The sequence below is a fragment of the Phlebotomus papatasi genome, chromosome 2 (assembly GCF_024763615.1).
Source record: "Phlebotomus papatasi isolate M1 chromosome 2, Ppap_2.1, whole genome shotgun sequence".
NCBI lineage: Eukaryota > Metazoa > Arthropoda > Insecta > Diptera > Psychodidae > Phlebotomus > Phlebotomus papatasi.
In genome coordinates, this window is record NC_077223.1 from 65,000,903 (window position 1) to 65,061,850 (window position 60,948).

General features: G+C 33.7%; 1 protein-coding gene across 4 annotated transcripts; it reads right to left on the reverse strand.

Annotated features, from left to right (window-relative positions):
• Positions 1-25,304: 25,304 nt before the first annotated feature.
• LOC129803890 (forkhead box protein biniou) lies at positions 25,305-43,245 on the reverse strand. 4 transcript variants are annotated; one of them, XM_055850764.1, is made up of 5 exons: positions 42,247-43,245; positions 35,962-36,052; positions 35,694-35,885; positions 31,093-31,309; positions 25,305-25,584 (listed from the first exon to the last, which is right to left on the reverse strand). In XM_055850764.1, exons 1-5 carry the CDS (start codon positions 42,954-42,956, stop codon positions 25,403-25,405), a joined length of 1,392 nt encoding a protein of 463 aa, XP_055706739.1. In that variant the 5' UTR covers positions 42,957-43,245; the 3' UTR covers positions 25,305-25,402. The 4 variants fall into 4 exon arrangements, with proteins under 4 accessions (XP_055706739.1, XP_055706740.1, XP_055706738.1 ...); XM_055850765.1 differs by having other exon boundaries at positions 25,305-25,581; positions 42,247-43,221; XM_055850763.1 differs by having other exon boundaries at positions 25,305-25,581; positions 35,694-35,906; positions 42,247-43,221.
• Between the last annotated feature and the right edge of the window lie 17,703 nt (positions 43,246-60,948).

Genomic DNA, 60,948 nt, shown 5'->3' on the forward strand with positions numbered 1-60,948 from the left:
GTGATAATCTCCATTGTGTGTCTCTGCTAAATGGACTGATAAAACTATAAACCTCTTTTGACTTCAATTTCTATTCTTCAAAAAGTTCCGAGAATTGATATCCACATGTAAATACGTAATTTTCTCTGACATATTCGATCCTTTATAAAGTGGATATCAATTCTCGAATATTTATAAAGAAAAAAACAAAAGATATCCAGTTGATATGTAGTCCAGTTCCAGATGCTATTTCAGTGAATAATGAACATGTTTTTTTAGTACTTATTGTTTTTAAGTGCTTCTGCATTATCGACTTTTTTGTGTTGATTCTTATCTCTACTGTTTTCCTCAATACTCGCCGCGTTTTAAAATCATCAATCAGACGTAACAAGAACCAACATGAAGAAAAGTCGATTCTATGGAAGCACTTGAGGACAGTAAAGTGCTAAAAATAAGATATGTTCATTTTTCATTGGAATAACACCATTAGACAATCCCGACAGTCTCTCCTCTCCTATTGTGTTCCAAAGCCAGGTTTTGACCTAAAGGTACTAAAATGTCTTTCTGCAGGAGCTGTGATCGACAGGAAGGTACATAAAATCAGTAAAGCGTGCCTTGTTTTAAGATAAAAGATATTGGCCTCCTCAAGCAATGAAGCCACTTCAATGTCTTTTAATTTATCCTTCTACAGTGCTTTCTTTTTCCACAAATTACCCCACGACTTCATTCCTGCAGCGGTGGCTGCCAAAATCTCGAAAGCCGAAATCTGGAAAGCCACAATCCCGAACGCCAAAGTCCCGAAAGGGCCAAAATTCCGAATGATTAAAATTCTGAAAGGAGTGAAATTATATGGAAGATGTAGAATAATTTCTCAAGACACAGAAAATTTCCCTTCGCCTCCAGCAAGCGCGGGTGCAATCGTGAGAGTAGCTATGATACTTTTAAGAACATGGGATTTCGACTTTCGAAATTTTGACCCATTCGGAATTCTGGTGTTCAGGATTTTGGCTTTCGTGATTTTGGTTTTCGGATTTTGACCGGAACCGACGGAGGACATTCATTCTTAAATTATTTATTCTATTACCAACATGAGTGGTTGACCAAAGCTTGTTTGGGCATTCTACAGATATTTGATGATGAGGCTACTATATAGAATGGACTTTTGATCTTCTGGTTGATCGATTTTGAATTTGCAAACGTGACATAAAAGCGATTCCCGAAAACGCGCAGACAAGTATTACCTTGAAGAATTTCAGAAGACTTTTGGTCCGACTGAGTGAACACTGTACCTCTCTTGATTTTCACAATTAGTAGTTAGAATAAAATTGTCAAAATCAAAACAAGTTAAGTGTTTCCGTTCATCTCCAATTGTATAATAAAACTAAATCGATCCTGTGACCAATAACATTCCACTCATTTTCCCCTCATCCTTCCCCTTTAAAACCATGTTTTCTGGAATTGCTCTAAAACGTGTCGTGTGATTTTTTTATTTTCGGATGTTATATAGTTTACCTAGCTGGACATTCGTTCATAATACGAAAATACTGTTTAATTAATCCTAATAACGGTTTTTCAAAGTCAAAGGTTTAAAATGCTCTAAACAGCATATTTCTCAGCCCAATGGATACATGTTAATGGGCTCTCTGGAAAGGTCTTGAAATTCCTGACAAACTTGACCCGATTTCAGACGATTGTGAACCGATAATGAATCGTTTCATAACCTAAAACCCGAATTTGAATTAATATCCGAAATTTAACTATATTACTTCTATTTTGGACAATATTTTGTGTGATTTATAAAATGATTTAAATCGGATGTGAACCAGTTATGAATACATAAGTAATTTTTCTCCAAAAATCAAATCTGTTACTCTTTAACACTTTAAGAACGAGAAGGTCCAAAATCGAGGGTCAGAAAAAATCATTTTTTCTAACCTTTTAGAGCAAAATACAGCTTTAGAAGGCCGTAGGAAAAATTTCATTTTTGGGTCACGGGTGACCCAATCGTCCTTAAAGGGTTAAACTTAAATTGAAACGGTTCAAATCGGTTGAGAACCAGTGAACGGTAAATTATACGAAAGTACTTTTGAAGTATTGCATCTAGTACGAGCTTCACGATTTTTTGGAAAAATTTAACTTAGGATTGAATTATTAAAGATGAATGACCTATTAGGCTCCTAAAAAGCAATGAAATTTCCTGCTACTTAGGATTTTGAGACCTTCAAAAACTAAGCTAAACCTCTAGTCTGAAGACGGTTTAAGTCACGACTTCGAGCACTTCGAAAAGACTGTGTCGCTTTTCGCTTTGCCTCTTTTTAAAAAGAACCTCATGATTACGAATTTTCTTTCAAAACAAATAAATAAAATTAGTTTATATTGAATTATTTTTCATATTGTTAACTGTTACTTAAACTTGGAAGACAGAGATATGTTTCTTAAATAAACAAGAAAAAATTTAATCGAAATTGCAGCATTAAAGCTTTGTAGCGTTTTGAAAGTCCAATCGCTTATCCTGTAGTACATCACTTCAAGCAGAACTTTCCTCCCTTGACAAATGGTGTCCAGAGGGGGCCCTCACCAATTGTTCTCATCAATGCCTGTATGTCTATAGCGATTGTTTAAAAAATCAACCACGAAAGCGACTGTGGAGGTGGTAAGATGAAGATCTCGCGCCCAAATCTGTGGCCCACAGTGTTTACACCATAACTCTCCTTGTGTTTACAGAACCGTTGTCAATTTATCATCTTAAGAGGTAATTCCCCGCACATTGTTTACAGTCTAAATGCTGTTCCGCACCACAAGAACGAAGAAAAAATTTCAATTTGGTGTTAAATAAAAAAGATAAATGTGCCTTATAAATAATTGAGAGGACGCGAAGGGGCAAAAATTGTGCAACTTCAATTTAACAATCACTCTCAATCTTGGGCAACTGTTCCGGAATTGGGTCCAGGAGAGTGCCTCAAAAAGGCTCATAAAAAAAATCTTTTTTTTTCTGCTCTTGGACTTTTTCGTGTTATTTTTTTTCGCTTGTTTTTGGTGTTTTGAAAATTATCTACATGTTTGCTGTTTTTCTATACTCTCTCTTGGTTACTTTGTACCATTTAATTCCTCATACACAAGATTAGTACAGTATTCACTTACAAAGCAAATATTTAAACATTTTATTTCGTATAAAAACATTACTTGTTGTTTCAGAAAACAATCCACAATTTACAGCTCATCATTGGATAAATTCTTCAAAAACCACGAATTAACAAAACACTGGGGGTACAATGCAAATATTTTCCATACTATTTATTTCATATTCATTGCCCCAAATCAACATGCAATTAAATCGAATTAATTTATTATACTGTTATTTTTTTTTAAATAAATAAAATAAATTGGAGTCAAAGTATTAAATCAACAAAAGAAAAGTCTCATTTTAACAGAAGTCATCATCGAGAGAAGTCTTTTTGCCTATAGATATGGTTCCATATAAAGAAAATCAATGCGTTTTTTTCTGTGTGCATCATCAGAAACTGAGAGAAGAATTGTTTACAAGAAGTCCCATTCAACATAATTCCAAACTCATCTCCGAATTGATATTGAGATACATTTTAGATACCAAGAATTTATAATAAATTTGTGAAGCACCTCGACTATTATAAACAGAAAAGGGAAAATACGATCTCCAAGAGGAAAAAATAAAATTATTACTCACACTTTTATTTGTAGGGGATAACAGGGAATTTGTGACAATTTTTATGGGCTCAGTTTTAAACCGCTTCTCAAAATTTCAGGGAAATCTGAAAACATTTCTATAGTTTCAGTTATTTCAGTAAAATGGGCAGATGATTTGGAATAAATTGTCAGTAAGAAGGAAATTTGATAAAGTATATAGATACTCTAAATTCTAAATATTTTCGAGTAAAAGAATATTACGAGGTTAAGAAGCATCTTGTTAACTTAAATTTAGTTAAAAAGGTTAAGAGTTATTTAATTTAGCTTTATTTATTGATCATAATCAAATACCTATGTGAACCAAAATGAAATATTTTATTGGCCGTTTCAAATTCTTTATTGACCGGTGTTTTTACTTATTTTATTTCAAATTCTTTTAGTTTGTGATATAGTAAGGTGCAACCAGATCGTTTTCCGAAGAGTGCTACTTAAACGCTTGTTTTTGGACTGATGAAATTCTTTTTTACTTCTTCTAAATCCATAGAATTATTAACTGTTTTATTCAGAAACAAAATATAAAAAATTATCAAAAATATTAAAGAAAATTTATAAAATAATGATAATACTGAAGTAAGTTAGCGTTCTGTAAGTGAATCGCCTCTTCGCTAATTGGGTCAAATGGGCTTCTAATAGGATCACTCAATTTACAAGCATATTAAAACGAGAAAATAAGTTTTTATTACATTTTTAAAATTTTTATTGGATTATTTCATTTAACATTTAATGTGAAAGACAATCTTTGGTGTAATATCAGTTTTATGAACAACAATTAAAGGAACATGTTGGCCAATAGCAGATACCATGAAGAGTGTTGTGACACATACCTTCAGCCCAGAATTTTTAAGAGCTGACACAACACGTGAACCTTTCCTGATCAATACATTTCCATCTTCTGGTGTCAAGGAAAGGGCACTTTTGTCGAAATTAAAAACCCGGTCTGGTGAAACGGTCAGCAGATCGTGTTCTGTGAAATATTCTTGATAATTCTGAAACCATTCCGTGAGATCTTCAGCAGTAACCACAGCCCTTTCCAATGAGAAGGACTTTGGCTTGCAGCTCTGGATAACGCTTGATAAAAATCCTGAACCAAGCATCTCCAGGCTTTCCATTCGTAAAAGAGTTTGGAATTTTGAAAGTCTCGCAGATGATTTTGACGCTGTCCAGAATTTGTTCCTTGCCGATGGGATGCCAACCAGTCGCACATCCCAGGATCCATATGACAAGTTCTTCTTCTTGTTCTTTTGTAAGCTTCGTTGGTCTGCCATTATAGCACTCTTCCGGGTATCTTCCAGTCAATTTGTTGTACAATGTCTCCCTTTGGTACATCAAATGTTTCGGATGCATAGGTTATGGTAAGAACCATCTTGTACACACTTCAAAGCATTCTTTAGATCTTCCTTAGAATAAGGTTTGTTCTTAGGAATCTTTTCCTTTGTTCTCTCTGGAATCTGAAATAGTAAAACAGTGCTGAACAATGCGATTTTCGGAAAGAAATATTGATTTGCGAACTATATCTTGAACTGATACATATATATTACTATATTATCTATTTGTGTTATTAATTGATCAATAAATTTAATGTTCATCATTTTGTTTCGTAAATTTTGCTTTCGGATATTTTTCTTTTTAATTTTTTTGTCTATTATTTTTTGTTTTGTAATCCATTCTGTTTATTCTTCTGTTTTAGGTTTTTATATATTGAGCCCTATAGGGTGAAAGTAACGTTTATTTGACACTTTAACCCTTTAAGGACCATTGGGTCACCGGTGACCTAAAAATGAAATTTTTCCTACAGCCTTGTAAAGTTGTATTTTGCTCTAAAAAGTTAGAAAAATGGTTTTTTCTGACCCTCAATTTTTGATCGTCCTTAAAGGGTTAAGAACTCGTGTCAGTACCTATTGACACCCTACTCTGTACCATTTGGGATACGAAATTTGAACATCTCTGTTTATAGTAAAACGTATATTACAGAAAAAAACGTTATATTACTTATATTTTACTAGATACATTAAATAATTTTCAACATTTTGACAAAAGTGTCAATAGGGATTCCCTGTCGAACAGACGTTCCTCCAACCCTAAATCAAAATAGACCATTATATTATCTGAAATAGGTTTGTTCAGATAACTTAGTAATTATTTAATAAAGATTGTAAAAATGTGTAAATCTTTAAGTAAGTATTCAGTTAAATGACCAAGGGTAAACCAGCCCTTGTTCTAAAACTCCCGCTTTCCGCTATCAATGAGCATCATGGTTTTTTTTTCTTGCAGAGAATTTGGAACCCAGAAAGCCGCACACGAAGTGTATGACACCAAAATCATGCAGATGGGAAAATTGGAGCATTTGTGATACTAGTTTTTTCCTGGAAAGCTGCTCTTTTGCTTGACTCAGGAAACTTTTGCAGAAATTCTTGGAAAGTTAAGAAAAGGCTCTGATTTTATATGGTCAGCAGATATTCTACAAATCTGAGAAATTAATCTGAGATTAGTAATACAAACCTGCAGCATTATTTGTTCTCTAAAATTGGGATATTATTACTCCTCTGTACATGTGATTCTATTAAAATTAAGTCGAATTAGAAGCAATAGGCAATTGCTCTAGGTTAGAGACCATACTTTGATGAAGGAACTATATGTCTTGGAAATAGCCATCTGCATAAATAAAAACACCTAATTTATCTGATGAAATTAATTAGGGGCTTTTTAATCAAATGTGCGTGGTTACCTAATTCAAATTTGAAATTATGTGTTTTTAGTGTGTGATATATTTTGCCGCCTAAAATGACACAGATAATTAACAGTGGATGATAAATGATAAGCAATCATTGTGGTATTATTTTCGGACAATTTCTCACGGTTTGTGTATACTAGTGGCACAAATATACAGGCTGTGGAGAGAAACCTAAACAGTAATTATGAAATGGTTGATATGGGAAATATTTATCTTAATTTACTCGGTGTTGCAGATAAAATACGCTATGCAGACTGGGTGTTATGGAGGACAGACAGGGTGGAGGCAATATATAAAATAAAATAAACTCTATCACTCACTAATACACAACAATATTTCAATCTCAAAATGACACATCAGGACCAAATTCATTTTCATCCGTAACTATAAAATCAACTAAACCGCGCATCAGAGAAATATTTACGTTTAATTTATGTGTATGAAATATTCTTTTTTTTATTTTTTCATCATCAGTTCCGTTGTATAGATATTGTTATCATCTGGGTGCTTAACTATAGAATCATTTTGCATAATGTTTTTTCGTTACTGAAGTACCTGAAAAAAATAAAAATTAAAAAAAAATCATTAGAAACGAAAATTCCCAAGCTATTTCCATCCGAAAAGGCGTCACGTTTTATCTTCGAGATGGCCCTAAGACCAAAAATATTTTTCCCAATCCATTGTGATTTACCAGACAAAATAATGGACTTGTGCTAAGCCTTTCCATACCTTTACAACGGCGTCATCTCATGCCACAGGAAATCTGCATGGACTGGAAGAGATTTACGCCCCTTCCTTGTCTCATTCTTGATCACCATTCGTGATGGAATTCCCCATTTTCACGTGGCATTTGGTCGGCAAATGGTTTCCCATTCATTTTTTGTGGTAATTTTTAGATGAAAATAGTTCTACAAATGACATTTGTCACCTTACTTATAAACACGACCCAAAATAAATTTCAGAACATCAGTCTTGTGAGATTTTTTCGGTAATGTATTAAAGAAGAATCATAACAAAGAGAGAAATAACAGTAGAGAAGCCTTTAGGAAGTCATACAAGGCACAATTTAAATTGCCCATTTATAAATTTCCTAAATACATCTAGAGGAAGGACGGGCGGATTCAGGTAGGTGAAGTTTTTTGTGACTCAACGTTTATGAGTTTTTCTTGGATAGTGGCTTTTTAAAAAAAAAATATAGGGGAGGTTGGGGTACTTTAATGACCTGATAGTTTCGATTTCACTAAGGTAGTAAATAATACCTGCATTCTATGTCCATGAAAATCATAAAATTAACAGTAGGGTAAAGTGATATAATTTGAAATTAGTGTTACAAGTTGGACAATTCGCCGGTACAAGTTGGACATGGCTTTTTTCTTGACAAATACTGTACAAATTTTTTTTAAAAGATTTTTTTAAAATATACAAATTTAAAATGAAGTACTAAGTTTATCAAGACAAAAACCCCTGTCGAAATTGTACCATTGCATTGTCCAACTTGTACCACTTTACCCTACTCACAGTTCGAGTTTTATAATTTATTTTATAAAATTGCATGAAATCGAAACTTTTCAGAATTCATGATTTTCAACGATATTTTAACTATTAAAATTATTTATCAACGTAACAAAATTGCAATCATTTTCTAGTGGTTTCTTGAAAGTATACGAGTATTTCTCGAAATATCAACTTCACCGAAGTGATTTTACCAGAAACTGGAGATTGTGATAAATGAATAGAGAGCTTTCATGGATAGAAGATTCTTTGATTATGGCCGGTGGATTTAAAGTCACCGCACAAAAAAACACTTCTTCAATCTTGCCCAGAGCTTTGGGTCCTTGATATAGATCTTCTGGAAAGTCGACCACTGAAGAAGGTCTATCATGCCAGTCTTTCATCAAATTACAATTTGCATAATAAACCGGAAAGTATTTGGAATATAGACGAAAGCGGACTAAGCACAGTTCTACAGGCCCCAAAAGTGCTTGCTGTGGGTTGGCCTTAACCCTCTATCACTTTCGATTCACTCCAGAGTAGTATTACAAAAATCATATTTAATGCCACAATAATTGACTTAAAATTGCTATAAGGTACTCAGTTATACTCTTATTAACATTTCTTTGAAAGTTTGAAGTCAGTTTGGTTTTTCATTCTCTTGCTGTCGTCAGTTTTGTGTGACAGGTCAGACAAAAGCAGCAAAATTCCTTGTGGAACATTTCCTATTTTCAAGTGCAAAAAAAAACTATTTAAAGTAAGGGGAGGTGGGGCTACTTTGAGCTGTGGGGCAATATTGTTATACAATTTTTTCGCATATTTGTAATGAAAACTGGGTATTACCATTATGTAATTTGGATGCACAAAACAATTATGGATCTAAATAAAATATTCGTAAGAACCAGCTTCATTTAGAAATAGGAGAAAAAGGCGTATATAACAATCTAACCCCACAGCTCAAAGTAGCCCCACCTCTCCCTACTTGGAGAGCAGCAAATATTTTTTCTCCTCAAAGATGTTGTATTGTACTTCATATACTTTGTTGGATAATTAGAAAAAAAATTGAAAGTGTGAGTTTTAGAAGTGAAAAAGTGAAGATACCTAGAGTTGATGACATCCGCTTTGATGATATGGATCATTTTCGAATTTGTCTTAATGATGGCAACAGATGGTGCAATTGTGCAAATTATGCAAAACGTCAAAAAACGTACAGGGTAAGAGCCTAAATAGATTAATCCCTAGAAGGAGATGTGCCAATTTTCAATGGCTCAGGATGGATGGACAAAGACGGTTTCCTTAAAACAGTGAAATATATACGAGATTAAACTGCCGCAACCAAAGAAAACTCAATCCTCTTAATTTTAGATAACCATTCATCAGACGCATCCCAAGAGGTCATATTGCCGGGAAAATGGTATTCATATGGTAACATTCCCACTCAATACAACCCACAAAGTCTCAACCACTGGATATAGCAACTTTTGGACCATTAAAAGGCCGTTGCAAAACGGAACAAATGGATGAGAGCAAATCCTGGAAAAAGAATCACGGTGCACAATATTGTGAAAATATCTGCAAAGGCGTTTTCAAGCAGATTCTCAGTAAATAACATTAAGTCAGGATTTGTAAAAAGCGGAATTTTTCCTTTTAATATGGAAGCTACGTGGATTTACATGACTTGGCAGAAATTGTCACAGTCCCTAATTTCTGCAGTACAGTATCAGTCTCAGTTATCTTAAGAAAAATGTTCAAAGACGGATAGGGGAAAGCACTCTCCCTTTGAACGTTCATGCCTTCGAATAATGTGAATTTCTTTTACTTTTCCTAAGAGACTTGCAAATAATTATCACATAATTATCAATAATTCATAACAAGCTAACTAATATTTAATAGAAATGTGTAAGTCTCTTAGGAAAACTAAAATAAAATTCACATTATTCGGAGGCATGAACGTTCGAAGGGAGAGTACTTTCCCCTATAGATTCCAAACTGGAAACAAACAGTGATTCTATGGTAAAGAACCCAGATTCCCAGAAGAACGCTAAAACTCCGGAAGATGTGAAGGCAATTCAAAGTCCTTGGTACCACGGAAAGGCAAACTGAAATAAAATTGATTTCTACTTACACTAAACAGCAGCTCGGAAAGAGAGAAATCGGATTTCTTCTATTAACTTTATGTTCTATTATTGAAATGCAAAGTTGAATGTGAAATTTCGGAGTGAAACTCCCCCGCACTCCCCTACAGTAGATGCTCATACATTTAGGTATTTGTTCTCTCAAATTCTTCTATTTTCGAAAGTCATGTTTGCCTGAACTGCACCATCCTCCCCTAAATCATGAAGGACATTGTGCTCAAAACTTCTAATTATTTTTTTAATTCATAAATGAAATTCACTGAAAAAAATCTCAGTTGCAACGAGGGAATATAAAGTTAGGGAATTACATTGCCTTGAATCCAAAGACATTGCTTACGAATAACATATAAACTCATTTACTAAGCATAATAACTTAAATGCAATTATACCTTATTTTTAAGCAGTTGTTAAATAATTTAAATAAGATAAAAGTTAATTGTATAACAACCAATAATTTATTTAAAAAAAATGAGACAATCCGATCGACAATTTATTTTATGTTACCTGGGCTATTGGCAAAGGAGAATTGTGATCAATTCCAGTGCAGTGCAGCAGCAAATCTTCCGCCTGCACGTGATTTCTCCTCCAAATTCAAAGTAAGAATGTAAAATTAAATGTAACAAAATTTAACATTCTAAAAATTGTTAAAAGTGATTAGTAGACCTAATGAAGTGGAAATCCATCCTCGAAATATCGTGAAGAACTAAAGAGAAAAAAAATCAAGAAATGTCTATTTTTCTGTCCACTTAGGGTAAGTGTGCTAAATTTCGGCATAGTTGCTTGCAAGCGCCAAAGTCTTAGGTTTTAAATGTAATATTTTTAATACAAATTAAATTTTTTTGTTACTTCTTTTTAAGGAATGTTGCTTGGAATCTTGTAGACAATTTATCGTATTTATTGCCTTTAAAATCATTCTTAATGCATTTTAATATGAATAAAAATGTAGTCATAGCTTTGGTGATCTATTTCGGCCACCCTGATTCTCATAGTTCCTTGTCCTTCCGGAATTCTTGCAAAGTCTTTTTCACATCATCTCGATTGTTGAATGGAAATTTTTTGCTATCATTTTGTATTGTTTATTCTCTAGAGTTTGCAAAAACTAAAAAATTCATGGAATTTTGAGGAACAAAAGAGGTGGCCAAAATTGCAAGCTGGCCGAAATTTGGTACACTTACCCTATCTATTAAATTTATATTTTCTTAACATTATTTACTGATAAATATTTTTAAACTGGCATATTCATAAAGCCATGCTCCATTATTTTCCTGCAGAACTGAAAATAGATTTAGTCTTTCGACGTTTTAGTAAGTACTAAATTTGATTTATATTTTTTTGTAGATGAAAAAGTAATTTGATATTAATCTATTTCCTTGGAAAAATTCGCAGCGTAACTGAAATTTACAAGAGCTCTTGGCCAATGAGGAATCGCCATCCTCCTCTCCATACCAGCCAAAAACCGAACAACCTCAGCATAAATTTATCTCTTCGTGGATGAGTGTGAAAAAAATCAATTTAAATTTCAACAGAGTTGAACAAGTACCCTTGAGATTTTTACAGAAATTCCCCACAAGCTCATTCTTAGTCTCATGCACATCTCTCCTCGTTGGATGGGTTCTCTGGTGCTGGAGGATTCGCTTGGATATTGACCAAGTCACATGAAATTTATTCATGTGTGGCTGATTGCTGAGAAATGTGGAGGATGGATGATGAAATGCGAGATGCACCTCTTGATGATGATGTTCTTCACGCGCGTGCACCCTTCACGCTGACGAGACGATGTCAGTGGAGGACCTTTTGATTTGCCCCATTCATCAAGCCTCATTACACTTGCCATTGATGACGAGACCGGCTCAAGATCACGATCGCATGAATCTACAAGCTCACACACCAACTAATCATTGCCTCCAATCTTTGTATGGGTCATACGATGATTGAAGAAGTAATGAAACAAATCTTTGGTACTTTGGAATCCTTCCAAAGACTTCCTTATTTATGTTGGTTTATCGGTTTATCTTTGTCGTAAATATAATGGGATTACACCTCTGTTACATATTAAAATTATAGATATATAAGTTGTTAATATAAATAGTAACACTGCATAACTTTCCTTTAAAGCCACGATAATTTACTGGACAAACCCAAAATTTATTTCTATGTAAATTTATGATCATGCCTCTTAATTTTTAACTATATTTTAACCAGTATATTTTTAAATTGACCAATACAGACTGATTCATGTTCGCTGATAAAGTATTCTTTTTAATATTAAATATTTAAGTATCATTAATCGTTAACTTAAGTGATAACTTAAGTATCATTAATCGTTAACTCATGCTAATCGTTTAACGAAGAAAGGAATAAAGGAAAATAATGGTCCTTTCAGGGTCAGACTGCTTCCGGAGCAGTTTGATGAGGCTCTGGTTGACGACTTCTGGGATAGTGGAATATTGGCCTTGGAATATTTATTTCGGAGCAAACCGAAAAAGTTCAAAAGAAAAGCGCCCATCTCGGGCTTGCCCGGGGACTCCCGATCGGCTAGGTCTGCTGGGACGGCCCAGGACACTGGAGGCTTGGTTCAGGATCAAGATGGGTCCAACCATTAATTCTGTGTTTTCGCTGTCCGACTGCCTCGACTCCTGCTCCTGCTGTGGCTTCGTACTTTTCTTTTTCTTTTGCCTTACGTCGTGGCTGTGCCCCTGCCTCTGAGGCTGTGTTTGCTTCCTTTACTTTGGACTCCATATTGGATCACCGATACATCATGAGGAATGAATGCAGAAAATTGGTAAGAATTTTTTTTTATAAAAATAAAAAATGGTAAGTAAAAATGCAAATTTTTGAAAACCAAAATATTTTATTAGAAAAGGAGATATTGATATTTTATTTACCAAATGGATTTTTACTTAACAAAATTGATTTTTTTACTCAGAAAATTCACAAATTTACTTACGCATCGAGTAATCTTATTTAGATGATCTGAATGAATAAAATTGACTCGACGGATGTTCCACCGGACGGTCTACCGAAAGGATTACTGGATGGTCACCGGACGGTTTACGGGATTGTCCCCGATTAGTTTACAGGATGGTTCAAAGAAGGGTTTACGGGATGGTCCACTTTACGACGGTTTACCAGATGTTCTGCCTGATGGATAGTTTACCGCACGGTTTTCCGAATGATTCTCAAATAAAAAATATTTTCTCAGCCCACTGAAGAAGACCCACACCAAGGGCCGAAAGCTCTAAAGAAAAAGCTAAATCTTTTTATTTTGGAAAAAAGAAAGTAGATTCTGACGAACACCGGAAAGAATTGAAGAGAACGTTCACCGGTTGATAATCCATATGGTCCACCGAACAGTTTACCGGATGGTCTATCGAACGGTTTACCGAATCGTTCACCGGAGGGTTTACGTGATGGTCCACTGGATGACGATTTACCAGATGGTCTACCCGATGGACAGTTCACCGAACGGTTTTCCGTATAGTCCACCAGACTGTTTATCAGTCGATATTTCACATGGTCCACCGGACGGTGGGGAATAGTTTGCCGGTCGATATTCCAGATGGTCTACCGAATGGTTTACCGGATGGGTCACCGAACGGTATGGTCCACAGGTGAGGTTAAGCAATGGTTCACAGCATGACGAATTACCAGATGATCTGCCTGATAGACAGTTTACTGGACGGTTTTCCGAATAGTTCACCGGACGGTTTATCGGTTGATATTCCACATGGTCCACCGGACAGTTAATCGGCTGGTCTACCGGAGGGTTTACGATGACAGTACTTTTTTTTACCTTTTCTAGAACGAGTTTTCAGTTACGAAAAGTAAAAATTTTCCTGAAGTCTGATCTAATTCCAATATTTTAATGATCTCTAAATCGGTTAAGATCGGTCGTTAACCAGTATAGATTAAAAGTAAAAAATAGTACAATGGAAGAAAATACTTGCAAAATATTCAAATTTTTAAAATTTCCATCCTAGTTGAAGTATATAAATATATTTTACTTATTACTAAATAAAAGAATTTTACAAAGAGGACTGCTTTTGAGGCAATATTTCTGTAGCCTGTCTGTCTCCATGTAGATGTGATTCATGTTAAAAGCTCTGAATTATCAGATTTTGTAAGCAACATTGTTGAATATTTTCTACCTTTCAGTTTCGAGAGCTACTTTAAATTTCAAATTTGGAGAGGAAACCTTCAAGTGGGGTCGAAAATTGGGAAAAAAAAGAAATCATGGTCCTCATCTTGCGCCCTTCCATCTCAACAGACTTCTTGGCACCGATGTTGGGCTGGTTGGAGAGATGATTGACTAAATGCCTCGTGAAGATTTCAATGGGTTTGCCGATAGAGAACATATGGCAATGTTTAGGGTGTCTTTTGGGAAAGAATTTCTGGTCCATTGGAGGCATATATTTTGTGAAGATTACGAGGAGAGAAATATGAGAGTTTGACGCTAAATACCATCCCATAGATGGTCATTGATGGCATACAAAGTCTCAAATTACTGGAAAATTTAAAATATGAATATATTAATTTTTGTCGGGTCGATTTAGTTCTAAATGCATCAATATTTGGGTCAGTTTTGCTTATGGACGGACTCTTGAATGAGATAAAAAAAAGTCTAATGAGTTCTTGTGAAAGAAATTAGATCGTAAAATACTCATTTCTTTCTTTCCTCTCATAATATTTTCTTTATTCCGGTGAAACCACACTTATTTGTTTTTTCACGTCACACCAGAGACAAAAAGTCACCAAATATTTTAATAATAGATGGACATTATCATTCATTTTCATCACAATATATCGAATTGCTGAAGAAGGTACCTCAACAGAATATTCAAACGATTTTTACGCTACGCTTAAAAGCAAAGAAAACAATTAAAACGTAATAAATCAACAGAAATATTGTTAAGAAGTGCTTTTGGATTCTTCTTCTCCTTTCACCCTTCCTTTCGTCTTGTTCACACATTCTTCCCAATGATTTCTTGGGACGCTTGAAATGACACAAAAGTATGCTAAAGGCATCATCTCAGAGGAATTTTCTTGCGATGAAAGCCAAAAAAGTTGATTTTTTTTAATACCTAATGGAGATGGTACTTTTTGAGATGATTTTAATCCTTTTCGTTGCTCCCAAAAGTGATTCGAATGACTTTGCAAAACTCTTTCTTTTGCCATCCAAAACTCTTCTCCAAATCCACAATGTCTGGTCAGCATCTTGTCGACAAATTCCTCAGCATTTGTCCGGCTACAATTCAATAATTTATTGAAGCATAATGGTATCTCGTTAATAAAACTGATGAATGATTCTTCATTCAACTTGAAATTCATTCAATGAATGATGATACAATTTCCGAGCATAAAATGTATTCAAATTTTTTCAAAGCGAAGATTATTTTTTAAGAGCAATTTTATCTAATAGTTTTACTAATTGGGAATTTAGCAATGGGCTTTTCTCTTAAAGAAAACAATATATTTTGAATTTATAGAATAAGAAAGTTTATGTGTATGTAAAATACTTCGGATTGTAACAATTATTTTAATGAAAATATTTAAACTATTTTCTCCCAGAATACAAAACAAATATAGTAAAGAACAAATCCCTTGAAATTATATGAGAAATTAAGAAATGAGAGAGGAAAATCATATGATCTGTTTGAACATTAAGAAGTTTAAAAATGATTTTTGTAATATAAATAACAACGAAAGACACAAATTAGTCGAACATTATCTAAAAAAGGCTAAACTTTTGATAAAAAATATTAACATATTCTAATAATTTTATTCGGAATAAATTTTACGAAAATTCAAGCGGAAGAAAAATCAAGATTATAGATAAACACAGATAATATTAATATATTAGGGGAAGTCTTTTAGGTTTCTCACATACTCTGGCTTCAAACACTTCATATTTTTCCCATATTGCTTTAATGAATGTGACCTAATGGCATTATATTTTAATAGCTGGGCTTAAAACACACATTTCCTAAAAAAAATAGATCATATTCATTAAAGGAAAATGCGAAAAATGTGAAGTGTTCAAATCTTGAGTATGTGCAAAGCTAGACAGTTCTCCCCTACCCTCAATAGGGGGAGGTAGGGCTACTCTGAACTGAAGGGCTACATTGTTATTTGATTTTTCGCCTATTTCTAAATGAAGCTAGGCCTTACAATTAATTTATTTAGATCCACAATTGTTTTGTCTATCCAAATTATATCATGTTAAAAGCTAGTTTTAATTAGAAAGATGCAAAAAATCGTATAACAATATAGCCCCACAGCTCAATGTAGCCCCACCTTCCCCTACTGAGATACATTCTACTCCTATTTTATTACGACTCTTTACTTTAAACAGAAAATTTTAAAATTTCTTTAGGTATTGAAACTTTTACAAACTAATCTTTTGTGACCTAATATTGGGAACTGGCGCGATTTTCTTGATAGGGAGTGTATCTGGTTTTCGCCAGTGGAAAAGTGTTTGCCCTAAGAGGAAAACACTTTTTTGGTCTTGCCCAAAGCTTTGGTCCCGATATGGACCTTCTTCAGTGGCTGGAAGGGCATCAAAATTTATTTTGCAACGTTTTTTTTTTATTTTTTTTTGTTATTACAAAGGTCATTATTGGATAATTTCAACACTCACTCGACTAAATTGTGTTTTCGCAGCTTTTCCCAGGGATCGGTCGATTTTTGTTGGCTAGGAAAATCCAAATACAACTTTTTGCTTACAGAGAGTTATTTTTCATTTTAAATAATCAGAAAAATATTGTTTTTAGGTGATTGGTAAACTCACTGGTCCTGAGACAATTCGGATAACATGTATAACATTTACTAATACCTAATCAAATAGGAATAGAAATATAAAACTTTAATAAAATTTTAAAGATCTATAATATTTTAAAGAAGATTATAACAAAATAAATTATATAAACTTTAAGTTTATATTAACTTTAAACTGCATTTGTTTTGTGTCAGCATTCGTTGTAAGCAACGCATCGCTGCGCGGCGTTTGCAATGAATGCAGATACAAAGCAAATGCAGTTAGCACAGTTGCTGAGGCAACCGACGAAGTATAGACTGGAGCATCACTTGTGAACGTTGTACACTCATGGATAGCATGAAAAAAACTTTAGTTCTCAAACAGATGTAGAAAAATCACAAAATTGGTAATCACATCATAAAATAATAATTTTATTATTTTTCGAAATCTGTTTTAGGTAAGAACTATTATTTTTGCACCCTGTCCATAAAAGTATAGTGTACATAAGTGATGAGTCCAACCTACAGTGAATAATAAATATAAGGAGTTGACAAAAATAGAACTAAAAATTTTATGTTAATTATAACAGAAATTTCAACAAAAATTTATCGATAGAAGAAACCATGAAACCATTTATTCTAATCACAAAAATTTTAAATAATTTTTTAGTGGAATCATGACGGTAAATTATGGAAACCGACGGTAAGACGGCGATGGACGTTTGTTACTTTTCTTCTCTTTCGTATACTACCACACTATGCTTTGACGAGATTTGCGTCTCAAAAGTCAATTGAAAATGACATAAATCACACAGTAATGCTTGTAAATAAATGTTACCAGAATTTTTAGAAATAAATCCGAAATTTTAGCAGATGCATTTTACAAAAGTATAATCATATACCATTAAAAATCAGACAGCGAGCACTAAACAAATAATAAATAAATGTGAAAATTTAATTTAATTGAAAATTGTATAGAAATATAATTAATAGAAGTATAACAATAAAATTTAGGAAAATGTTTAACCTTAAAGTATAACAGATTAACAATTTATATTAACAGAAATTCAGATAATAGAGATATAAATGAATGTAAGGAAATTGCAGTAATATTATCGAAAAAATTACAGAAAACACTTTAGGTAATTTAATAAAAAATATTTGAAAAATTCAATGAAAAATATAACTATATAGTATAACAGTTTAACGAATTTTTACCAAAATTCAAATAGTAAATTAGAGATTGTAGAAGCTTTTATATAGGATATAGCAGACGTTTTGTTATATATTTTATAAAAATTAGAATATGCAAAAAATACAGAAGATAGAAAATGTAGAAGATTAAACAGAAATTTTCTAAAAAAAATATTAAGGACTAATTATGGAAAATTCAACGAAATTGAACGAAAGTGTTTAGAAATATTATATGATTGGATATTTAAATTTACAATCTAATAGTAGTTACGGCTTCGGCACAACTTTTAGATCATGGAAATTTCGTAAAATCAAAATTCACATCTCTTTCTTTTTCACAAGCTTTGTATTGTTAAGTTGTATTGTTAAATTGTTAAGTATTTTGTTTAAAATGGTAAGAGTAAAAAATGAAAAATGGTGAGTAAAGCGGTCTTCAGGCTAAGTTTATAGTCCAGTTACCAAAGGTCTCAAAATCTTAAATAGCGAGCAAGTTTATCGACTTTTTAAATCTAGCCAAAACAGTTAAAATCGTGATTGGTAAGAAATTAGAGCAGTTAAGGCATATGTCTGAAGACCATATAAATAGATTGTGAAATGTCTCAGCTAATTGACAGGTATAGTATCTCCCTTTTAATTATGGAACAATATTTATTATAAGAACTATACACTTTCAAATGAGATTTCTATATATTTATGCTAATTTCTGGTACTCGGTTAATCCTACAGGGATTCGAACCCGGGACACTTGAAGAGTAGAGCAAGTTCTTTACGACATAATATTTTAAATTGTCAGTCTTTGTTTGAATATTTATTTGGAAATGCTTTGAAACTTTCTTGGTAAAAAGCTTATTATCCAAACCAGACCGTCTGTCGCCGTCGCTAAAAAATCAACCAGCATCGACATTGAAAATCCATCTAAATGATCGTTTATTTTTCACAAAAAAAAAATCATATTTACATAGGATAATGACGAGGAAGCGTCGAGAAGGGTGTGGTAAAAAAATCCACAGGAAGTGTTCAATATTTTGCGTGTCTTCTTGCCTCATCAGCAATTTTCTATCAGTAATGCTAAATGAACGTCTGTCTTTCAAGTTGCGGTAGAATAAAAAAAAGAGTGCATCACGTCCTGCCCCTAGGAGCAAATCAAGCGAAGCCGACAGGCTCACAAATTGAGAGGGAAGCTCTTGGATCAATATTGGGGGTGTTGACATCCGCAAAACATTAGGAAATGTCGAAATTGAGGGTGAAAATTTGTGAGGGAGGTGCGAACAAATGGCTGGAGACACTCGTTCTCTCTGGTTGCTCGCTTCGGTGAAAATGAAAGGAAAATTCAAGCGTGGAGGGAATCCTTTGAGGAATTGGTCTGGAACGAATGCCTGGAAAAATTTCCGAAGGGTATTGTAAAGATCAATAGGAAAGGAAAAATTTCAATAAAGTTTCGGAAATTTATTTCTAGAGTAACAATTTATTTCTCTAGTAGTATTCATTCAAATTAACAAAAAGATAAGTCTTGAAAAAGGCAGTTCTAACTTTGTATGGGATTTGCAAAAATGCAGCTCTTGTCTGTAAGAATATTTTAAGAGCCGAATCAACCTAAACATGTCGTGAATCAAGAATCAAGAGCTGTTTTCTAAAACAGATCAACTAAGAGCTGCCGTGTCTTGAGCGAGAGAGAGAGAGTACTGTCTCTCCAGAGAAAATTTTCAGTGACTTCCAGTGCTGTCAAATGACAGACAAAATAATTCACAGTGCAATTAATTCGCAAAGTTGTAATTGTTTTCGCGAGTTTTTTCAATAAAATTATAGTGAAAATTGTGGGGAGAAGCCTCTACAAGTAGTGAAGTGTCTTGTGGTGCAAAAAAATACAGTGCCGATAAGAATTACGTGGAAATTTGGTGAAGTGAAGCTCGAAAAATAGGAAAATATTTTTTCTTGAAAATTAGAATATTGTGCCCCACGAGCTCGCTCAAGTGTCTGGAGTGTTGTGAAAAGGTGGTTTTTTATTTAGAAAAACTTATATAGAGGAAAAATTAAAAGATTTTTGTGAGATGGTTCGGGTGAAAAAAAAAATGTAAACATGTCGGGCATCTCGCTCAGCGATAATCGGATGGAGAAATATCTTCCCAAATGTGAGTTTTTTTTAGTCAAAAATTGATCAATTTCGCTTGGATTTTAGGAAAACAATAGGGAATGTGAAATATTATAAATTAAGAAGTGTATACGGTGGCATAGGGCAATAAAAAAACGTGAAATTCTATTGTGTTTTTAATTGTGAGTGTACGTCAAAATTGTTGCGATACAGCAGAAAAAATCTGATACTAGAATCAAAACTCGTTATGCTTTGCTCCAAGAACTTGTTAGTACTTAAAATTCTTCCAGAGACTATTTTTGCCATCTCTGAAAATTCAAAGACTGTACGTTCTTGAACCAAAGCATATTTTAAAATAAATGCTTTCCTTCAAGTAAAATAGTCTTTAAGCTCAACACACGAATGCCCGTTCTTATATCAAGAGCTAAATTAAGAGCTGTTTCCACAGAGCTCTTTTCTGAGTGTAATTTTTTTGGTGTTTATGAACAAATCTTATTTTTATCAATAATAAAAACACAATACCAAAAGAAAGGGACACTTACATTTGGAAACCATTAGATCTGTATATTGATATCCAATCAGGGGAATCGCCAATAATGACGAAAACCCCTTAATAAAATGAAATGAAATTGATCTCCTTAACAAATTATGATTTACGTATATTTTCGACTATTAAAAAGATTTCTCCCAATAGACGCGACCTCTGTTTTACTATCCTAAATATATTATTATTTTTTTGTAACTATTTCTTTAAATAAATAGAGATAAATAATAAAAAATTACTTAATAATTTTTTCTAATTTAAAGAAATTATATATTTATTTTAAAGATACTGTCAATATAATGGTTATTCTTTCAAATGCTTATGGGTCATAATTGGCCTAAAAGACAAAGAATTCTATTATACTTTTTACTGCTCGAACTCTACAGAGGGAGCAGTGTAATCCCTCGATTTTGAATTATATAAAACTTCGACTCTTTAGAAGACTAAAGAAGTCAAAATGCCTTTAGCTTTTTAAAGTTTCGTATTTTGGTAGAATTTTGGGAATCTTTGAAGTTTCGACTATTTTGACGTCACGCTGTGTGTGTATGTCCGTCCGTCCGTCCGGCCGTTACCATGTCTAGTGACCAAACTGTTAGAGATACAGACTTGGGACCTTTAGGAGACCTCCCTCCCATAAGTCGCTCTTAAGGTAGTTAATATTCCTCTCATTTTCCTCTTATCGCCCTCCTTACGAAATCTTAGGAAATGTTCGAAAATTCGTCTCGTGATTTGTTTCATTTTTAGATATGTTTTAGAGGTTGGCCAGGCGGACATTTCGTCCAAGCACAATAATACCGTTGAACCATTCCTAATAACGGTTTTTCAAGGGAAGGTATATCTCGACCGAATCGGGTCATGTTTGGCTTGGAAAGGTTTTGGAATTTCTGACAAGTCTGAACCGGTTCGAATAAAATATGAACGGGTAATAAAACGATTACGAAGCAATAAGCAATTTTAATCCGAAAAATCAGACCTCATATTCTTAAGTTTTGTTGAAGTAGGGGAAAGCACGCTACCTTCGGACGACTCAAACTCCGGACAATTCATTTTTTTTCTCTATGTTCCTTATATGAATTTCACCCATAGCTCTTTTCTGAAAATTTGAGGCATTGTACTAGCTATTAAAATTTAATATTATAGTGGACCAAATTCATTTATAACACATTGAAAAAAATTATATGTGCGAAGCATAAATCGTCCGAGGGTAGCGCGCTTTCCTCTATCTTTTGAGTAATTTATGAATCGGTTCAAATCGGTTAAGACCCGGTAAACTTTAAGTGATGCAAAGTACTTTTGAGGAACATAATTACAGTCATGAGCTCGAGCATAGTTATTTCATATGAAGTTTGAAACGAAAATAAGGGCACTCAATGGGGCAACTGATAGAGCACTCGCTCTGTGATGTAAGTGTTCTGGGTTCGAATCCTCTTTAGGTCACCAAGATTTTTTCTGCTTCAAAAGTAATTGAATTGCATCCAGTGAGCTTCACAGCACTTGATTTCACGAGGCATGGGACTGACAACTTCATCCCTGTATATATAAGAAAAAATAATAATGGATGTTCCGAACTCCCCTTGCGGGAAGACCTAGTTCCTCTATGGAACGTTGTGCTACCATTATAATTATTATTATTATTTAAAACGAGTATTAGAAGTTATTCCTTTTATTAATTAGTGACAATAAAATGTCAGCCTTAAAAACATTAAGTTTTAGCAAAAATTGAAAAATTTCACACTTTCCAAAAACTTGTAATTTTTAAATCAGGGAGCTGAAATTAACCGAGAAGAATAATGAATAATCGATTCCAAATTGATGTCTCACAATTTAAAGAATAAGACTTTTGTCTTACAGTAAGGTCTTGCTCAATCGGTTCTTTTTCAATCGGGCGCAAAAGTTCGTAGACAATTTTCACGTTTGATTTAAAAAAAAAAGCTTGTTCAAATACGCTGTAGGGTAAATGTTCTAATTCAAAACCATTTCCAGACGCTTTAACTTTGACAGAAAATTCAACACATAAGTTCATATTTTTTTCTAAAGAGAATTACATAAATTTGCTCCTTGACTCTTCTAGAATGTTACTGTTTAGTGAAAATTCATTAGATATAATTTGAAAACTTCTTAAATACAAGAAAAATACGCGAGTGTGAAATGCTTCTATTGGAAACATATTAATCCAAATGGAGACAAGGAAAGTTTCTAATTGGAGACAAACAGTGTAAGTGAAACCGCGATAAAGACTTCTAAAACCTTGTTGAGTTGCTCCTGAGTGCAGGATTTCTTCTTATTCCTGGTCTTTTCTCCCTTCCCGTCTAAAGTCTAAAACAATAAGAAAATTTCTCCAAAAAAAAAACATATTTCCAGGGTTTCCTATTGAAGCATTTGCAGATACTTCAGAAAAAACCTTTTTGTTCACGAAATAGGTATTTATTTCATTTGAAAACTTCACGTACCGTTAACAGTTAAGATTAGCACTTAATTTAACTAAAATTAGCCAGAAATATGACATAAATGTTAAACAAAACGAATAAACAACAGTCAATTTATTTTGTTTTTCATTGGAGAACATGGACGATCGATGAAAAATTCGATGGAGAAAAGGTACACTTTTAATTTTTCTGAGAAATTAACAAATTAAAATTTGTGAATATGAATGGATTTTCGCTTTATTTGGAGTAAAATTAAGTAAATAATGAAACTGTGCTATAGAAAATATATAAATATAATAATTCAGTACTGTATTTATCATGAAAACAATGACGTTTCCATTTGGAGTGGCGAAAAATTTCCATTTGCAGAAGGTTTTGAATTAGATTAATTTACCTTAGTTGTTCTTATTTTATCACGATTCTTTATAATTGAGCGCTTTTTGTGGAACTTACAATAATTTTGATGCCAAAATCTCCCGATAATTTGGTTGACATTTTGCCCCAAATGCCGGATTGAGAGAGTCTACTGTAATTGCAATAGAACTAATTATTATTTTTTTCAATTTTTATTTCAATTTACAATTGAGAAATTTCTTTAAATTTAGCAAAAAATTCTTAGATTTTATTAAATTTTATCAAATTGTAATTTTCATTTCTTCTACATTTCATTTTCAAAATTTCACAGAAACTCTAAACCTGAATCCCTGAATGTAAAAAAAAATCATAATCTTTAGCAGACACTTTGTCGCCAACGAAACCAGAAAACCGGCTGCATAAGAAATGTCTCACACTATAAGATGGTTGTGAATAAGTCTCGAGAATTTCCTTCTTAGCACCTAATTTTGCCCCCATCAAACCACTCCTTTCCCTTGGGAGAAAGGCCAGAAAAAAAGTGCAGTGTGTTGTGGTATGAATGAAAATTCGAAGAAAAATATACACCCAAGAGTACGGGAGCTTTCCTCGGCCTGAAGGTTTTTAAAATGTGTATATAAATAAATAAATAAATATCATCGTATAAACAATAAAATATAGTTACACCTGTGCTCTGCGAGGCGCTCAAGAAAAAAGTAAATAAATAAACACCTCGATGAATTTGGGTGAGTGTGAAAAATATCCTAGATTAATTTTTTTTCCAACAGATCGCTCAATTGGGAGCCACTGAAATTGATAGATTTCTTATGCAGAAATCTCTCCGGGATTCTTATTGTGGATTGAGAAGCCCCCTGAGAAAGACATTAAGCCAATTTATAGAGATTACCACTCATTAAAAATAGAAGAAATGTCCAAGATTTCTGCTGTGTATTTATTTCATTCATCATAAAAAATATTTGTATCATAAATTAAAATTTTAATTACAATTTCAGACTAAATAAATTTAGAGCAGGAAAATGTTTGATTGAGTTCAAAAAGCTACGCATATTCCATATTTTTAAAATTTCTCTAAAAAATTCGTTTTTGGAAAAACTAAAATTATAGTTTCTAAGTTTGAGATTTTACAATTTCTAATTTTAAAGTAAGCCATGCCCTCTTGTTGCGGACATTGGAATTTACTTGAAATGCTTCAAACATGTATCATCGAATACACAAATTTCGTTCAGTTACCGAAACTTAAGTTCACATTGGGCACAGTTTGTGCTCAATTTTAGCAAAGACACCTAAAAAACTTTCTCATTCTTCATCAAAAGCATTCACCTAAAGTATATTCACGTGCCATAGATGTCTCTACTTGTATCACTTCGGAACAGTTTCAAAAAAAAAAGAAGTCAAAATCGTTGATAGAAATCACATGGCGTGAATTATTCGCTCCATTCCCGCGGGAATAAATTGTCTCATGGGAAGCTCTGGGAAGAGGATGAATGCTTCAGCATCAGGGATGAACTGCGTGTGCAAGAGTGTGTCTAATGAGCGAAAGGATGGCCGTTGTGTTTACGTTTGATTCGACTTTAAATGTTTACGAGATGTAAATATTTACATTGAAGCGTCATTTTCGAATTCTTTTACGATCCTACATTTTAATTTATTGCTCCGTGATCTTTTTTAGCTCACCACCATTCGCTGCTCTTGCACTCGGAAATCATGTGCGGATGGAGGCAAAAAAAAGAACCATTGACAGTGGACAGAAGATGCACCAAAACCATAAAGGATAAAAGGATCAGCCAAGGGGGAGAACTTTATAGTTTTCACATGGGCTTTACATGGGGCAGGAAGACAAGTGTAATAAGAATACGTCTACACAGTGTTTTTCTTTCCAACTTTGCCTTTATATCTTATTTTATATAATTTTCCGTACAGAAGAAAACCACGAATTTTTGACTCAGCCTTCATTTCCAGTGGCCCCTAGTAATACTGATGAGGCAGGGATCCATTGGCCGGTGTGTGGTGCAGAGTGGCAGACGGAGGCGTCATCGGAGTAGTGTAACCACCTTTGCGATCCATCAAGACACCACCGCTATTGCTGACTGGAGGCATCGTCGGAAGTGGAGGAGGCATCTGGGAGAGCGTGGGCATCCTAATACCTGCTGACATTGAGAAATTTACTACTTTGATGATGAATAAATACCTAAAAAATATTTTTCAAAGCTTTATTTTTACAAGCATTCGCATATTCGTATGAAATTCTTGTGGTTTGAGAATCTTAATCCAATAAAGATCATAGAATATTTCAGTCCTATAGCTCTTTCTGATTGGTTAAACCTTAAAAGCATTGACAACATTCAAAGATTTCCCTGTAGCCGATCGGTTGCAAAGTTTCGAAGTAACAGAAAATTCCCTGGAATTTATCTTCTATTTTTCCGCGAGAGTTTCCGTGGAAATAAACGCTAATATTCCGCTTGGAATTCTGTGGAGTTATCAGCTTTTTTTCGCGTGGATTTCCTGGAAAAAAAAGTCCGAGAAATTTTCTTGCAACATATCTGAGAGCATTCCCTGGATATTGATTCAAAATTTCCTTTGAATATTCCGAGAATATTTTTTCTGATATCTTTCCGACCAAGTCTCCATGGAAGTAAGCGCGAAAATTCTGCAATTATTTTTCGCCCTAACGCTATAATTCTTGCGAGCTAGATATACTCAAATGAACGATATGGTAGCATAGCAATATTTTCAATTCAAAAGTAGAACAATTGAGTGTTTGTCTGATCGATGAACACTCTCGAAGTTCTAAGTTGCCAATTGGCACTGATCGTCCATATTTGTGGATGTTTTTTTTCTGGAAATTCTCTATGAAAGTTTCACGAAATTTTTAATCAATTTTTGGAATTATTTTGAAGAAAAATATATTTAAAAAATCCACTAGAAAAGTCGTGGAATTCCGTAATATTAAACCACGGAAGCCTCTAAGGTCGTTGCATGGAAATTTCCACGGAGAATTTCGTGGAAATAAAGAGGATTTTTCCAAATTTTTAAAGGGCTAACTGCCGATTATACGCTAATAATCCATAGGAAAAGCCGTGGAAATATTCGTCAGAGAAAAGTCCATGGAAACTCACGGACATTTCTTATTAGACGGTCCTATACAGAGTTCCGCAAACGTCCAAGAAACGCTAGGAAGAAATTTAGCGTCAAATTCCATCTCGGAAGCTCACGCGGATTTTGAGCGGTAAAATCCAGGGAATTCCACGCGGATTTTTAGCGGTAAAATCAAAATCAGCGGACATGGCAGAAAAGGCTGCTGGAAATCCAATGGAATCGCTGCGGGTGTTGGCTATAGGGTTAGCCAAACATAAATCACTTGAGGAAGGCTCTCAGGCTTCGTATGCACTCTGGCTTCGAACACTTTACATTATTCCTACACTGAGAAAAAATGGCGGTGTTATTAACTTTTTTTCATCGTAACTTTAACACCTCTTAGGTGTAAAAATATATCAAAATTTTTTAATGTTAATTTTACACCTTTTTAAGGGTAAAATTAACATGAAAAGGGTAACTTTAACCCCTAAAACACCTAAAAAGGGTAATATTTACACCGATTTTGGATCAATATTGCAGGGTAAAATTAGCATTTCCGGAATGTTATTTTAACTTTTTCGGATTTCTCAATCTCTTATGCACCTGATGGAATTATGCACATACAATTATGCAAGTTTGCCTACCATTGGGAGTCAATTTGTGATATCATTTGTGAAATACGCCTGAATGTATACTATTCTGTGATGCACGAAATTTGAAAACACTATGCTCATTTTTCAGAATAAAAATTTAATTTCTTTTATTAAAGTAAAAATTCTAAATATTCTAACAATTTATTGAAGAACTCTGGTCAAAGAATACTGTTTATTAATGATTTTTTTAACTGAATCTTTTTGATCTGACTACTTTTACTCCGCGCGAAATTCGTGCTACGGCCGATTCATTTAAAAGAAATCGCCTGCGGGTATACAGACTTTTTCGATGCATAAAGCCATTTCGCGCGTTTATTTCGGTCACGAAAATGTGCATAATCCCGGGACTGAGTGTGGGGGAAAGTGCCAATGCTTGATACGATCCAAGCTTAATAATAACTGTTTTTTTCCTATGTTAATCAATAGTTATGACTCATAGCTATATATTTCAATAGCTCGTGCTAAGCCTCACATTTCCTTAAAAAAATTAGGATTCTAGCTCTTTTTTCCTAGTTTCAGGGAGCAAAAATCAAAAATGGGTCCAAAACTGTAATTTCGATACATTATACTTCATAAGTTTTTTCTTAATTAATGCCGCTGTTCAGGAAAACTGCTATCATAGGCACCTAGAGGAGGGTTCATCAATACTAATATTTATGTAAAAAATATTTTTACTTGGGGACACTGTGTTTGTGGTTGGTGGCAAATTCATAAATTCTACCTGTGTCCATCCTATATTTTAAGAAGGATCCATGAATGATAATTTTAATGTGGCAACTCTATCATTAGATGTGATTATTTCATAATTACACCTATTGTAATCTTCCAATTTTATCGACAATTGACATAACCTTCAACCCTGTTGCCTGAATTTTAAGGTTGGAGAGTGACATTTTCATGGACTCAAAGTGAAAAAAATGGTTTTCTCTAGCGCCCTAATGTCCTAAAAGCATGGCTTAGAAAAATTACATAAAAGTGATTTTAAAACAAATAACCAGTCGTACAAACGATTTAAGCAGATAGATTAGAGTTCCGTCTAAATATTGATGTGCAATTTTTTGTATCCGGTGAAATTTTTGCAGTGAAAATGGGCCTCCGAATTGTCGAATCAATTTATTATACAGGAAGGCCCCGGACCCAACTTGTATAAAAATCGCTACTGAATTTCCATTTTCTTCTTGAAGAAAATCTAAGGATTTCTAGGAACTATGTGAGATTGGATTATGAACCTAATAAGTGAGACATTTTTTTTGTCATAGTGGAAGAATCGCTTCGGTTTGTGTGTTAATCAGAAAATAATCACAAACCTTGGACATCATTTTACAGTATCAAGCATGGGCACTTTCCCCTACTGATTTCAAGACCAGTTAAACTTTGACTTTCGAAAATTCAATGGCGATTTTTTTAGATCATGTCATAGGCATGTCTGGACGAAATGTTCACCTGGGCCACCTCCAAACCATTTCCAAAAATAAAAGAAGTAGCCGTTTTCGAGAAAAACCAAAAAGCATAGTTTTGGAGGGGTTGGAGGAGGGAGAGGGAAAAATAAAAATCATAATAATGTTCCTTGGGTCGACTTATGGGGGGGAGGTCCTCCGAAGACCCAAAGTTCATATCTTCTACCGTTTCGCTTCTAGATGGGTAACAATTTTATGGACTGAAAAAGGAATATTAAAAAAAAACATTGGTCATTTACGGGTACTTAACCAATTCATTACCGATTGCGACCGATGCAATCGGATTGGAAATTTCAAGACCTTTCCAAAAACTCCAAATTTAAGCAAATCGGTTGAAAAATAGGCCCAGCGAAGTGGTTTGACCTTTGACTTTCAAAATCCAAGATGGCGATTTTTCTTAGGTTATAGGTATGTTTGGACAAAATGTTTGCCTGGACCACCCCCAAAAATATCCAAAAATAAAAGAAATCAATTTCAAAGATTAATATCAATTTAAATTTGTCTATAAATCGTCATAAAATCATTTCGGAATTGAAAATGGTCCAAGAAGAGAGTATTTCAGAAAGACGTTATTTTAAAAATCATAAATATTTAAAATTAATTATATTTGACCAAATCGATTGAAAATTAGGCCCTTTTGCCCTTTAAATAATTCAGGATAGCAATTTTGAGAAAAGTTAGAAAAAACTCATTTTTTTTACGGATTTTAGAGGGTCAGCCAACGAATGAAGGGGACAGGAGGAAAAAGAAAAAAAATTAGCTCAGAGATTATGTCATTTTAGAAAGGTCATTCAAGACCGTAAGTTGATATCTTACCGTTTGAATTTTATATGGGTCAAAAGACTGAAAAAATGCGAAAAATAGTATTTTCAAAATAGAGCTATTACCGTTACTTGACCGATCCATCACGGATTGTGACCGATGCAGTTGGGTTTAGAATTACAAGATTTTTCAAAAATATCTAAATTTAACTAAATTTGTCGAAAATTAGACACTGAAGTGTAATTGAATTTAGATCTTGAATAATTCAAGATGGCGATTTTTCTGGAGTTATATGTCGACGTCGGCATATTCACCTGGATTATCTCTAAAACATATCCGAAAATGAACGAAATCGTCAGGACCAATTTTGAGCAAAGCCAAAAAAAACATAAGTGAGTTATTTTGCTAGAGAATATTGACTTGTGGGGGGCACCGAAGACCAGAAGTCAATATCTCTTACCGTTTTGCTTTTTTTGGCCTCAACGGCCACCGGAAGTTAAAGACTACCGTATTTGAGGGTCCGGACTTCTGTGATGGCAAATTATCGATTTCCATTGGGGTTTTTGGGCTACAGCGTCAATATGAATGCTAATGTGTATTTGGAAATTCTCCCGGAAAGACCCCTGAAGTCGCGGACATACAAAAATTTCGGTACACGATTCTGGAAGTTTGAACAAAACTCGGCACCGTTGCAGAAATCACGCGCCAAACAAGATTGGCTAAAAAATAATGTTTCTTTTTTCAAATTTTGGAGCACAATGACCTCAGCGGTTCCCGGATGCAAAACCGCTTGACCTCTCCAAAAGAGATATTTTGTTGGTCAAGGATAGGACAAAAAGTAACGAAGTGTCGATGAGCTGAAGACAGCCTTTCACCGTAAATGGCAGGGAATTCAGAAGGCTGGCATTCGTGCAAACTACGATGCATTTTCTGACAGGCTTATGGCCTCTACACACTTGAGAAATTTATGTCCATATTGAAGCCAATTTCCTATGCGTGTGTGGGATATTTTTCAAACATGGAGATAAATTTATCCAGTGTGTAGAAGCCATTAAGAGGAGCTCTTATCAAATATAATAAAAATTTATCTATCGTCAAATAAAATATTTATTTAAACACTTTCCTTAATCTAAGGTGCTTGAAAGGGATCATAATGTATCAAGTGATAGTTCCAGAGCCTCTTCAAAAACCAATTAAAATGGAAAATAATCTCCCAGTAAAATTGTAGCATTTAGAATCACTTCAAGTAGCTGAAACTTGGTGAACGTCGTGATGAAAGATGTAATTTGAGATAATTCAAAAGTATTTTATAGTGTTGGATGGATTTTCAGATCCCCAAAGAAAAAAGGAGCAGAAAGTGTTAGTGAGAAATGCATGAAAGAAATCTCTCGAGAAAACTCATCATCTTCCATGGGTGAAGAAGGACAATCTTCGTCGAGATTTTATGAGGGATTTTTCTCCAACAACTCCATCACTCAGTGTCAACAATTTTCTAATTACTCAAACTATACTTGATCTTCGAGGGTTTAATTCTTGAAATTTATGGCAATTGAAATGGACCCGTTGACATTATGGATTAATGATTATTGGACCACTCTTGCGATCGTAAATTTAAGATATTATTATTATTGCATCAACCACAATCATATTGACAATTTATGAGAGTGCACAATTAATGATACTTTGATAGACTTTGTTGTGGACTTACTGTTGTCGATGGAGTAGGGACTTGGGCTGTAGGAATATCCGTACTCGATCACTTGGGCAGGATTCTGGTTGAGCGGCGGGGAACCATCCTGCATCGATGTGTGCGAAATCTTTTGATACTGTCCAATACTCTCTGAGGCATAGGCCCAATTATCCGTGAAAGACGCCGGAGCAGTGGCATATTCATAAGAAAATGATGGGTAGCAGTTAGAGAGTTCCTGGTGAAGAAATTGAACGATTTTGTATTTGGATGGATAAATTGAATTTGTAAAATTAGGCAAAAAACTTTTATATCCCGTAATTTGAACGATGAGAAATTGGCGCAGGTGCAATTTTCTTAATATGTAATAGGGGAGACTGGGACAAAATTTGTCAAACGAAAATTTCAATATTCACTATTTTCTAAAATAAAAAGGACTGAGGCTTGAAATTTTTATTATAGATAGCCTTCATGAACCTTCTTAACCCTTTAAGGACGATTGGGTCACCGGTGACCCAAAAATGAAATTTGTCCTATGGCCTTCTACACTGGTAAAAATGAAAGGATCACCGAGGATCCATTCGAATGTATAATTTTTTTTACATTTATTTAAGCTAATAAAAACAATGAAAAGTTACATTTGGTGTTCCGTCAGATAAGAGAAATATGTTGTTAGTAACAAGTTTACGATAAAACATGTTGTATCGTGAAAAATATGCATTCAAAGTTTCAAATTTGATCCATCCTTTGTAAAGGGATCAAATTTGATCCATTTTTGAATCAAAATGATCCTCCTTTTTTTACCAGTGTAGAGCTAATGTTTTGTTCTAAAAAGTCAGAAAAAGAGATTTTTTTGAGACCCCCAGTTTTTGACCCTCTCGTCCTTAAAGGGTTAAAGTTTCAAGGGATTCGAGGACAGATTTTGTTAAATAAAAAATAATGAAATTTTGCACCCTATTTTTGGAATATTTAGCTTACAGAATATATCAATACTAAATAGCTCAATTTAAGCACATTTCTCGTTAAGATAGAGAAAAATTATCTTCGACAAAGTTGTATAGGAATAAATTTCCTATAAAAATATGTCTAGGGGAAGTGCTTATAATTTTGGACAGTCTGCATATAAGCATCGATATCCTAAGTTTGAAGTGCCATATTTTCAATACTAATTGACTTTTCTTGTTACTCTCTTTTCAGAAGGATTGTTTAGAAACTTGGCAAGCTATTTATCATCTCATTTTTACTAAAATTAGTTTTAATACGTTTAAAAATGAATTGATATGTAGAGGTGAATTTGACTCTTATTTTGAACAACTTGTTTATTAATTTGTCCAACTTGGCTGTAAATTTGGACAGATAATCCGCCTCAATAGGATGCCCATTGTTCTTCATTTTATGAACCAATCTTATCAAGTCCTCTTCCTGGTCATGTAAGGGAAACGTGGAATGTCACAAGAAGCCCGGAAACTTTCCATATCATTCATTAAAGTGTGTTGACTTCGGTACTCCAAGTACGTGCGGATTCGCTCATTCCCTGACCTTTCCGGGAGCCTTTCAAGGCATTTATCGCTACATCTCTTTCGTAGAGATGATGCTCCTTCATTTCTCCAGGCATTTGTCCAACCTAGTCATCACAAAAGCTAAAACTTCACGAAATTTCGTGAGAAAAACACCTGTCCAAAATAAGAATCATCACCTCACTGGTGAATGTCTTAAAAAAATTCCCATTTTTCACACGAAAAATATAATTCACAAGGCAAATCTCACTTCAGGTCAAATGTACAAATCATCAGTAACGTGAATCAACACAATATTCAATGAATATTCAATAATATCACTCAAAAACAGCGAACAAACTTTGTTAGTACTTCACCAAAACTAAATAAGACTGAAGTAAGCTACGAAGTTCTGTCATATTTCTCGTAAGCAATTGCTCACACTGAATTTTCAACAAATCAATTTCAACTCAAATCATATTCAAATTTTAACGTATTTAGTGTTAAAATATTCTAAAAAGAACAAATATTTAGATAGAATTCATTATTCATCAAATATTGGAATAAAAATCCATCATTTTAATCAATTTATTTTTAGTGTCCAATGTTATCCTCAAAGTGTCTAAAATAAGAAACTGGACAAAATTAGAAGCATTTCCCCTATTTGATATTTTTAACGTTTGCGAGAGTAAAATGTCACAAATTATCCGAAAACTGACAAAATTTGCCCCAGCAATTTTGAGAATCTCCACAAAATCGACTTTTACAAAATGATTCGAAAATCACATTTCTTTTGAGATACAGGAAAATAGTCTTCTGCAATGTTGTAGAGCAGTAAATTTCTTATAAGAATATGCTCATTATAAAACGTTTAAGTTTTCTCAGAACTCGTGAAAGAATTAAATATGCATTTTGACAAGTTTTGCCCCAGTCTTCTCTACCTCAGGTATTCACCATCACTAAAATTACGCACTCTAAAAGGAAAACACTTTTTGGGTTTTGCCCCGAACTTTCGGTTCCCATATAAATCTTCTACATAGGTTGACTAATTGCGTTTTCGCGGTTTTTTTAAAGATTAAATTTTGTAGATTAGGGTCAGGAAGATCGTCAGTACCAGGATATCACTATGGGGTTCTTTTATTTCTCTTATTACTTGTAATTGTTATTTAAATTAATTTTATTATTAAAGATTGTGTTACTAGGGTTTCATTGGTGATATACGCCCAACGCACAATAACTTTTTTTTTGTAAACATGTTCTTGACATTAAAATGAGAGTGAGTGAGATCTAGATCTAGTCATCTCGCTCACTCTCATGGGAAATTTTGAAAACATGTTTACAAACAAAAGTTATTGTGCGATGGGCAATAAGCTTTTAAACTTGATTTATTTATTTATTTTTTAATAACAAAAAGTGGTTTCTTGTCAACCCTATAACACAGTTTTTTTTAAATGCGTAAGAGTAGTGAGATAATTGAATCTATGATAATTATGGTTCAATAAACTCAGGAAGAACCACCCTTCCTCCAATAAGAATTCAGAAACCATGTGGTTAAGCCCTGAGTAATAAAACCGTATTACTCATCAGAGGGTGAAATCAGCCAATAAAACAAAATAAATCAATAAAAAAAATCAAATTTATGCTATTTAAGTATAGGGGAGACCGGGGTAGATTGGCCACCAAATGAAATTTTTATTGCGTATAATTTCTACAAAAAACGTTTGTATGAGGCTGATAAATGTTTCAATGAATAGTAAGGAAAGTATATATTAAGAATAAAGAATGGTTTCCTCAATATTCCTTCGAACACTGAGAAAAAAAAGAGGATGCGATTAACTTTTTTCCTCGTAACTTTAACACTTTTTAGGTGTAAAAATATATCAACATTATTTAATGTTAATTTTACACCTTTTTAAGGGTAAAATTAGCCTGTAAAAGGGTAACTTTAACCCCCAATACACCTAAAAAGGGTAATATATACACCGATTTCGGATCAATAATGCAGGGTAAAATTGACATTTCCGGAATGTTATTTTAACTTTTTCGGATTTCTCTCAGTGAAGGCAAACAATATAACACTATCTGATACTATACGTGACTAATTCTCCCCTGGTCTCCCCTACCTAATTAAACCTACTTTTGTAGTCCCAGCCCAGTTTTTTCCCTAAATAAATCAAAGTTTAAGCGCTCAAATAGACTCAGGCTGATCCTCGAAAATATTTAGCCTGTAAAATTTAGCAGTAAAGATTAATTTTAAATTGTGAAACACTGAGGGTTTAGGATTATGAATTAGAGGTCCTTCACTGAGAAAAAAAAAGAGTGCGATTAACTTTTTTCCCTGTTAACACTTTTTAGGTGTAAAAATATATCAACATTTTTTTATGTTCATTTTACACCTTTTTAAGTGTAAAATTAACATGAAAAAGGGTAACTTTTACCCCCAATACACCTAAAAAGGGTAATATTTACACCGATTTCGGATCAATAATGCAGGGTAAAATTAACATTTCCGTAATGTTATTTTAACTTTTTCAGATTTCTCTCAGTGTTTGCATAAACTTACTGTACCTAATTCTTTAATGCCAAATTTTGCAAGCTAAATATTCTTGAGGATTAGCTTGAGTTTATTTGGACCCTAAAGAGTAACTTGAAAGACTAACATAATTATGACAATTAATGTGAACATCTGTAGAACTTCGTTGCACAATATAACAGAAGGTTAACAGTAGAGTAATACTATATAGAATAGAGATACTGCGCTATATTGCCGATGGATCTATAATAAATTGAGCTAAAAAAATTTAATATCTCCCTTTCAAAAATTTCATAAGACTCCAAAGGATCATTCTTTAGTCTAACGAAAACATAGAGTTATTGTTTAAATTCAGGGTCAAAGGAATATTCTCTAAAAGGTATGCAATCCATTTGAAAGTGGTTAAAAAGAAGTTCAAGTGAGAATTATGTAAATAAACAAAACCATAACAACCATTCGTAAACACTACGACTTATAGAAACATACAAAAGCTGCATTAGATTAAACAATTTATCGTAACCTCAATTGAACTTTAAATTAACAAGGACGTTATACTTTATGCAATATACATTTTTTACTCAGTGTAAACTTACCGTAATTGGTGTAGATTCATACGTGGGGGCTGTTGTATAGAAATTGTTTGGTTGGGGATATGGTGCCGTACTCATTTTTTTCCGGTAGCCTCTGGGACGTCTTCTTTGGCAACTCTCGTCCTGGAACATGTACTCTGATTTGGCCTCAATAGTCCAATAGTGACCCTTTCCTGACTTTCCAATTCCCGCATTCTGTTTACAGAACATCATGATCTACAGTCCATCTTTGCATCATAAATAAAATAAAAAGAAAGTTCTAAGATCTCACCTTTGGCACTTTCTGAAAGCATTCATTGAGGGACAAATTGTGTCTCACAGAGTTCTTCCAGCCCACATAAGATCCCTTGAAGAAGTCAAATCTGCGGGAAATACCATTTATAACTCATATCAATAGTCTTTCTTATCGATTGGACAGTCAGCAAAATGAATCTATCTATGAATTGTTTAAGGCAAAGTTAATTCCTGCTGATTTTGCGTAATATTCTTCTCTCAATGAACCCATCCACTTGGAAGATATTCCCGAGAAAGAGTTTGAAGTCTTGTGCGTTCTGTTGGGCTTTACGATTGTGGGATGTTATTTTTTGTTTAAAAAAAAGTTATACACTTCAAATAATATAAAGGTCAGTATTTTAAATACAATACCTCTAAGAATTTGGGTGTTTGAGAAATGAGATCTTCACTGAAATTGAAGATGTCACTCGAAGAGGACTTTATCAAGCAGGAAACAGAAGTTAGTTATTATAAACAAATTCCACGCCTAATAAATATATCGTAGAATATTATTTTTCAAAAATTTTAGAATTTCATTTCCTTGGAAGACTTCAAACGTTCAAACGTATTTAGAAAATGAACTGTAGAAGAACTATAATTGGGTTTTGAAAATATTCTCCAGGATGTTATAATTCATTTTTTATTCTTTGGAGTATTTGTCAATCTTTTAGAAGTTTTCTACATTATGTTTTTATTTTTGAAATCCTTGAAAAACACAAAGTTATAAATGTTAAACCTGTCTTTCTTTTTTAATAATAAGAAATATTATTTTCTAAATCTAGTCTAACGATTATATATTTGAATAGGTCTTTGTTTCAGTTATACTATTAAAATTACATTAAGTTTAGCTAAGCTAAGGGATATTTAACGGTTTTACCACTTTTAATGGCAATAGTACAAAGTCGTGAAATGCTGACGAATTGTAAAATTCCACAAGATAGGGGAAAGTGGTCTGCCTTTGAACGTAAAATGATGTTCAAAATTTCAGATTTTTTGCAGAGTAAACTACAACATGAGTTTTACTTTGCACTACACCAAAAAATTCTCTTGTTCATTGAGCTTCTATGCTTACCCCATTCAGGACTCGCAAGTCCTCAGTTTTTCCTGGTGAGGAACTTAAATATGTTATGTCGATATATTCAAAGGCAGCCTGCATGGTCTGCCTTTGAATGTGGTTAGGCAGCCTTTGAATCTTAATCTTTCACTGAGAATATTAGGTCTGTAACATTAAACGGCCCATAATTGATTAGCATGAACCCTAATGCACTCAATAAAACCACCACTGTAGTCAAAAGTATTATACAACAACACTTTTTACATTTTTCTGAAGCTCTGTTTTTCATTTGAAAATTTGTAATAAAACGCCATTGAAGTTGCCAATTGTTAGTTTGAAACATCCCGGCCGGAGCAAGATAGCATGTTATAAGTATTTGTATGACATTCGTCAGACCAAAGTAGGAGTTCTATTCTGCTCCCGGACAGGAAGCTGTCAGATGTTTCAATGTATGAAAAAAGAGGATTCAAAGGCACACAACATTAAGATTCAAAGGCTGCCGCAGAGCAATATTTGCAAACTTTTATCACCCACAAAAATTGTCTCATCTGAATCAAAATGTATTTGGAGAAATACCATCCAAGAATAACCTTCTATGATTCACAATAGAAGATTTGTTCGAAAAATTATTTTGATAGTGAAAAAACACATGAATTGTGGAACATCAAAATTACAGTTTAGAGCACAGTTTCGTTTTCTTGCCCTAGCACCTAGAAAATAAGAGCTAGGGTCTGCATTTTTTGATGACTTGTGAGGATTATGAATAGCTATCTAATAGTTAATAGAAAAGAATTTATGCTTTAAAGAAAAATGAAAAAATTAAAATATTCAAAGGCTGCCGCATTCAAAGGCAGACCACTTTCCCCTATATATTTCATTTGCACCACGTATAATCATATTCTTACGATTAAACAATTGATGGTTGATTTAGATAGTTGGTATAAAGCTAGGAGTTTTTCAAGTCAGTGAACGAAAGTTATGAAAGACTCAGAAGAGAATACCGAAAGTTCCAAATCAATATCTCTAACCGGTTGATTTTGGAATTGGTATCAGTTAATAACATTAAAAGCTAAGCAGGAAATTTCTTTTTGAATACTGCAATCAGTGTAGTGAATAATATAAAGATATTAAAAATTCTAGGGATTGGCTTGGTCTCTTTTTGAGTTCGAGCAATTTAAAATATTTTATTATAAATAAAAAAAAATCATTTACGGTACGAATACATTTTAATCGTCGAATTTGATTCTTATATACCTACAATATTCTAAGTTGTTATTTGCAATTACTATTTCACTCGTTAAAAATTGTCTCAGGTTCTTCTTACTTAACAAAAGTAGTTTAATTGACATTAAACCTGGAATTTTACATATTTTTTCACAGTATTTAAAATTTTTCACAATTGTTTACAAAATAAGTGAACTATACTAAATAATTTTTAGACAGAAATGTAGGAATTTCAGTGCATGAATTCCTTAATAAAAAATGTTTTCTTGATTGCATATTCAATTGAAATTGGGGAGGGTGGGGCTTTAATGCACGGGTTGTTTCAATTTTTGCATATTTTTCTTAACTTTTTTAATGGAATGGGACAAAACCTTTTAAAAAGCAAAACCTAAGCCCCATATTCACAAAAATTAGTAATCTTGTAAGGCTTATCTTTTGAATTCTGTAGTTAATTATAATAAACTGCATCAAATTTAATTTTTTGAAGGGATTATTATCAGCAATTTCTGAGCTATTAGAGTTATCCATCGAAACAACATAACTGTAATAATTTACTACTGGTTTCATAATAACAATAAAATATTTCACTGAAAAAAAAAACGGTGCGATTAACTTTTTTTTCCTTATAAATTTAACACTTTTTGGGTGTAAAAATATATCAACATTTTTTAATGTTAATTTTACACCTTTTTAGGACAGAATCACATTGACAGTAAAATGCTCACCGTATTTCGTTAATTTTTGTATTTTTACGCAAATTCTCAATTACCGTATTACCTTATCTCATACTCGGAGGCAGTAGGTGAAAATAATATAAGAAAATTGAAGAAATAAAACGAAAATACGATAAAAAAGTGAGCAAAAAAGATTGTAAGAGAAATTAATCGTAGTTTTTTGGACGTTTATCGTATTTTCGTTTTATTTCTTCAATTTTCTTATATTATTTTCACCTAGTGCCACCGAGTATGAGATAAGATAATACGGTAATGGAAAATTTAGGTAAGAATTGCAATGAAAATGTGTAAATTAACGAAATACAGTGAGGCTACGGCGAGCATTTTATTATCAATGTGATTCTGCCCTTAAGGGTAAAATTAACATGAAAAACGGTAACTTTAACCCCTAATACACCTAAAAAGTATAATATTTACACCGATTTTGGATCAATATTGCAGGGTAAAATAAACATTTCCGGAATGTTATTTTAACTTTTTCGGATTTCTCTCAGTCAGTGTTCGAATTGGATGAATTTATTCTAACATGGTTCTGACAATTTAGTTTTAACTCTTTCGCGTCCCACTTTTATTCAGCAGATGAATTCATGCAAAATTGAGTTTTTCCTAATGCTTTATGATCAAATATAATAGTTCAGAGAGGAAAAAAATTTTCCATTGCGTGAAAACTCGGAAAAACCCCGGGTCATATATGACCCTGTTGTCCTCAAGGGAAGTGTATTTACCATTTTCAAAATCTATATCACGGGCTTTTTAAGAGTTTTTCTTGCTTGAAGTTATTAATTTGGCCAAAACCATGGCAAACTGGATTGTTGTGATGAACACTGTACTCCTGGTGTTCAAGGAATCTTCCTGGTAATCCCTTGAACAGTCACTGTCACAATATTTTGAGTGGTATTTGGCAAAAATAAACTTATCCACATATTTATTCACACACAATACAATTGCACAATATGAGACGCTTGCAGAATACTCTAAAATATTGCAAAATATGTTATAATTCATCAGATATAAGATGAAATGTCCAGGAGCAAGATGTCCCACCTGCATTTCACAAAGAAAAACAATGTCCCAACTACATTTCGCTGCAGGTTTGGGACGAAAACACTGTTACCCTTGGGGACTATAGGGTCATATATGACCCGGAAAATTCTACACGCTTTTCTGGAAAATTGAGAGTAATTTATTATATCAAAATATGCAATATACAATCTTTGGATATTCTATTTTGTATTTCTAAAGAACTTTTTGCTGAAAAAAATAAATGAATATAAAAAATTTTGAAAAAGAAAAGTCATTTCACAAAGTTCGAAATTCGTGATTTTTGATCTCAAATATTTTCTTTTCCTGAATATCTGGAGTCTTGAGAAAATTAGCCAAGAATCTTACATCCTTCTATTATGATGTCGTGCACAAACCGATAGATTTCAATTAATGTAAATAGTCAAAAGAAATTGTTTTTTCCCCGGGTCATATATGACCCTAATGACGCGAAAGAGTTAAATCCTGAATGTACGTGAGAGCCGTTTCGTGTAGGCCAATGCAGAAGTCTTTTGAGGCCAATAAAATTAACTATTTTAAATCAATAACAACTTCAAATATTCATTGAAGAGATTTTGCTAGCTATGTTTGAAGATAAAATTCGAAATTTTAAAAATATATTTCCTAAAAGCAGATTTGAAAACAATGAAAAAAAACACAAATATTCTTTTCAATATTTTATAAGTGCTTTCAAATTGTGAATTTAACTGCAATAATAATTTTCACAATATTTTTTGCAGAATATTCTTTACTTTTAGTGCTTTTAGTAATATTATGAGAATTCAAAATTTAAAAAAAAAAAAATATTGAAAAAGACACCATTATACTAAAAGTGATAATTTCTGAAGCGTTATAATTGTACAAAAGTTGTTTCACACTGAAAAACATATTCCATTCACAGATAAAATTAAAAAAATTGAACAAGGAGATATGAGAATATCTTTAAGTTTCCGGTCTTATAAAAAAGAATAGTATTAAAATTGTGTAATAATTCTTTTTTCGATTATATTTTTTGTGCTTTAAAGTTAGTCTTAAAAATACTAAATTAAATCCATTGTGGTATTTCAAGTTTTCAATTAAACGCAAATTTTTCATTTTTAGAAACTTCCTCATAAATTTAGAGTCAAAATTCCTATTACTAGGGGGTAGTGGGTGTCAGTTTTGAAATTGGGATTTTTCACCTATTTTTAAATAAAATTGAGCCTTATCGTGATATAATTTAGCTACACAAACAGATTGAGAAGCTAAATTACATTATGATGTGGCTCAGTTCCACTTAAACATAGGAGAAAAATCCCAATTTCAAAGGTGCCCCACTTCCTCCTACCATTAAAGAGCAAAAGTAAATTGTGAAAATATAAAAAGAAATGCCACCGTTGTCTTAATTTAAATAAATTAATTTTAAATAATTTTTATATTTAATACAGTGCTCAAAATTGTTTATGCCATATTAGGTGTGATTCCTTCTAATCACACCTATTTAAAATGACGTAAATATTATTATGTGTAAACTGTGTAAAGTGTAACTGTGTAAAGAAACCTATTGATAAATTATAAAGAAAATAATTGCTATAATAAAATTGATTTAAAAGTTAATAAAAATATTAAGATTATAAAACACATAGTTTTAAATTTTTGGATATCACGTCACTTTATGCAAAACTGTCATAAAATGCAGTTTTTCAAATTATAGTTAATCTAAAAATTATAAGTAGCTAAATACTTTCCTGAAATAACCGTTAACAGTTTCATGAGTGTTAAAAAATTTCTCGGTGTGAAGATTTATTAAACTCTCTTACTGGTAGAAATGAAAGAGTCACCGATGGTCCTTTGAAAGGGTCACTGTTTTGGCATCTATTTATCTCCGGAATAAACGAATAAAAACAATGAAAAAGTCATCTTTGGTGTTCGCACAGATGAGAGAAATACGACAAGAGTAATAAATTTGCGATAAAACAGAATCTCTAGTGATAAATGTGCATACAAAATTTCAAAAGATTCAAGTGAACCTTTCAAAGGATCAAATATGATCCATTTTTGTTGAAAAGGGTCAATTTGACCCTTTTATTTTTACCAGTGCTCATTATCTTAATGCTTTCCACAATTTACTAAATTTAAAGGATTTTCAAGCTTTTTGCTTATATAATTTATTTTAAACACTCATGATAATATTTTCGACCTTTATTTCAAATTAATATTTTTCAATTTTTCATTCAGCACAATAACTTACTTTTGTTGCAGAAATGCGTAAATCCCGCTGAGAGTTAGCATCTTATCTGGAGACTCCCTGATTGCCATTGCTATCATATTAATATAGCTGAGATTTGGCTTTTCAGGACGTCGTGTATTGGTGCTTTTCTTGGTTGTGTCGGGTGCAGCATTTTCCGACTGTTGAACCTTCTTGGAAGGTGATCCGAATCCTGATTCGGATGCATGAACTCCATTGGATGTCTGGGCAGAGACTCCGGCGGAGGAGGAAGTGGGAGAGACACTGCTGGTGTCCGGAGTCGGCGGGGGTTGATGTGCAATGATCTCCATTCCTGTGCTGGTGCAGTACTTGATGTTGGGAGAAGTGATGTGTTGGCTAGAGGAGATGGCAGGAGGTCCAAGGGTTGTTAGATAAGGCAGAAGGGGTTGACGAGATGGGGATTTATTTTGGGATGAATTGCAAAGAACAGAGGATGAATTGGAAGTGATTGTGGGGGTCATCTGGATGGCTGTACTGTGGCTAGGGATAAAGGGGCTATTGAGTAGATGGCGATTGAGATAGGCGACTGGAGGTTTCTCGTCAATGCCCAGTGAACGTTCGATGATGTTTTCACCGGCGGCTGATACCGAAGGTAGCGATAGGATCGTTGTAGGTGGCATAATATGATTGGGTGTGGATCGATTGTAGATATTGGAGCTACTTGAGTCCACATTCTCCTCACTCTTTATCATTTTCCCTTGTCCACTAACACAAAAAGCACACTTTGCACAATTTCTCCTGACACAGCGAAATCGTCCTAATTGCGCGAGGATCACTAAACTCGCGAGATCACTAATTTCCCTAATTTCCGAGGATAGTTCACTAACTTAGAAGACTGCGTCCATTCGGGACGATTAGCTAATTTCAACTGATGGTTGATTCAAGACTGCTTTGAGATGGTCTGGCACTTGGGATGCTGCCTGAGATCGCTCCCGAAGAAGTAACATCGAACTGATATATGCGCCACACATGAATACACTCGAGATTGTATTATTGGATACTGATGATGAGGCCAGAGTAACTTGAGGATGCAAAGGAGAGAAAAAGTATACCACATGCCAATGTTTCGTACTTTGGTCTCTTTTCAGCCAATGCAGAGCATTTTTTCCCAGATTGAAAGTTCTGGATAAAAATGAAAACTCCCATAAATGTTGAGTCACAGATGTGAAGGAAATTTCAGTCAAATCCCAGAAAGGGGTAGCAAAGCATTCCATGAACTGTTAAATGCTCGAATTCATGACTTTAAATGCTATATCTTAAAAATACTTTCGCAACCTTTATCGGTTACCGATTCACAACCGATTTTACATAAAGGCGTCTACACATTGGGAGCAATTTTCGTCAAAAATTGCGTTTTTGACAGAAATTTGACGTTTCCCCCTACAACGCTGCAGGGAATTTCCTTCAAAAAAGCAATTTTTGACAAAAATTGCTCCCAATGTGTAGAGGCCATAATTGAAAAGTCTCCCAAAATGGGTTAAAATAATGCAATTCATTTTAAGATAGAAATTAGTTATCTTTTCATCATCGGTTCAATACCGGTGAAAAACCGCTATTAGGAATGATTCAACAGTATTTTCGTATATGGACGAAATATCTGACTTAACAAATTCTAAAACATATCAGAAAGGGGGTTGCAAAGTTATTTCGCATCATTTAACGTTTACCGGTTCTCAACCGATTAAAACAAATCACTCAAAAGATTCCACAAAATAGTTTTAGCATTAATAAAATTGATTTTCGGACAAAAATTATTTATCGATTCATTAGCGGATAACAACCGATTTGGACTAATTTATAATTCACTCAAAAAACTTTCCAATTCATGCAATTGAATTTTGGTTAAAAATTAATATTTTGGTTCATAAGCGGTTTATTACCGGTTCATAACAGATTAGAAATTCAGACTTTTCTAACTAGCAAACATGATACCATTTGGTAAATAAATACGTTGTTTTAAGACTTTTTAAATTTTGATCTTAAAAAATCGTTATTAATGGCTCCGGCACACCTTTTAGATCAGAAAAATTTCATGAAGTCGATATTCAAATCCCTTTCTTTCTCACATGCTTTGCATATGTCTATCTCATTCTCTCGCACTCTTCTTCATCTTTTAAACATCACACCAAATTTAATTTAGCTCAATCAAATTTGGTATGCAAAAGAATGAGATAGTCATGTGCAAAACATGTGAGAAAGAAAGGGATGCGAATTTCGACTTCATGAAATTTTCCTGATCTAAAAGGTGTGCCTGAGCCATAAGGATTAAACGGTATTTTCAAATATAGACTAAACACCCAGCGAGCACCAAATGTTAACCGATTTCAATTCAGCTGAAAATATTTGTATATTTTATAATTTTTTTTTATAAATGCTAACCTTTAAACGAAACTCGCCAGGCAGTGCCATTTTCGTAATTTGGTTAGCACATTTTGTTCGAGAACTGCTGAACGGTCAGCATATTTTTTCTGACCAACTCAGCAAAAATATGCTGAAAACGCTACGTTTTTCAGCTAACTGTGCTTGCTAGGAATATCTAAAACTTAAAAAAAAAACGCACGACGCGTTTTCAAGAAATCTAAAAAACATAGTTTTGTAAGGCAGAGGTGTGCAATAACCGTTTGAAACCGAAAAAATGTCAAATAAAGCTTGTTCGCCAATAATGGTCAAACCGCTACCTGAGCAAACTTATTTTGACGTTTATTCGGTTTCAATGGTTCTTGCACACCTCTGTTGTAAGGGAAGAGAAGGAATTGGTGAGGGAAATGAGAGGCATGTTAATGGTCCCATGGTCGACTTATGGAGGGGTCCTCCGAAGATATCAAGTCGCTATCTCTAACCGTTTGGCCTGAAGAGTTGGTAACATAGAAACGGACGGACGGACATACCTCAGTTATTGTCAAATAATTCATCTAAATCTTTAATCAATTATCCCAACAACTCTACCAGGAGGCATGTAATAAGTGTGGCACCAATTTAGAGACTCTGATGATGATGTGGAAAATGATGCGATCGTGTGAAACGTGCGAAGGAAGAGGATGTGCCTCATGCCTTCGACTCGTGTTCTGTTAAATCGTAAGTTAACTGTGGGCGTTTCCAATACGAAAAATCCGCTCTTTTACGCTTGCGGAAAATTGTGTGAAAATTCCACTAAAAAAAAGAAGTCGTCATACGGAGATTTTCTTGGATGGTCGATCCATGAATGTGATCATATTGTTGGGGGATATTTAAAAGAAGATAAAATCCACAATGCCATGTCGACTCTTAAGTTGAAATACATCCTTTTTTATGAGTAATTTATTGCATGGTCAGTTGGAAGATGTTTGGGTTATTTTATGTGCAGAATGGGGGCTGGGGTGAAGTTAGACGGGCTCATTTTTTAATGGTCTCTATTTTCTCTTCAACAGCCATTGGGGAAAATCTCTAAAGCGATTGAGAAAAAAATCTTGTGCGCTGAACCGAAGAAAATATCTTCAGCACTTTGATGTTGACTTTTATGATTGCTTCTTCGATCTATTTCTATTGGTTTTTTTTGTACTTCCAGAAATCTCCCATATTGTCTTCCACGAAAAATCCGTCAATCATGAAATGAAAGGAAGGTCAAAAAATTCAAAACGATCTTGTCAAATTCGTTGGATTTTTATTGGGAAAAGACTAATTATAAGCCTAAATCAATTTATTGTAGGTGAGATTTTTAATATGAACCGTTTTGAAATGCCTGAAAATTCGATTTAGAGTTTATGTCAGGGAACGTTTTAAACTAACTTTGAATAATTCGTAACTTCATGTCAAAATGACATTGACTGATATAGATGTAGACTAGAATGTCCTTCATAATTTGCCAAAATATTAAAACTTATCGGTTACTTATTCCCTAGACACACTTACGACTTAAGCCGAGAGACGGCTTAGTGGAAAATGATAGAAATGTGGTTTTACCATTATTTCGAATACAATTACGCTAAGTCGCTTCTCGGCTAATCCTCAAGTCTGTCAAGGCCCTTAGGGACTGTAGTAATTGTCGTTATTAATTTTTAAACGTTTTTTCGACAAAATTACCTTTAATGGTCTAACTGTGTTATCACACTTGCACATTAAAATTTTAATATGATTCACATTAATTGCCGCTGGCGAGAGTTCAAATGTGTAATTTGTGTGTTTGAATCATTTTACATACAAAATTTGATCTGTTTGTTGATAAAAAGGTAGACTTGGCCCACAAAATTTGATATAAATTGATTTATAGCATTAATGCGAAAAATTAATGCGATTTTCTCTTTAATTTTTTAATGTGAAAAATATTTATGCTTTAGGTAAATTTAAATTTATTTTTGCAGGCGAAGTCCACTTCTTTATCAATAAATAGTAAAACTCCAAATATTAAGTGACTCAAAGACACAAATAACATATTTGGACGGTCACAAGCGACAATTATTGTGAATCACATTAAAATTTTAATGTGCAAATGTGATAACGCCGTAATGTTTATGGAATTAACTTGAATTACCTGAAAATTAATAATTATTAATTCTTTAAAAATATTCTGAAAAGTATATTTAATTTATACAGTCAAGCAAAAGCGGCCATATCGGCATCTACGTGTTATGACAGCAATATTAAGGAAAAATTCATTTTTTTCATACAAACGACAAAATCGAATAGCACAATCTAAGCATTCACAGCCAGAGTTTTCTCATGAGAAAACACATTCGAAGATCGGTTTCCAAAGCCAAAGAAATGATAGTTTTACTTCTTCTTTTTCCGCCTTTTGTCTGAACTACTTCCTATTCGAATTTTGAAACAAATAGGGTAGAGTGATACAAGTTGGACACAATGTTACAAGTTGGACAATTCGCCGGTACAAATTGGACATCGCTTTTTTCTTGATAAATACAGTACAAAATTTGTTTGTAAGCACAAGGAACCAAATTATAAAACTAAAGCATTAAAAATATACAAATAAAAATGAAGTACTAAATGTATTAAGAAAAAGCCCTGTCCAACTTGTACCACTTTACCTTATCGAAATTTCGGATCAAAAACCAGAAGAATGGACAGTTTGCTTTCGTGATGTTTCACACTCCTTGTCTCTGGTTCTATTGAAAAAAACAGAAAACCTACTACACTTTATGGAAATATATTTGCCTAAACTATATTACTAAAAAAATCATCAAATTGCACAATGCTGATTTGAGGAAAAATGAATTTGAATTCCGAAGTTGTCGTTGAGGAAATAAAACGGTGGTCTATAAAATTATGTAAGGAGGGAATGCATAATCTAACTTTGGATTTTTATATCTAACATATCTTATATCTAACCTTATTCTAAAATCGAAAATCGATGAATCTCTCAAGTTTAAGAAAAATCAAACGGTATAAAAGTTTGAGCCTGATCGGAGGACAACAAAATTTAGCAGGATTTATAAGTAAGTGAGATTATTAGGAATCCCACTTCATATTAAAATTTTCTCACCTGTTTCCAATGATTTTTTTCCTTGTATACAAACATCACGATCCGATAAGATAATAATCAAACAAATTATGTTTACGTGTGCATAGATTTTTCTACTATGGGAATTTAAACAAAGACATAACTTAGATTTTTCTCGCGTTGATTTAAACAAGTATCATCATCAGGTAAATATTTTCCTCTCAGGAATTTTCATTCATGAAATTTTTGCGCGCGAGATTCCTCTCGGATTCATTCAAGTGCTTCGGGGGAAAAGGAAGAGTACCTCTTTCACAGAGGCATCTTCTGGCACAGAAATGTTAATAATAATATTGTGTTTATTATTGAGGCAAAGTTGGGAAAAAATGGGGCATTCCCCAAAGGCCACACTATAAACTTTTAGGAGCAAATAATAAAAAGAGAGATTCACTGATCTGACCAAAGAAGAAATTATCATCAAAATCACTATTTAATATAAACTGTTTACAAAATTTATATTAATGTCATAGTATTTGATATTTCCACTATATTCCAAGTATAATCCAAGTATAATATGTGTTTGATATTGTTAGCAGTAAAATTGAGTGCGAAATGTTTCGTTCCTGGGCTCAATATTTGGGAATTCGGAATGCTGTGTAGAAATTCAAAAAAATGCATAGTGAAGGACAGGCTCTTTTTCCTAATGTAAAAAGCATTGTGGAACTCTGTTTTACTCTGTTACTCCCTCTTCCTCTACAGATTCTGAGAGAAATTCTTCCTTACTTAAAAGAATTAAAATATTTCCGCTTCAATAAAATGCCTCAATAATCTTTGCCGGCTCCATTCTTATAAGGAAGAGCATGGATAAAACTGACTACGTAACTCTCCTCAATGATTTTATAAAATACAAAGAATTTAGAAGGAATATATACGCAGATATTTAAAAAGTACTCTTATTTTTTTGCCTCTCCCCCTTAACAAAATGCGTTCCTATGTCCCTGATTAACACTCTTCTCAAATAATCCACATATTTACGACTATTTAATTATAAGAGTTACGTATTTTGATATTGAATACTGAGCTAGCGTGATGGATGTCCTAATGAGGATATTTCCGGTGATCGCCAGTACAACGCTAATTCTGCGTAGTAGTTTTCCTATAGTATAGACTTAATCTAATAAAGTAATCTTAATCTTTATTCATATGAGATTCGGTGAGCGTCGGGGGTGTAGGGCAGCTCAGAAAAAAAACAGATTTTTCCCAAAACCTTCCCCTCGGTCTCCAAGCTTTTGGCTTTGGAAAATCTGTTTCTTCTGAGCTACGTACACCCTCTACCTCTGAGCTACCTGAACTACACCCTCGACGTTGTTCGGGTCTCATTAGAGTAGTTTATTCATCGGCATTCACTAAAGATGTTACTTTAGATCATGTTGGAGCGCGGTATGGGAAAATGAGGTACCTTTGAATTGAGACACCTTCGAAATAGTAATTTTTCTCCTATTTTTAAATGGACCTGAGCCTTATCATAATATAGTTTAGCATTTAGCTTCACAATTAGTGTGTGAAATTAAATTATATTTATTTATTTATCTTAATTTTATTTTGTTTTATTTCGTATATACTGTTTTAGAGATAGAGCTCTTGAATGATATATAAAATAAATTTAACTTGAATTATTATATGACAGTAAGGTACGTAGAGATCGATTCAAAAAAAAGAAGCAGAAAACCAAAAAACACTTATATCAAAGTCGCTTTAATTTGAATGTATACCGGGTATACCCCATTGTCTTTCTTATAATTTTCACTATTTCGTCTCTAAAATCATATTTTCGGTAGTTTTTTCGAAAACAGCTTCAATTATTTTGGCTTTGAATATTTTTTGTAACTTCCGGGCGAACATTTCATCTCTGCACTTTTCGCAACTTTTCGAAATAGAATTTTTCAATCTTGAATTTAAACGAAAGTTTGTTACAGGGATAGAGACCAAATGGTAACAGATATTGACTTTCGAACTTCAGACTTTCCTTCCCATATAAATCGATATTATCTTGAGACTTTACTCCTTCGCCTTCTTGTGGAAAAACTATATTTTTTGGTTTATTTCGGAAACTATTCTAAGAATTTCTTTCATTTAGCGAAATCAGGCGTGTATTTTGTCAATGTCAAGTGAGAAGAAGGAGTTAAGTTTCTTTTGCGTGAGAGGTGTAAAATCCAACTACGTATTTAAAATTTCGTCCTGAGCCATTCCATAGGTTTTGAAATATTTGACTTAATTTTATTGAGAAAGAAATATTATAATACCTAAGATAAAATAGAAAATAATAGAATATTCATCATTTTACGAAATGGAACTTGAAACTTTCGAAATTGACCTTTAACTGAAACTTTTATTTTTTTTTATAAAATTTCGAATGAAGTATGAATGGTGTAGGGGAAACTGGGGCACCACCAAACACGGGGTACCACCAAACACTGCGATTTTTTAATCGGATATTGGATATCAGAGGATAAGACCGATAGGAATTTATAGGCACTATAGGGATGCTTGTCCACTGAAGGAATGGTCGAGATAGTCCAAGTAGTTTAGAAATAAAAATTAGTGTTTGGTGGTACCCCGTGTTTGGTGGTGCCCCAGTTTCCCCTACACCATTCATACTTCATTCGAAATTTTATAAAAAAAAATAAAAGTTTCAGTTAAAGGTCAATTTCGAAAGTTTCAAGTTCCATTTCGTAAAATGATGAATATTCTATTATTTTCTATTTTATCTTAGGTATTACAATATTTCTTTCTCAATAAAATTAATTGTCGTTATTAATTTTTAAACGCTTTTTTGACCAAATTACCTTTAATGGTCTAACTGTGTTATCACACTTGCACATTAAAATTTTAATGTGATTCACATTAATTGCCGCTGGCGAGAGTTCAAATGTGTAATTTGTGTGTTTGAATCATTTTACATTCAAAATTTGATCTGTTTGTTGATAAAAAGGTAGACTTGGCCCACAAAATAAAAATTAGTGTTTGGTGGTACCCCGTGTTTGGTGGTGCCCCAGTTTCCCCTAAGACAAAAATATATTACAGTGTCAGCTCTCTTATTTGAATCGGAGTTATTCGGATGATATTTTGACAATTTCACTTAAAATGTAGTTTATTAATTAATTAATCTGTAAAGTTTTTGTTTAATAAATTTATTTTATAATCAAAGAATTTTCTAATACTGTCTTTTCAATTAATCTTTCTTTAAAGTTTTTTTTTCTAAACAATATAAATTCATAAAAAATCCATCTGAATAACGAAACGAACATCTGATATTTTAATTTCGAATTAGGGGAGACTGGGGCAGAATAGCTAGCAAATGAATCTTTTTCTTTCTTATAATTTGTGAAAAATATTTTGAATTATACCGATAAATATTTTAATGAATAGGGAGGGTTGTTAATTCTGAATAAATTGTAGTTTGCTCAATATTCTTTCTAAGGCAAACTAGAACATCCTACTGTATAATACTACCCCTGACTAATTTTACCCCGATTTTCCCTACCCGTATAAGAAAGCTGCCACTATATCTGTAAAATAAATAAAATCAGTAAAATAACTTCGAAAACATTTAAAAAGATAAAAGTACTTAGGGCCGAAGGAACTCCTGTCCTCTAGAAAACGCTTTTTGGTAATTTCATCCAAATATTTGAATTTATTTAATGCATCTAATAAAATGCAAGTAATTTGACATTTTTCATTAATCTATTTTTTCCTATAAGAATAGATGTTCGAATTTCATATCCGAAATTGTACAAAATAGGGCGCCAAAAGATCATGGATCATGACGCAAGGTCTTAAAGTACCAATAGGTGGTCATTCGACTTTACTTATATGTATTTTACTTCTCATTTCAGTGCTATGTGAAGCTTCTAAATTATTTTTTAAATATTTACTATTTAATGATCTGCAGTCAATGAACAATCAGCTGATCGAGAGAGGGTGGTTTGTTTGAAAAATCAACTCCGGAAAGTGGCTGTAATTGAACAAAAAAAAATAGCTGTGAATGAAATTTGTTGATAAAATCAACTTGTTGAATTTCATTTTAATTACTCCGTCGGCATGAATTAAAATTTCACTAAAGTAGCTACTCAATGGAGCACACACATAATTGTGAATCTCAATAAAATCTCCTCAAAACATTGTTTGTTATTGTCATGGAACCCAAATTTTAATAAATATTTACACCAGTGCGAAAGAGTCTCAATTTCACACCCATTTAACTAGTCTTAAGTTGAAACATCAAGTGCTGATCTCTTGTTTTTTTTTCTATGGCCCCCTTGAGGGACATTGAATAGCAATTGATTACTCAATTGTAAGAGCATAGGATAGTGCATTGAGGGGTGAATATCCTTAAAAATTACCCAAGTGCACTTCCTTTTGCTACAAAATTCTTCCCTAAACACAAACACAAGATCACTGGACGAAGTGCTTATACAAAAAAAGATCGCCTTGTATACAAGTGAGTGTAAATATTTTAACTTTAGATGAAAATCGTAAACAGAAAACGAACTTTAATTGTCTAAATATTACCAAATGGACTTGTTTAATCATGCATGTGTGAATCTAGAGATCATCATGCTGTAGGTCATGGTTGTGTTTTCCCTCGAACCCAAAATCAAAACAGAAAGACAATTTTTCTGCAATTTTCTCATATTGAACATTTTCTTGAAGATCATCCGAGAGATCTGGGAAACAAAATGGTCTTCACCATGCACTCAATCTACCGTGAAATATTCCACCAATTCCACGGAGATCATTGGGGAGTGTCTTGTGGTTGGATCCGCCTTCCAAGGAGGAATCTCTCAACAAAATAGAAAATGACGAGAAGCCCACGATCGAGCGAGAGAAATGACATGCATATGGTGATCGCGTGAAAATGATCATCCCTTTAATTTATGAAATATGATATTGAAATTGAATGGTAAAAAATAATACACATATCCAGAATAAGACCACAAAGTCAAGCCGATAGAAAGTCGGTGATATGGCCTTTGAAAATAAAGAGCATTTTCTCCCTTTTGTCATTCTTCATCAAAACAAATTCGTCAGACGCATATGGGCTTCAACTTTAGAGAAATGTTATGATGATCACCCCTCTTTCCAGCTCTGACAATCGCTCTTCCAGCTCTGAGACATCGGGAGGCATAAAAAGGATTTTTTGGTGATTCCAAGTGCATTTGAGCATTTTAAAAATACTGACTAATAACGAATTATTTCATTCTCATTCTAAATATTTGATGAAAATTTGAAAGAAAACGGGGGATTTTTAATAGAGAAGGTTTTCTTGTTTTTATTTCTTATTTTTCAGAAGTATTGTTTGAAACTTAGTAAAATATTTTATATTATTTAGGGTGGAGTAACCACTTATCGCCACTTTTAGGAAAAAGTAAAATTAACTGTATTATAACTTTTGACCCCTTATTATCAGATAACTCAAATTTGACACAAAGCTACTTAGATATATTGGCTCTACATTCGTCAAAGCAAAAGTCCTACAATACAACGCGGGAGTACATAAAAAACTGATTTTTATTAACAATGCAAAAATAACCACTTCATCGCCACTTTTCACCACTTTTCGCCAGTTCTGTAACCACTTCTCGCCACCCACTTGGAAAGGTTCAAACTCGATTATTTTCGGCAATGTTATGAAAAATACACATTCAGCATTTTTTTTCTCATGATCACCTTATTACCCTTATTATTATTCACATTAAATAATTTTTCTTCACTTTTATTTTAGAAATCAAATTATTAGATTATTGCACAAGTTAGCGTCGCCTATTGAAAAGCAATGGCGACAGATGGTGAATCAATTTTATAATATTACCACTTTCCGCCATGACTCATTTTTACATAAAAATAATATAAAATGAAATATTAACTAACTAAATACAAATTTTATGTATTCGCCGAATGTAATTAATTGTTCAATAGATAAATTATTTATTCAAAATCGTAAAATTAGTTCGATAAAAGTTTCATGACACTTACTATATTTGGTAAGAAATATTGGATTCGATGCGCTTGCTTAAAATATTCCTCTAAAAAATGCTTAAACATTTAAATTCAAAACAAAAAATTAGTGTTTTTCGACTCTACAAATAGGAGAAGTGCTTATAATTTTGGACAGTCTGCTTATAAGCATCGAAGTTCCAAGTTTGAAGTGCGATATTTTCTATACTAATTGACATTTCTTGTTACTCTCTTTTCAGAAGGGTTGCTTAGAAACTTAGCAAGCTATTTATCGTCTTATTTTTATTAAAATTAGTTTTAATACGTTTAAAAATGAATTGATAAGTAGAGGTGACCTTGGCTCTTATTTTGGACAACTTGTTTATTAATTTGGCCAACTTGGCTGTAAATTTGGACAGCTAATCCGCCTCAATAGGATGCCCATTGTTCTTCATTTGATGAACCAATCTTACCAAGTCCTCTCTCTTCCTGTTCATGTAAGGGAAACGTAGAATGTCACAAGAAGCCCGGAAACTTTCCATATCATTCATTAAAGTGAGTTGACTTCGGTACTCCAAGTACGTGCGGATTCGCTCATTCCCTGACCTTTCCGGGAGCCTTTCAAGGCATTTCTCGCAACATCTCATTCGTAGAGATGATGCTCCTTTGTTTCTCCAGGCATTTGTCCAACCTAGTCATCACAAAAGCTAAAACTTCACGAAATTTCGTGAGAAAAACACCTGTCCAAAATAAGAATCATCACCTCACTGGTGAATGTCTTAAAAAATTTCCCATTTTTCACACGAAAAATATAATTCACAAGGCAAATCTCACTTCAGGTCAAATGTACAAATCATCAGTAACGTGAATCAACACAATATTCAATGAATATTCAATAATATCACTCAAAAACAGCGAACAAACTTTGTTAGTACTTCACCAAAACTAAATAAGACTGAAGTAAGCCACGAAGTTCTGTCATATTTCTCGTAAGCAATTGCTCACACTGAATTTTCAACAAAGCAATTTCAACTCAAATCATATTCAAACTTTAACGTATTTAGTGTTAAAATCTTCCAAAAAGAACAAATATTTAGATAGAACTCATTATTCATCAAATATTGGAATAAAAATCCATCATTTTAATCAATTTATTTTTAGTGTCCAATGTTATCCTCAAAGTGTCCAAAATAAGAAACTGGACAAAATTATGAGCATTTCCCCTAACAGCAGTAGAGATAGAAATAATTTTACGGCTAATTTATTTTACAAATAATGGAAAAATTGCGATTTCAATATAAATGGCGAAAAGTGGGGCACTGGCGAGAAGTGGTGATTCCACCCTACTTAAAAAAAACTCTAACATTCTTTAATATAGAATATGTACACTTTGCATTGGATAACCTTGTCGAAGAGTGAAAATCTATTTTGTATGAAGCATCGTGCAGTTTTTGGACTTTCAAAATTCTTTAAGCTTATTCCCGGACGATCAATTTTTAGTATACGGACAACTCTTTTAAATCTCGATAAAAAAAATCAATGAAATGATCTACAAATTATGATAATGAAAAGTCATACGAATTGAGGAGAAATTCGTGTGAAAGTGTTCGAACTTATAAAAAACTGTTTTATCCGGGTATGCTTGGCTGGTCTGAATTTCAAATTTTACCGCACATTTAAAAAAAAATTGAAGTGTTTGTAGATATTCTGTGAATCAAATCAGCTGTAAATTTTTGGAAACATAGCCCCACTAGAGGCTAGTGACAAAAAAACACTCTTCTAAAAATAAATTAAGACAATCTGTTATGAATAATGTAGTAAAAAGTATAATTTTTTAAAAATATTGACGACTATTTTCTGCTTTACCTCAATCAGACAATGCAAAAGTTGCAAACAACATGAAACTCTATCATTTTTTTATAAAACCGTTATCACAATAAACTAAAATATTCATCATCACTATCATTTTAGCTGAGATTCTTTACAATCTCAGCTTTTGTGTTCACATATGTAATCCGACCTCGTTATAGCGGGCCCACGATAGTCGATTCCCCGCTACTTCAGGAATTACAGCCACATCAAGAACCAACTACAGCCGTTCCCTATTCGCCACATGGGACGCGCCCGATGGGTACCCGACCGAACCGCACGAGATTATTGATACATACGTCGTACAGTTATGTCCATGAAGGCCTCCTCGGTATTGCTTGGTTCGCCACCATTTGATTTCTGTGTCACCTATTTGTGCCTAATCTTGTTGATTTGCAGGTTCGTCCAGAAATTCATTGTAGTCTGGATCTTTCAATTTATTCCCGAAATCTACGATTACTGTACTTACTTTTCTAAAGTTTTCATTTGCGATTTTTTCCGTTTTCGTTGCTATTTGCTACATCCCCAGAACTAATCTTCTCTCGAGAGACGATAAATCTGTCCTTAGAATTGGCATTTAACTTCTACTTGAAAACAGGTTCGATGGGATTTGTTAATGAAGTCTAGCATCGAGAAATTTATTTGTGTACTTTGAGACGATCCAATAGATATGCTACTGTGCCTTGTGATTCAGACAATACCGTAGTACATTTTGCCCAGATTTTCTAGCTCATCCTGTGAAAGACCATAAACGTTCTTTGGGACAACACACAAAATCCTCAAATGCATACACTGGAAAAAAAAGAGGGTGCGATTAACTTTTTTTCCTCGTAACTTTAACACTTTTTAGGTGTAAAAATATATCAACATTTTTTAATGTTAATTTTAAACCTTTTTAAGTGTAAAATTAACATGAAAAAGGGTAACTTTAACCCATTATACACCTAAAAAGCATAATATTTACACCGATTTCGGATCAATAATGCAGGGCAAAATTAACATTTCCGGAATGTTATTTTATCTTTTTCGGATTTCTCTCACTCAGTGTAATCGAAGTTGTTCTTTTCCCTATAAAAGACACAAAAGGTGGCAAAAGCATAAAGAAATATTTACCAAAAATTAGAATAGGGAGAAGTGGGGCACCTTTGAATTGGGGCAGCTTTGAAATTGGGCTTTTTCTACTATTTTTAAATGAAACTGTACCTTATGATAAAATGTAGCTTAGCAAACCAGTTGCGAAGCTAAATTATACCATGGTAAGGATGGTAAGGCTCAATTCCATTTAAAAACAAGAGATAAAAGCCCAATTTCAAAGCTGCCCCACGTCAAACACGCCCTAATTCCCCCTATAAGAAAATTACTTATCACTAATGGCATTCTTTATAAAGTCAGTTCTTTAGCTTCCCTTCCAAGTGCACCTCATCTTGAACTTAAATTACAACTTAAATAACTGGTCCAATGAATACGCCGAAGACACTTCTTAATTGGATGGAACCATTAGTGGAATATCCTGAGAATGGTTTTTTTTATCTTCATAGTTTTCAGTAGCCTCGGATCACCATACGAGCAATAGCCTACGATTTTAATATTTTCCTTTTTGAACTTCTATTCCATGTGCCTTCAACGGTTGAGAACGCCTTGAGTTTTGAATGCCCTTTTGGTGAAAAATAATAACACGCAGAAGCATCAGAGCGTTGATTCCCATGACGTTAATGATTTAATGCGCTTTGAATTTATTCTCCACAACTGGGAGGCTGTTTGTAGAAATTGGACAATGTTCTCCAAAATATCTAACTCTTTGAGGATGAAATATTGATTTTTAGGATATTTTCCAGATTAAGCAAATCCAGATCTGATGTTTGTCTCAGAAAACTCTTGGATATAGCCTCCGCAGAAATTCAAACAACATTGTAAATCCTTATTCGGAGACCAGGGGTATATTCCTCTATTCGGGAGTTTCTCACATGAGTGTGTTTTTCGATTTTCGTACTCATGTGAGAAACTCCTGAATAGCAGAATATACCCCCAGTATTGACATTCTATGTCATCCAACGATGGAATACTGCTTTACATCTTGCTTTGAATCGTTCGAAGACCGATATGCCTAATGGCTGAACTTTATGTGTAGTGTGAGGTGGGAAAGACACCAAGTGTATTCCATTGTCCCTGCAAAAGTTTACTGCTTATAAAGAGCTGTGTGGAGCATGGTTGTCCAAAATGAGAAGGATGGGATTCTTCTTAGTAGAAGACGTGTGCTTCCTAATGTGATTAATAGTGTGCAGAAATGTCTCCTCATCCATCCATCCACTGCCGTTGAAGATTGCAATCGCTCCTTCAAGACTGCCTTCCATGTACTCCGCACGAGGAAGCTTTCGTGGAAAGAAGTCCACCGGTCGATGGTGCCATTTCTCCAGCTTCATTTTTTATCTTTGGGAAATTTGGCCACTTTGGATTGTAAACGACGGAAAAGACACGGATTGACCTTACTGCTTTTCTCTCCTTGATTATCCTTAAAACGTTTCGGAGGCTTGTTTCCTACTTCCTCAGGTATGGAAATTATTTGGGGGGAAAATTGTTTGCCCGGAATTCTCTTACAGTGGGTACTGGGACTTTCACATTGGACATTGACATGCACACAGTCCAACACGAACTGATTAAATTAATATTAAATTTTAAATTAATATTAATTTAATCAGTTCGTGTTGGACCGTGTGAATGTCAATGTCCAATGTAAAAATCCCAGTGCCCACTGTAAGAGGATTCCCGCCAAATAATTTTCCCCCCAAATAATTTCCATACCTGAGAAAGGAGGAAACAAGCCTCCGAAACGTTGTAAGGATAATAAAGGAGAGAAAAGCAGTATGGTCAATCCGTGTCTTTTTCATCGCATTTTTTATTCTCACAAATACCACTTGTTGGCCCCTCTCGTTTGAAACAGCTTGCCCCATTTGTTTGACACCTATCAGCGCCAGTGTCTTTGGGACTTGCAGCACCTGCTAAGATCGGATTCATCCAGATTCTAGATCCTATTAGGGGAAACTGGGGCAGTAGTGAACATGGGATAGCTAAGAGTAAACATTCCTATTTTTGTAATTAGATATTAGGCTTCTTTTTCATTAAAGAAATTATCAAAATAAATCCAAATAGTGTAGTAATAAAAATCAGTATTAACAACTACCCAGTGTTTACTACTGCCCCAGTTTCCCCTAGCTCGAAAATTGTGTCGTGCCATAATTTAATTCCTCACGAGACTTATATTCTCTGGCTTTCGCAGAGATAGTATTCTGCAGCTGCAGGAATCAGGAAAGGGTTAGAAAAATACAAAGAAGAGGAACATATGTAGTTTACCGGTTTCTTTTTAGGAATCATATATAGCCAATTATTTCCTGCTTTTTTGTTGTTTAACCAAGATTCAGGAATAGTCCTCCAAAAATTTTCTGCATACTGGAAGGCCAATTCTCTTAGCTGATCCATGGTCATACCATAAAATAAAATGTGTCCACGATAAGATTATTCCAAATTATTTGATATTTTTATGATAGAAGTCACTAGCTCCACATTTTCGTGGTATGTAAATATTGTAACACGTGTTTTTACCTTTCTTTTTGGTGAAATTATCATCAAATTCTCTTCATTTTTCACTGAGATACGAAATTATAACGGAAAAAAGAACGGAACTGATCGTATACACGTATCTAAAAAAATACTGGAATCAATTACGCGGACCTTGAAAAACTCACAAATACCAGACCGTCCGGAGGGTGATTCTTCGATTCCTCGACAGTAAAACCACTGCCCAGAAACCTGGATGTGGAAAAATCGGGGTATTGGAGATCGAAATTTGGAGAAAAAGGTGATCATGTGCTACAAGAACAAACCTTCGACATCTGTGAGGGATATGGCTAAAAAAACTTAAATGTTCTCCCAGTCTTGCGCACAAAATCAAACAGATTAATGGACTGAAGACTTAAGGCCCAAGCAGTCCCTTATCGCACGGGTGCACAAAGTAAGTCAGCTAAAACACGAGCCCGAAGACTGCACGATCAGATGATATCTGGCTTTAGTGGGTGCATCTTGTTGGATGATGAAACATACGTAAAAGAAGACGTCAAACAATTACCAGGACAGCAATATCGTCAATTGGATCAGCAATTGTCGTAACTTCCACATCGAATCATCAGCACATCTTCTAACAACATGGAAATACACATATTATGCAAGAACTGCTGATGAGAAGATGAGGAAGTTACGAGAATTGCTGATCTAACTGACGATATTACACCGCAAAGTCTCGCACAGGATGTAGAAAAGAGTACAGGTACAAAAATTATGAAAAGTTTCCAAAAAATACATGGTTTTGATGTCGATCTGCTCATGTGGACGTCAAAGCAAGACATTCTTCATGCAGGGCAACATAAACTCGTCAATTTACATCACGGAGTGTCTCCAAAAACGCCTGTTGCCTCTGTACAGATGCCATGACATACCCCCGATCTTCTGGCCAGATTTGGCGTCGTGTCATTACTCAAAAGCAACCAAATAATTGTACGAGGAGAACGACGTTCGTTATGTAACCAAGGAGATTAATCCGCCAAACACTCCAAATCTCCGTCCAGTTGAAACATATTGGGTTATTATCAAAAACGATTTGAAGAAGAAACTAGGCTAAACGCGTCAAGAAATCGAGAACTTCAAGAAAAAATGGAATGAAACAACCAAGAATCGCGGTGATGATCTTGTACAGACCTTGATGGGAGGACTCAAGAAGAAGATTCGAGATTTCGACAATCAAATACTTGAATAAAAAAAGTAATAATCTAATAAATCTACAATGAATTAAAGTTTAAAAAAAATATTTTTCTTTTTTTTATATAATGTAGACTTCATTTTAAAAGCATTATTCTTTGGTGCAATCTTAAAGTGCACACGCTTTAGCCTCGAACATTTTATCAAGTATTCGGTGAGATTCTTTTCCTGTTCAACTGTGAAAACTTGACAGTTGTGTATGAATTCTGAGATTGGTGAGTTACTCACATGAGAAATTCACGGCTCTGAGATCACTTTTAGTAAGCGTTTTGTGAAGCTTTCGTAAAAAGTATACCGTGCTTTCTTAGGTGCTGTAAGAGTTTTACATGAAAACTTAACGAAACTCTTGCAAAAAAAAACTATTTAAATGCCGTGAGTTTCTCACGTGAAACAGTCAGAGATATCAGAATTCGCACCCTGGAGTGTTTGTTGTTCAGCCTGAGATACGCGCGTCTCAAACATGCAGGACCTCCCCTATATAAGTAGAACTGTGACAAATTTCTGACAATTTGCAGGGATTAGGAATCGAAATCTAATGCAAAATTGACAGAATACGGATCATATATCGTCGTTTTGTTAAGTAA

Excerpts from the sequence above, each read along its gene's own strand:
- LOC129803890 (XM_055850762.1), bottom strand. The coding sequence starts at position 42,956 with ATGATAAAGAGTGAGGAGAATGTGGACTCAAGTAGCTCCAATATCTAC. Across the intron at positions 36,053-42,246 it reads TACGCATTTCTGCAACAAAA|ATTTGACTTCTTCAAGGGAT; the intron begins GTAAGTTATTGT and ends TATTTCCCGCAG. Across the intron at positions 25,585-31,092 it reads TCCCTACTCCATCGACAACA|CAGGTATTAGGATGCCCACG; the intron begins GTAAGTCCACAA and ends TCTCAATGTCAG.